General features: G+C 41.7%; 1 protein-coding gene across 1 annotated transcript; it reads left to right on the top strand.

The window, feature by feature from the left end:
* Nucleotides 1-23,155: 23,155 nt before the first annotated feature.
* On the top strand, nt 23,156-71,614 carry TANC1 (tetratricopeptide repeat, ankyrin repeat and coiled-coil containing 1; the record flags this gene model as incomplete). Its single annotated transcript, XM_079538745.1, has 25 exons — nt 23,156-23,237; nt 32,286-32,489; nt 40,501-40,602; nt 43,371-43,492; nt 44,323-44,512; nt 46,235-46,492; nt 47,867-47,992; nt 49,093-49,374; nt 50,014-50,165; nt 51,159-51,390; nt 52,714-52,880; nt 54,638-55,245; nt 55,422-55,530; nt 55,755-55,877; nt 56,785-57,021; nt 58,081-58,266; nt 59,088-59,166; nt 60,857-60,990; nt 61,546-61,669; nt 61,792-61,967; nt 64,324-64,456; nt 65,271-65,362; nt 67,681-67,827; nt 69,342-69,442; nt 70,267-71,614. Exons 1-25 carry the CDS (start codon nt 23,177-23,179, stop codon nt 71,612-71,614), a joined length of 5,493 nt encoding a protein of 1,830 aa, XP_079394871.1. The 5' UTR covers nt 23,156-23,176.
* Between the last annotated feature and the right edge of the window lie 245 nt (nt 71,615-71,859).

Genomic DNA, 71,859 nt, shown 5'->3' with positions numbered 1-71,859 from the left:
AATTAAAGCATTACTTGAGGAACACAGCTGAATTATTTATACAGGCTAAAGCTCTGAGGGCCCTTGATGGTGGGTTAGAAGCGGACACCCAAAGTTGCCTTCAGCCATCCGTATGTCCTTCAGGCTGGGAGCCTTGCTGCTGTGACACGTTCCTCATCAAGCGCAGCTTGGTTTATCCCTGCAGTTGTCAAAACCACTGCATTGAGGTGAATGGTTCTCAGCCCCCTTTCACCTTAATGTTCTGATCTGAAGAAGAGGCAGTTCAGGAGCTGATACATATGTACGGTGTCCCTGCCCTGAGGACAACAGGAGGGTAAGGAGCACACAAGGGACAGCACTGTTTTAATTCCCTGTGCACATCTGCTGAAGGGTTTGTCAACATGCAGCAGGAGTAAGAGACACAAAACACAACCGTGTTTTAAATGAATACGATCCTGAAGTTACATCACTGTCTATTATCTGCTTAAAAATACAGCACGAGTTTTTCATTGCTTGACAGAGAAAACATAAATATCTTCATGTTTTTAAACAAAGGACTCAGTATTCATTTTAACCAGTATTGCTGTATTCATTAGTTGATGATCTCTGTGTGAAAATAAGGCTTAAAAAAACAGAGACATTTTCTAGCGGTCACAGAAGATGAGTAAGTTATAAAGCATGTAAATGGCACTGATATCAACAGCTCAGTGGGAAGGGGCTCCCAGCGCCCACCCAGCCGTGCCACCCACCTCCTCAGCGCCAGCAGGAGGTGCAGCAGTTACGGAGGGCAGCGCTGACCGGCACGGGGCACCAGGCCCAGCTCTTGGCCACCTCGCTTCAGTCTGGCCTTTCCCTGGCACAGCAACGTGCTGTTCCCCCGCATCCTAACGTGATGAACCGCTGTGTGTGTGTGTGATGAAAAGGGCCCTGTGAGAGCGGGGCGGCTCACCGCACCGTCTGATGGAAGTCTGCAAGAAACAGAAAGCAAGTTCTCAGACTGCAGAGTCAAATCTCAGAAGTCAGAAAATGCCTGGGTTAAGGTCCATCCCGTGCAGTTAAAAATGCCTAGTCCTCCCATTACAATTACACGTCATAACCGAATTCCCACAGTCATCTTTTTGAGGAACGGAACGAGGCTCCGACTGCATCGTCCCGCGCTTTCGGATCACTTTGCGGTTGCCTCTGCTGCGATTTTCCCGTCCTTCGGCACTGGGACGCAAATTGCATCAGGCCTCCCTGCCCCAGCGCCGCTTTTGCCACAGCCGCGCTCAGACGCTCCGCGCCCTCCGCCCGCCGCCGATCCCCGGGGCGGAGCGCTGCTACGGCCCGGCAGCCACTGGCCCGGCGGCACGGCGCTGCTGTGCGGCGCAGCCCTCGCTCTGCGCTCCGGAGCGTTGCTGTGAAAGCGCCCCTCGAAGCGCCGCGTAACGGCGGTCCGTGCGGCTCCGACGCTTTTTGTCGCTATCGCTTCTACTCCCCAACTCTGTTCTTTGCGGATCTCGTCAGCCGTGACGCGTTCCTTTTCAGACCGCCCGTACGAACGCTGCGCTGCGTCAGGTGCGACCGCGGTTCTCGCCCCTCGGGCCGGGCCGTGCGTTCGGAGCATTAGTGCCCGGGCCCGAGCGGCATGAGTGCTTTCAACGCTCCTCACCTAGCCGAGCTCGGTGACATTCGGGCAAGCCGTAGCAAAACACGAGAAAGACATTACGGAATAAAACGTGTTCGAACGACTGAGCACGGGCGCCGCGCTCCCGAATTACGCTTAGGAAACCGAAGGGGCTCCGGGGCCGCTCAGGAGCTTCCCTGCCCGAGCTCCCCCGAAGGTCGCAGCGCTCCGGGCTGCGCTGCACCCCGCCCCGCCCCGCCCCTCCGCCTGCCGGCAGCGCGCTGCGAGGCCGCCCGCCGGGGCCGCGCCGAGGCGGAACGCGGCCCGCCCCGCCCTGCGGAGCCGCTCCCGTGGAGGGCGGCCGTGGGGTGCGGGGCGGGGACTGCCGCCTGGCGCTGAGCTCATCCCGCCGCCTGCCCGCCTGGCGCCGGCCCGGGCCGCGGAGCCCTCGGGCGAGCAGAGCCGGGCCCGGCGGCGGAGGTGAGCGCGGCGCTCCTCCTCCTCTCCTCCTTCTCCTCCTCCCCGGTGAGGGTCCGCGCGGGGCCGGGCGCGGCGCGAGCGAAAGTTCGGGGCCGGGCGGGGATCCTGAGCCGGGCGGGCGCCGCGAGGCGAGGCCGGGCCTGGGCGCCGCTCGGCTTCCGCCTGCCCCGCACGCCTGCGGGCGGTTCCGTCCCTTCGCGGAGGGCGGCTGGGAGGGAAGGTCCCGCGCTCCGAAAACTTGGGTCTTTCGCCGCTACTTTTCTAACAGCGAAGCGGGAAGGAGGCGGCGCCGGGCCGATCCTCGAGCTGCCGCTGACGGCCGAAGTTGCGCGGCGGGCCGGAGCGCGGTGTGAGGGTAGTGCCTGCAGGGCCGGGATCGGCCCTAACGTCGGCAGTACGGATATTGCCGCTCGTGCTTTCAGGCGCGCTCTCCGAAGCTTTCTGAATTCTCGGTGGCGTTATTTAAGGACCGCTCTGCCCGAGTAACGCGTACCGGTCGGACGGAGGACGGTACGGGTCCCCAGCGGTCGCTCTCAGCGATGGCTGTAGCCGAGCTCCCCGCTTGTCCCGCACACCCGCTGTGCTGCGGCCCGGCCCCCCGGCGCTGAGGCGGGGCGGCGCTCGGAGCGGTTCGGAGCTGTGCCGCGGGGACGCGGCGGGCGATGCTGTCCGTGGAGCCGGGTGTGCTGCGGGCTTGGGCGGCCGCTGGATGCCGGCGAGAGGCAGTGATGTCCGTGCGGGCTGTCGGACTGCCCGGGCCGCCCCAGGGTGCTGCAGGACTGTTCGGCCCTCGTTCATTGTTTGCAGAAATCCCGTGTGAGCTCACATTGTTGCTAGCTGCCGCTTGAAAAAAACATCCTGATGGTTATATAATTAAAAGGACCAGGAAATAAGGGAAATCAGTGCAATATCTTGCATCCTGCAGAATTTCCTCCCGTTGCGGTTTGATACGCAGCTGCCAAAAGCTTACCTCTCCTGCTTGTACTGGTCTGGTGCTGAAGTGATGGGAATATAGTGCTGTGACATTAAATAATGCTGGTAAACAGAGAAAGCGTGGATACGGTTCCTGTGTACCATTGCTGGTGTGGAGCGCATAGGGCTGCTTTGACATGGGCATGCTGAGATGCTGGCTGTCCTGCTGCCTCACTGCAGCTAACCGCTGGAATGTCCGAGCGGCAGTAAATGATATCTGCTATAGAGCCAAAACATATTTGGTTCTCAGCCAAAGTGCTCGGCTTCCCACAACAGTCCTTAGGAAAAAGGCATTTTGTGTGTCAGACCACAGGCCTGGAGTTGATGCCATAGCAACTTTGTGGTCTGAACACACACTTCTGGAGACAGCTAAGCAATCTTCGCAGAATTACTGTTTTTCTTCAGCAGAACTTTGTATTGTCATCAGGATTAAGTCTCTCTGTGAAGGTGAAGGATGGATCGGCAAGGTTTCAAACTCTGCTGTGTCTGAAGGCATCAGCCCGCTCTGCTGGCTGTTGTAATGATGCTGGTAGACGTGGCTGTAAGTTAGGGTGCATAATTGTGGCTCTGTGCATAAAGTTTTCCTGTAGAGCTGCTGTTCTGACAAAGTTTGGTATTTCAGGTCTTGCCAGAAGCTGGATTGCCATGTCCTGCCGGAAACAGGGAAGGGTCGGCTCTGGGTTCCACATCTGGAAGCTTTGAGGGCTGTGTCAGCACTGCGTGCGCTGTGTGGGGGCTGTGCAGTTTATTTATCACAAAGCTGTTGCAGTAAAAAAAGGAAAACGCATTCAGCCCCACAAACGCACACAGCCTTGTGAATGTTTGTGTACAGGAGGCGGTGCTGTTAGAAAACTGCCTTGTGAATAATAAGAAAAGCACAGTAAAGCGTGTGGAGGGGAAAACTGAGCTAGTTGCTCATTAATGGAAAATATCTGGTGTGTTATCTGATACTAATGCACCAGCTTCCCGTGCTGTCTTTTATTCTTTTAAAATGCATTATTTAGTGTGATTGATCAAAACCTTTAATATGCAGTATATTTAGCTGATAAGGATGTCAGCATGCTTACCAGAGGTTTGTCCATGTCTAAAACACACTGCAGGGGTCTCGCTGTGCTTGCTGCTCTGTGTTTGGCCTCCCTGAGGCCACTGTGTGTGAATGTAATGGCGACAGTCCTGTGGATGGGAACTGCTGCCCAGTGTAAGCCAGAGGACAGATCTTCTGCCGTCCAGTGCTGTGCTTCAGCAAAATGCTCTGCCTTTTTCTCCTTACCCTAGCAAATAGTCCTGTTGCTTTTTTCTGCTACTTTCCTCCTTCCAGCTTCATAAATGGACTAACCCTGTGGAGTGTGCCTTGTGGTTATTGTAGGCTTCTGTCCTGTCTAGCTGCTACACAACTGCGCGAGCTTCTTTCTCTTTCATCCTTTCCAAATCTGCATCTGGAAGGACACACTGTGTAGATGATAGAAATGGAATGGCTCCAAGTTTGTAATGTCCTATTTCTCTGATACCCTTGTAGGGTTTTTGTTTCTTCTCCTCCACTCGCTGACAAGAGGCCTACTGAGCCATAGGCTCCTTCCATAGAGTGCTTTGGAACTGGAACATTATGTTTTGCAGTACTTGGTCTTCCTGTGTGATGTGTGGAGGTGCTCCTGTGCCAAAGTGGTGTTTGTAAGAGTGGATGCAGAAGGCCAAGTGATGCCAAGTACCTTTTACAGCTTTTTCTCCGCTGCTAGGAGAGTAACTGACTGGCAGCAGTTGCTGGAATGTTTTATTTCTGTGGTAGTGGCATCTCCAAGTTTTATTTCCTTTGTTTTGTCTTCTCCATCTGGGTTAATATTCCCTAACTGGGATGCGGGTGATGTGCTCTGCGGTGCAGCCGGGTTGCTCACAATGCCTGGTGCGTGGCAGGTCACTGCTGCAGAGCTCAGTGAGCAGTTTGCTTTGCTGCACAGACTACAGTGCCTTCAGCTCCGGATTCTAACAAGGCCTTAAGCACAGATCAGCTCAGCAGTGTCAGTATGCAACCAGTTTGCATTGATGTTAGCAGAAATTCAAATGTCTTTGAGGTCAAGTCAAGAGCTCCTACGTGCATCTCGGTGTTGAAGTTGGCAGCAGGGCTCAGCAAGTCATTGTGTACATCTGCTCTTCATTTAATTTCTCTTTTTTAATTTGATCTAGAGTTAGGATGAGACTTGAAAATTTTCAATTGCATCTGGAGGGTATGAAATTGGAAAGCTAAGTGCAACTTCTGGTTCTGGTTATCATAAATACCCTTAGAGCAGAAGTACCAAGCTACAGATACATGTTTTAAATCTTCCTGTGCAGTTTTTATCAGCCTCCTAAGCTTCATGGTGCTGTGTTAAAGTTAGGACTTGTGCATTATCAATATAGATGTGGATTGCCATGTTCTAGATCTCTAAAACACAGTAGTAGTAGAAAATTATCTGCAACCTACAGAGCTGTTGCAGTGTCACTTTGCCTGCAGTAGCTTGTCCTCTGATTAGCAGTTGAATTGTTCAAATTCAACTTTTTTCTAAAAATTAGGCATCCTACTGCAGCATGGCAGGAATTAAGCTATCAAAGAACAGTGCCAGGTGAGCAGGAGCGCAGGGCTGGAGCAGGGACCTGCAGGTGGGCGCCTGGAGCCCTGCGGTGCGTGGGGACACGGCCGAGGGCAGCAGCACTGGTGTAGAATCTCCTTCACTTCAGGGTGTTTCTTCCTGTTCCCTCCTACCTGTGTGTTCTCCCTGTCTTGCTCAGTAATATTCAAGAATTTGCATGTTTGTAACCAAATCGAAAGACTTCACTAGCAGTCTTTCAGGCTTGACCAGAGCTGCTGATGTGGTTATTCCTCCAGCGCAGGTAGCAAGGCATTCTTGGCTGCATTGAGAAGCCTTGGCTTGTTGTTGAACTTCTGGCTACTGCTGTGAAGGCCATTTGTTTTTACACATATTCATACAGTTGGCAAGTGTCACTAAGCACACAGCACGGTTGGGCTGGAAGGGACCCCTCAGCCCAGCCCTGCCGTGGGCTGGCTGCCCCCCCCCAGCTCCGGCTGCCCCCCAGCTCCGGCTGCCCAGGGCCCATCCATGGCCTGGGGCACCTCCAGGGACGGGGCGCCTCAGCTCTGGGCAGCATTGCTGGGCCTCACTGCCTGCCAGGTATAGAATTTCCTCCTCACGTCTGACCTAAATCTCCCCTCTTTCAGTTAAAGACACTCCCCTTGTCCTGTCACAATCTGCCCGTGTACAAGATTGATTTCCCTCCTGTTCATAAGCTCCCCTCAAGCACTGGAAGGGCACAGTGCTCATGTTATCTGTATGTAGCAGCATACAAGGTGCCAGAAATGTGCAGGGTGACAAGGTGAGCGTCTGCTACTTGTTTGCTGCGTGTTTTAAGTATTTGGTAATTAATAGTTCTAAAAATGAATGTGCTGTTGAATGGCCGCTGCACTGTGTCCAGGTTGTGTGTATTGCCTGATTTGCTGTGGTTGTGTTTTTTGGAGGAGGAGAAAAGAGGGGTGCTAATTAACAACAACCAAAAAAAAAAAAAAAAAAAAAGGTAAATGAAGACTTGATCTTAGTCTTGGTTAAATTTAGATCCAGCAGGAGAGAAGCTGCAACTTGTTAGCAGCACAGGAAACGCCCTGACAGAAGTGTTTGATGTGTGTGTAAATGTGAGCAGCAGCTCCATGGCTGCAGTTGGGCTGGAGGAGCTCTGTTTGCCTCACAGCACTTTGCTTCTTTAAATGCTGTCCGAGCTTCTGCTGGAACTTTGCTGCCATGTACTTAATTGTATTAATTATTAAATATCTGTGATGTGTCAAAAGCTGGTAGTTATGAGCCAGATTCAGAGCTGTTGCACTCAGAACAGAACAGCAGGAGTGCTTTAATTACTGGAATAGACAGAGACTGGGTTAAACATCTCTAAAACAAGCTTTGTTTGATCTGGAAAAATGCGAGAATTTGGGTAAAGACTGCTTCTCTTTTTCAGGGACATATGAGTCGAGGAAGGCAGCCCATTTCTTTCTTTAATAGCTGTCCTTTTCTCTGGATTTCCATTTCTGCCCAGGCTTTAACAAGTTAGGATTTGAACAGTATAAACATAGGAATAGACAGAAGTAGAATATAACCTTTGATTTCTGAAATTTAAGTAAGAGAAGCTGCTGGAGAGTCTGGTTGTGGATAGGTCCTTTTGTTTTGGTATAAGTGTTTGGTTTGGTTGTTTTTGTTTTGGACAGTAATAACAAAACATAAAATATTCCTAATGCAGCTCTGGAGGGGACTGTTCTGTGGTTTGCATCAGAAATGCCTTTGAGTTGAATTGATCGTTAATGTGCTTCAAGGTCTGTTCTGTGCTGGCTGGATTCCCACTGACATCAAAAAGGGTTGTTTTTTTTTTTGTTTTTTTGTTGGTTTTTTTTTGCTTTAGTAGGGACAGAGTTTCTGGATTTTCCTGCAGTATTTGCCAGAAACTGAAAATATCAAGAAAAAAGAGAGAAATGTCCCGGCCACAATCTGTAAGCATGATTTTGTTATGATGGAGTAAAATCTTAGCACTGTCCAACTAGCAGTATAGACTCCTCGTGTGCATGAAGGAATTGTCTTGAAAAGTTGCAGAGGCAATTAAAAGGCATCAGGGAAAAGATTTCCTTTCCTCAATGAAGTTAAACATGGTAGAAGTGGAATGGAGGAGACACGTGCCTTCCAGTATGAAGTCAAAAAGTAATGCTTGACTGGAGAATTCCTTGATGCACATAAAGCTGCAGGGTGGCAGTGCTGGTGTGTGCAGCTGCACTTTGCTCTGTTTGTGCTACTTGTGTTCTGTAAGTTTGCAGCAAGTCAGTCAGTGGGTGATGGTACGCTTCATGAAAGTAAATCTACACTCATTCGGTGCAACCAGATACATTTTGAAACTTTAGGAAGATTAACAACCCAATATTTTATTTTTCCTGATGAAAATTCTGCACTTTTTCTCTAAAAGACAGTCTGAAAGGAGGGCAAGGGCGGGCAGTAAGAGATTTTGTTCTGCTGGAGTTGACAGCACTGTGAGGGGCTGCACCAGAGGATTTCAGAAGGATTTCTTAGGAGGGGGTTTTGTTCCTGAGCGGCACATAGGCTCTCCCAGGCTGCTGTTCCTCTGCTGCACGCCGTGCCGCTGCAGTGCACACCAGGAACGGGCTCCTGAGAGCTCCCTGTGTCGGTGGGGCAGCTGTGCAGCTGCTGTGCTCCGCAGTGTCTCTGTCTGCCTCTGAGCAATCTAACCATGTCCTGCTATCTGCTACAAATCACATTCTTCCTATGTTTTTTTTCCCCTCCTATTTTCACCAGGAAAAAAAATTGCTTTCCTCCTAGTGAGCCTGGCTTGGTCAAGGGAGAGCTTTAAACAGTCCCTTTCCTTTCCTTCAAAGTTCTGAGCTAAGTGCATTCTTGTTAATTTCGGTCTCTTGCTCTTGCATCTTTTCACTCTATAAATCAGTGAACTCAGTTCATTAGATTGCAGTGGGACTTGCAAGCATTCCATCTGCTGGCGAAGGTGAAGCCTCATGTGCTGTCTTGGCAAACTTTTGAAGATCTAGGTAGATCGAAGGGGGTAATGAATAATTGATGTTTAAAGGATACAGTGTGTGTTGGTAAATTCTGGTTTTGAGGATTTCAGTTATTTTTGTTTTTTTGGACACTTGCCTGTGGAGGAAATGCTTTCTGACATGGGAATTAGAGGCTCTCAGTGGTGCTCGGCTGCTTAATTGCTGAAAGCAGCAGAGCAAGTGTAAAATTTAATAAATACAGGCTTGCCAGGTATTCTGTAGTTTTGGTAAGAGCATGTATGATCTTGTCTGTACCAGACTGTTACTGCAGAATAATGTGGAGTGTGAATGTGAAGCACTTTTTACCTTGTATAGACAAGCCTTTAATTTTTCTTCAAGAACAAAGTGGGAGGTTGTACATATCTTCTTGTCCCTCTTCTGAACCCTGTCACAGACTTGCTGCTGGCAAGGAGTGGTACCCAAAGCATTTATGCAGCTTGTGAGTGTTCTCATTGATTTCATGCAGTCACAGCTCAACTGGGTTGGGAGGGACCCCAGAGCCCCCCACCAGCCCCATCCCTGCCCTGGGCTGGCTGCCCCCCATCGATCCGTGAGCTGGGGCACCCACAGCTCTGGGCAGCGGTGCCAGGGCCTCACTGCCCTCTGGAGAAAGAACTTTTTCCTCGCATCGGACCTAAGTCACCAGAAGTTGGGGTTAAAACCGACCTAAGTTAGTTTAAAACCGTTCCCTGTGTCCTATCACTGCACTCTCAGTGTGAGAAGTCCCTCTCCTGTCTTCCTGCAGCCCCTTGAGCACTGGAAGGCTGCAGTGAGGTCTCTCCGGATCCTTCTCCCTTGCAGGCTGAACACTCCTGGTCCTGCAGGCTGTCTCTGTGGCAGAGGTGCTGCAGAGCTCCCTCCCGGCAGTCAGTGCCACTTCACAGGTCTGCTTGCGTGAAGGGAGTGCTGGCAAGAAAGCCTCCAACCCTCTGCTAAATCCGTGTCCATCTTTTGTGATAGGAACTGCTTATCAGATGTGTTCAAACTGGGCTTGTTTTTAACAATGTAACATGTGCTCTTCATGCTACTTAATTGTACATTCAAATGGTAAGTGCTTCAGTTGAGAATGAACTGAAAAAATATGGATGTTGGTATTTCCTTGTAGCTCACGCTGTACAGGAATGTCAGAGGCTTGCTCATTGAAGAGCGTGATCAAGCAACTAAAACCAGAAAGTTTGCATTTTGCAGGAGACAGAAGGCATCCCAGTACGTGAGGCAGGAAGCAGGGAAGGGAATATTTCTGTTTTGCTGCATTCCTATGGTGAGATTTCAGGAGATAGCTGAGCCAATCCAACAGTGTGTTCCGATTCAAAGGTGTGGTTCTTCCTTCTGTACCTGCCATGGGATCCTTGTGCTGCTGTTTTTCTCGTGTTTCTAGGGTCACTTTGTAGTTGTCTTGCTTAATTATTTTAAGCATTCGTTAACAGATCCAGTTAGGCAGTTGTGTTCTCTGAAATAAATGTCTGAATTTCTAAGGTTCTAGGGTTTCTAAGATTTCCTTGTGTGGCTTGCTCTGTTTGAGCAAGGGGCCGGACCAGATGGCATCCAGAGGTCCCTTACAACTGCATCCATACTGTGATTTAGTGAGCATTGGTAGTTTTGGCCATTATCCGTATTTCAAGCTGTTATTGCATGGTACCACTTATCATCTGGTCTCAGCTATAAGATGTAACTCTAATGAAGAAACCATCAAAATCTATTTGAGACCGCAGTAATATATTTTAAGTCACGCTAGAAAATGCAGAAGCACTTGCTTAATGATAGATATGTTTGTTTCTGTTTTTAACCCTGTGAGGTTGTAAGTGTATAACGTGTCCTTTGTATGCAGGGTTTGGATGGAGCTTTGCATTTGCTTTCTGGCAAAAGTGAGTGACTGTGGTTCCCAGCCGGGTCAAGAACTGTATTTTATCTTCCTGTGCTACAGGGAATCTGCTGCCCCAGGTTAGCTGACACAAAATTAAAATTATATGTGTGTGTGTATAATTTAAATATGTATGTACACATATATGCGTACCAGAATGTGCACCTGTATTGAACTTAGACAGGAGACGTGTAGTATAAGGAGAAAAGGGATGAGTTTTCCTTTTTGAAAGGAAGGAGGAAAGAAACACTATGGAAAAACAGAGGAAAGAATTCTGAAAATAATTAGGTAGAGTGGATGAAGAATGGAAGATCTGGAACTAGATACAATAAGAAACTAACATATAAAAATATATATTATATGTAAAATAAAAAAGGTCTGAGTTGCATCAGCACCATCTTACTGACTATCTTAATGTCACATGTGTGTGTTTTTTTTTCAAATCTCAAGCATAGAGATCATTGCAAACTGGGAAAGTAGGTATGGTAATGAAAAGCTGCCTTTTCTGGGCTCTGAACGTGACAGAAACTTGGACAGTGTTGGCTTGTCTATGGCTAGGGTTTTCAGAGGGATGTCCTGCAGTATCTGGTCGGCATGGCTGAGCTGCAGTCCCCGCTCCCATGTGGCACTCCTGGGGCCGGAGGCTGCCCAGAAGCTGTGTGCCTTCATCGGCAGGCCTGCAGTGTAGAGGGCTGTGCCGACAGAGCAGCTGCCTGGTGCTTTGCTTCGCTCGGATGGGGACGGTGGTGCTTCATGAATGCTGTCGGTAATCTTGCTGGCTAATGTCCTTCATGTGTCAGTGGAAGAATCTGCAGTCTTCTCTGTCAGTACTTGTCCTGCAGACGTGGCCGAAGCTCCCGAAGGAGAGGCAGCGCTGGGCAGTGACATCTGGCAGGGAGCAGGTGCTGGCACACTGCTGGTGCCGCAGGATTTTGGCTGGACTCCTTCCTACTGTTGGTGTGAATTTGCTTTTCAGTGGATGGAAAAAAAACCTGAAGAAGCCTTCATTTCTAGATAGTAAGCGTGCATTTTCATGTGATGTCCTTCAGTGCTTTCCTCTGGTTATCGTGCACCTCTAATTGCATGCTGCCAGGTTGCATTAGTGCCAGCTTTGGCTCAGTGTCAGGTGATTCCATACAATATTTGGAAGGAACTTGTTTTCCTTTTCTAAAACGTTCATCAGTCGATCTATTACAAGCCTTTGGAAATAGTTATTTTTGCTTTCATGTAAGCCGTGGTGCCACTGTCAGACAAGATGGGGCAGCTGGCATTTCAGGCATACAAAAACATCCCCTTTTTGAAGTTGTGACTTCAGTCATGCAGCTTGCTTGTGTACAGCCTGCTGGTAGAGTGATGCATCTTGGTCTGGAGCTGCCTAATGCTTTCTGTCTTTGTTGTTATTTGTTATATGTAACTGTAGACGAAAGAAACAAATCCGGAAATCAGCATGTTTGCTGGACCACATGCTATCTTAATTATTTCAAGAAGCGATGTGTAGAGTTAAATCACTCTGAAGTTAATTTTTTTAATATTGCCAAGAGCACTGTAGTGAGAACCTCCTTGGCTTACCAGTGTCCAGTGAAATTCTCAACGTGACTCATTTTAGCCAAGTCTAATTTTGATAAAGATAGTTAATGGTGCTCTTCTTTCTTTCTTTTTCAGTTTAAATGAACTTAGTTGATGGCCTTTGTACTGAAAAAGAACAAAAGTCACATGTTAGTGTTGGAAAGTGATTGCTTTGCGAGTTCTGAGTTACAGATACACATCTTAAATACAAAAAGACTCCATGCTAGTACCACAGGTGTATACCCAGATAGGTTTCTCCCTAACAAAGATATTAATTCTCTTTACGTGGCATAGTTTGTTTCCTCCCCTTGAGTTTTAAAGCAGTTGAAACAGAGAAACAAAGTACTGTTTATGTGAGCTGTATTGTAAACACCACAATAAACAAGCAGAGGGCTGTTCGCCTGTCTCAGCTGCAGTAGTTTGTTTGTTAAGCATATGGATCTTAATGATTTTTAGTATGCCTAGAAAAGTTCAAGTCGTTAGCAAAAATATCACTGTGTGGGCTTTGTAGTCGTCTTAGTAGTGACGTGAGGAAAATGCAGCCCTTGCCTACTTATCATTGTGTGGCTGGAGAGCTTTGCCATCCTTTCTGGGAATGCTGAGTAGAAATTGTATGACTTCAACAAAATTCAATTATGGGTAAGCCGATTCTGTCCTGGATAGTTACAGTAGCACCTCTGTTGTACGCTATCTGACAAGGAAACACTGACCACCTTGAAGGAATGTCCTCTATCAAAAGTTATAAGAATTCATCTGATGTTACGTTGTTTTGCTCTCTGCTAAATTGGCACCTTCCTCCTATGGAGGAGAGTATAAAATTGCATATTGTCTGCAGATGACTGCATGCAGAGCTACTGGAGACAGCTGTATGAGTTTCGAAGGGTGAGGAATCCAAAAGCCAGGCAGTGCTTCTGTATCAGCTGGTAGGGTTGTGTTGCCATGCAGATATGAAATGGAATGTCATTGGGCTGGACGTGAGATGGAAACCTGACTCCTGCCTGGTGCTGCAGCACAAAGAAGAGAGTCCCCTGGTCAGAAGGTGTTAGAGCCCTTTGTACGTCCTACTTGAGATTATTAGACTTGATGTGTGGCCAGTCAGCCTGATAATGGTAAAGTTTGTAGCCTGTCCAACAGTAATACTTTCCTGCAAAAGATACATTACTTTTGGTTATTGCCTCTTAACTGTAATTATATTTGTTAACCTCTAGATGGATTTCTTCGTCATTAATAGTACTTGTAGTCTTTTTTTTTCTTTTTGTTTTAGAAATTGAGGAACGCAGGTCTCTTTTAACAGCATTACTGAAAGCTGCATGATGCTGGATGGTCAAGGGAGTCAGCTGACGTGTTGGGGTCAAGAAGTAATATAGATACTGATAATAGATCTATCCCCGTTTGCTCAATCAGTTTTATGGATTATGAAACAATGTCTGTGGAGGAGGCAGGTTTAACTGATGCCATGTTGAGGGCTGAAGGAAGAGGACTTTGCCGACTAAGCTGTTTGAACTGCAGGCTCTATAATGTAAGATGATTGCATTCTGCATTGCGTTTACTTTTGGCTGCTTGAAGTGGATGGCTGTGTTGTTTTACGAGCAGCTTGTTGATGTTCATCTGGAAATGAGGGCTGTATCTAGGGCAGCTGAGAAACTGGAGACACTTGTTATTTCCACGCTCCTAATATTCCATACTTTCTAGATGAAATGGTGCTGTCACTGTGCAAGTATGTAACTGCTGAGTAAAATAAGACCCAATTAGGATGAGTTGGGTCAAGATTTTGGTTAGCAAGATTTTTGTCTTCCGTTCATTTTCTGTAAACTGTTCAAGCTGAAATGGCAGCTTCTGACCTATTTTTCATCTAATTTTAGGTTTTTGATTTTCTACTGACATAGTGTGTGCTGGGTGTCTCTTCTGCCAGCAGGGGAGTGATGAATTCTTTCTTGCCTGATGTTTTGACCCTTTCATAATAGATTTAAAAGTAGCAGCTTTGTCGCACTTTCCATATTTGACGTAGTGGGATAGAGAAAGATGGGATAAAAGTCGCTATTATGGCTGTAGGGGGAAAAAAAAAAGTCAAAACCAGTGATTGCATTTATTTCATTTATTTGCTAATTCCTGCCCTAATGCAAACTGTATGTGCCATCCATGGTTCCTAGGACTGCTGGCTGGGATTCTTATGTGTTTCTTCAAGACTTATTAACCTTGTGACCTTATTTCTGTCTGGAATACCTCTTCAAATAGTGTCTTTCCGCTGAGGGGAGGGCCAATTTTTTTTTGTTTTATCTCTAAATTTTCTTGAAGCGAGTTTTATTGCTGAAGGCAAGCAGCAGGGAGTCTTCCTCTGCTCCATCCTTCATTATCTTGTTTTCTCCAGGCACACACACCTTCTGTTCCTGAAGCAAGAACTTATTTTAGTGCATGATCTGTGTATGCTGATCCATGTCTTGGAAAGTTGGAGGAAAGGAAAGGAAATTCATTAAATCTAGAAATAAAAGGCAGTGGAATGTTAGAGAGGGTAATATACTTGTGTGGAATGTAAAGATATGATGTGAGGGAGAAAACAGCCCTGATGACAGTGAATTAGTCTAAATGAGATGAATGAAGTGTGATTCGTCTTGCAAATAACAGGACCCAGGAGGTAAGGTTCAGAAAGGCTAGATAGCTAGGATACATTTGATGAATTAGGACAAGTAGCATCATGTTTTCAGTCTTAACTGAAGAAAGAGGAAATTCTATAGGAAACTGTACATTTGTACATCGCTACAGTCTTGAGATTTTCTCTGGAGAGACTTGACTGTGGGAAAAGAAGGGGAAAAACAAACTTATCTACAACTACTCCATGGTCAGATAGATTTTCATGTGTGGAAAAACAGCTGTGAAACTTAAAGTTTGTGTGTCTCCTCTTTTGGAAGTGTGTTATCCCCAAGATAAATGAGTCATCCAGAGGTTCATCAGCATCACTATTGAATCATTCAGGTTAGTTTAAACAGATGCTTACAACACTGGAAGTTAAGATTTCATGCTCTGTTAGTACTCTTCGTCTGCTTTAGTGCAAGATGGTTTCTTCACTGATCTGGTAAACGGAATTTCTGCAGTACCTGGCACCTGACTGAGAATTTTTGGACAACTATCAAGCAAAGACAGACAGTATTATCCCCTGAAGCACATTCTGTGGGAACGCTGGCCAAAATGATCAGCAGTAGGATAAAAGAGATTAGCAGAAAGCAGAGCTACTGCAGGATGGGATAGGTGTGCCTGTGAAATCTGGGAAGTCGAATCTAAAACCAGACTGGTGGGAAACAGGCACTGCAAATGCACATTGTAATAGCTAACATGATAGTGAGGAGATTTTCCATGCTTCCTCATCTGGCTGTCTCTGATCACTTCTCATGTTGCTTAACATCGCTTGCAAGAGGATCTGTTCCATGACCTTCCCAGACACAGGAGGCTCACCAGCCTGTAGTTCCCTGGCTCTCCTTTTCTCCCTTTCTTAAAAATGGCAGTGATGTTTCCCATTTTCCACTCACCAGGGATTTTGCCTGACAGCCATGACTTTTTCAAATATGATGGAGAGTGGCTGCCCAACAGCTACTCTCCATATCAGCCTTTCTGTTTAGGACTCTAGGATGCACGTTGTCTGGACCCATGGACTTGCACGCATTCAGTCTCATCAGGCATACTCTGACATGCTCTTCGCTTACAGTGTGAGTGATTTTGCTCCCCCAGCCCCTGCCTCAAGATTCAGCTACATGAGAGGTTTGAGAAGCCTGAATGCCAATGAAGATTGAGGCAAAGAACTCACTGAGAAGCTCAGCATTCCCACTGTCTTCTGTAGGGAGTTCTCCCTTCTCATTTTTTCAGAGCGGCTACACTCTCTTTGGCCTTTCTCTTCTGACTAATGTACCCATAGAGTCCCTTATTATTTTTCATGTTCATTGCCAGGTTCAGTTCCATCTGGACTTTGGCTTTCCTGATTCCATCTCTGCATGTTTGGGCTGCATCTCTGTATTCTTTCTGGGATGCACATTCCTGCTTCTGCTGCCTGCAGATGCCCTTCTTGTCCCTCAGTTTGACCTGCAGGTCCTTGCTCAGCCATGTTGCTTTCCAGCCTCCTCTGCTTGATTTCTTGTGCTGGGAGACAGAGAGCTCTTGTGCTGTCAGAAAGGCATTCTTAGAGAGTTTCCAGCTCTGTTCTGCCCCTAAGGACTGCTTCCCAGGGCATCTCATCCAGTAGTTTCTTAAACAGCCAGAAGTTTGCCCTCCTGAAGTTCAGGGTCCTGACTCTAGTCTTCATCAGGCCCAGATTCCTAGAGATCATGAACTCAAACAAGGCATGTTTGCTACAGCCCAGAGCGTCTCCAATTCAATTTCTTTAATGAGCTGCTTTGCATTGGTGAGCTCCAAGTCCAGCAACACTTTCCCTGGACAGGGAAGTTATTCTCAGCGTGCTCCAGGAATCTCCTGGTTGAAATCCCACCCCAATCGGGATGAAAGCCTGTAGGCCTGATGCTTCTTACAGCTGAAATGTTTTTGCATTAATTTACACACTTGTTCTTAGTAATCATCTTACTGGTCAAGTATCACCTGTTAAAACTGCCTGCTTTCTTCTTAATGGGAGCTCTTCTCAGCTCTGTATCAGGGCAAAGTCAAGACTTTAAGCATAGCAGTGTTTGTTGTTTGTTTGTTTTTTGTGAAGCACTCTTCTTCTGACCTAGATATTTTGTTTTTCTTGTTTGAAAAGTGTGGTGTACAGAGAACGCTTGAAAGTTTTCTGCAGGCTTTTATTAAAAACACAGCATAGGAGCTATGAAATGGAAAATGAAATGATGAGCCCTGCATTTTGAATGTCAGTTTGGACATCCAAGTTACATGCTTCCCATGTAGTTGCTTGTTACCTATTAAAATTCGAGTCTTGTGTTCAGAATGTGTGCCTTTTCCGCAGTTACTCATGGCATGCTGTTAAATCCACCTCATGACTCCTTATAAAAGCTCACTAAAGATAATTCATTTCAGACTTTGCAATGAAATCTTCGAAGCCTTATTGGAGAACTACTAGACTTTCATTAAATGGTTTGCTTATGCTCACCTAGGTTTGTGGGTTATATAAAGGGATCTGTATGTTTATTGGATTCAACTAGTTGTTAACTGTGTTGAAGTGGTCTTGGGGATGCCCAAATACTGAACTAACACTGGTTGCAATACTGAAAATATTATGTTGACCACAGAGAAGTAGGAACTTCCAGGCAGGGACTATACAGCTTGGGGTAAGTTTTATTCACCCCTTAGGATCTGCTGTCACACTCGGGAAACATTATTTATTTGTCAAAGAGAAGATGAGTTAAGGCAAGAAATCAGTAGTTCCATAGATGCATATTTACTTTTCAACAGCTTAGAAATATGAAATATATAGAAAGAATGACATCATCTTTTAGTGAGAGAATTAATTGTTCTTCCATTTCTTCTTAGACCTTATCATCACTGTAAGAATAAAGGGGAGGTCTGCTAATCTGCATAGAATCACAGAACCGCCTGGGTTGCAAAGGAGCACAGTGCTCATCCAGTTCCAACCCCCTGCTGTGTGCAGGTCGCCAACCAGCAGCCCAGGCTGCCCAGAGCCACATCCAGCCTGGCCTTCAATGCCTGCAGGGATGGGGCATCCACAGCCTCCTTGGGCAGCCTGTGCCAGTGCCTCACCACCCTCTGTGTGGAAAAATTTCCTTCTGATATTCAACCTAAACCTCCCCTGTCTTAGTTTAAAACCATTCTTCCTTGTCTTATCAACCTGTGTAAACAGTCATTCCCCCTCCTGTTTGTATGCTCCTTTCAAGTATGGGGAGGTACTTGAATGGAGTGAATGGTTTGCGTCGTTTCTTTACAAAAGGAACCCAAAGAAAATTTTGTTAGATTATAAGCCTGAAGGAATTCTAAATGCCAGTTAGACTCTGTTAGAATATATAAAACTAGCTTTAGTTTCATGTGAAATTGCCCTTAGAAGAAAAGATCATGTACACTGCACGATGAACAAAAATATGGAACTCTCACCCTTTTTGAGATCAGAATTGATGAGCTTGGTGAGCATGGATAACTATGAATAGGTGAGAATTGAAAGAAATCAGAGCTGAAGTACTGAACATTCTGCATAGGAATGATGGAAGCAGTTGGTGGAAGGGGATTGAAACATACATAAGCAGTATTTTTGCTTATTTTTTAGTTAAAAGGAGAAATGGGAGAATACCGGAGACATTTTGCTGCTGTGGTTTAATATAGTGATGAAATGAGTTACCAGCACTATCTTGTAGCCCTTCAACTAGAATACTGTTATTAAGAGCTACTTTGATTATCCTTCTCTAAAGAAAGAATACTGGCATACAGTTATGTCAAACGTAAAATACTGTGTAGCAGAATTTCTCTTTCATTAGTCTACATTCAGTTGTCTACAAATTAAAAATAATGAAAGTTTAAAAAGCAGCCCACAGGCAACACATTAATTTCTGGGCAGATGGACTATGCTTGTGTGGCTGTAAAGCCTCCAGCACCTGTGGGTCCAGCAGTTCTGTCTGTCTGCTGAACAAGGCCCACTTGTATTAATGTTAATGCCATTGTGTCTCGCCTCATTCTACGATGAACTGCATTCTGTGCCATATTTTAGAAGCCATGAGCTTGCCAAGGTTAGATGGGAATTTTTTGATACCTATATCTAACCACATTAGGTAGTTTGTGCTGCCAGGTTAAACATGCTCTTCCAGTTTTATGACGTAAACCATTAAACCAGGGTATCAGCAGTTAGAGCTTAATAGTTTTCAAGGTGCTCATATCTTTTTTTAGCATATAACAAGAATTTAAGATGTTGCAGCTTTGCGGGACAAGACAGTGAAGTTTGTGTTAGAAGTTCTATGTTGGAATTCCAGGAGGTGCAGAAAAGTACAAATAAAAATAGCTTCACTGTTACTTAATATTTTGCGGACCATCTATTTTTATGTTAATGATTGGCAATGTTTTGCTCATAAGCTGCCCTGAAAATGTTCTTCTTTCCAGTTGTCAGGTAGGATGGAAGAAAGAAAGGCCGAGGGCCTCCCTTCTTTGTAGCGGCCGAGTATGTAGAAATACACGTGTATGTCAACATGGTTATATTCCTAGTTTGCGCCGATGATTCATTTTTTGTATGCTTTCATCATTAATCTAGTCCAAACTTCGCTCTCCATTCGCTTTTGTTGTAATTGTTGTTTTGTTTTTGGTTTCTTTTCCACACCTGCAGCCATTATTCTCTCAAACCACCAGCTGTTGATCGGTGGGCTTCGGTGTTTGTAAAGCCGGGGTTGTGAGTCGTAGGCAAAAAGCCGCCCAGGAGGCAGCGCCGCGTGCTCGCAGCCGAGGCCGACTGCAGCGGGGCTGTGCGGGGGGGTCCGTCCCCTCTTGCCCTGCCCTCGGGAGCGCTGCGTCTGCACGGGGCCCGGAGCGAGGAAACGGGGCTGTGGGAGCCGGTCCGGAGCGGGGCCGCCATGACGATGAGAGGCTGCGGCGCCTCTGCCGTGGAGACGGGCCGATGGGAGCCGGGCTGTGCGGCCTGGAGGAGGCTCTGCGGACACCTTGCTCTGCAGCCTTACAGTATGCGAGGGCGGCTTATGAACGCGAGGGAAACGGGCTTTGTGCACAGGCCAGTAGCGATAGGACGAGGAGGAGTGGTTTTAAACTGAAAGAAGGTAGATTTAGGTGTGATGGGAGGAGGGCATTCCTTTCTCAGAGGGCGGTGAGGCCGTGGCACTGCCCGGAGCTGGGGGGCGGCTGCCCACGGCAGGGCTGGGGCTGAGGGGTCCCTTCCAACCCAACCGTGCTGTGGTTCTGTGGTGTAATTTCTGTTTTAAAGTAGTGCTCGGGGAACAGAGTGACTATTGCAAAGAGAAATCAGCTCAAAGGCTGCACGTTTAATGTTTTGTATTTTTTTTTTTTTAATAAAATGCTTGATGATTTAGTATGTTGCAAAGTATACTGTGATAAGTACGTAGCTGATATAAAATAGGCGTTCTCTGGTCTTCATATATGTCAAATCGTTCTGTTTATTAATGAACGAATTTTCCAAGTGCCACAGAACATGCCAACAGCATACAGCACTGAACAGTTGTGGAGGAAACATTAAAGATTCAGAGCCAGACAGAAGGTGGGAACACCAAACTGGGGATGCTTCTGCAACTCTAACTATTCTTCCCACTCTTCTACATCTGCATTTTCTTTCTGACTTGAATTTTATGATTGAACACTGCTCTCCACTAAATGCTTTAAATATACCCGTGAATGCCCACTAGTAAGATTAAAAACCACACTACTCCTGAGTATAGTTACATCAATTGTGACCTACTATAATGAGCTGAGAAAGTTTTCATTTTAAAGAGCTGTCCAATGCACATAAAAATGGGTTCCAAAGAGCTTATGACATTCAAACTGCAATGTTAAGGTGTGATTTATGTATCTGGGTTTCCAGAACAAATGAGTGCCCAGTGTGCAAATGCTAACCATGGGGTCTGCGTGCTTCCAGATCACGCGCACGGTGGCATCTGCAGTCATGTGGTGTGAAGCGACTGGAAGGAATTGAGATGAGCCAGAAAAATGTACTTATTGATTTAAAGTGTTTTGTATTAGAATAGAAAAATCCTTTCTAAAATATTGTTCAGGAACATGGATAGAAGTCTGCTGTTTGTCAGAGAAAATATCAACAGTACTCTGGTTGGCTGAGAGGAATGATATATGTAGCACATATGTATCACAGCTGTCCTGTAGCAGTGCTATACTTTACTCAGTTGTGTTAGGCCATCAGAGAGGCCTGGTGCAAGTAGCCTACACTGCAGCACATTCTACAGATCATTCTGTAGGTACAGCACGTGGCTTTCCTGGATTGGTGTGCTTGTAGGTGGAAGTTTCTGTTTTGTTTGTGGGCATCATTTAAGTGGTTGCATGGATGGGATGTGATTACATAATGAAAGATCTTAGCACAAAAGAAGAACAACTTCTAATTTCCTAATTTATGTATGTAAGGGTTCTTTTTTTTTTTTCCCCAGTCCATAAATGTGAATATGTTGCTGTTTAAAAAACAACAACAACAACAAAAAGCCAAGAACCCTGGTGTGGTGGGCTGTGTCTATGTCTAGCTTTTCCAGAATAACATAAGCAAGCAAGGAAGGGAGTTTCTTGATATTGTCTTTAGTTTTTCCTTTTTATGACCTCATGGTTGAACTTCAGGAACTGTTTTCTTATTTAAAAAATAAATCAGCTGTTGCTCAGGGAAGTGTTGTTAACCATGTTTTTCATCCAGTCTTCTCAGTATTGCCAGACAGATGTGGTGAGTGCTGACACGTGGCCTTTGCCTATAGGATGATGTTGATTCTGAGTCACTGGTGTTACAAGCATATTGAGTATATAAATAATAAATATGGTCCTACTCTGGGAGTGTTTGGCAAGTTTTCTCTTTTTTTATTGCTGGAAGTTTAAAGGTCTGAGAGTACAACAGAACTTGCTCTACTGTTGTATCGTCTTTTTTCCTTTATTAGTCCTCAGAAGTTGCCTTGTCCAAGGCACAGGTCATCAAAGTGTGTTTGCTGCCTGCGTGCCTCACAGTCTGTGATGCTGAGGAGTGTAACTGTCAGTGCAGCTTGTTGGAGATGTTGGTCTGCTGCAGGAAAAATAAGCATCTTGCGTGCGCATCTGTGTGCATTTGGAACTGACTCAGGGATCAATGTATTGAATACAGTGTAGGCTGTGGAAACCTCCTGGTTTTCCAATTGGTGGAATCATAGAATCAGTCAAGGTGGAAAAGACCTTCAAGACCATTGAGTCCAACCACAACCCAGCCATCCTACCCTAATTCTGACAACCCTCTCTAAATCCCTGGGCACCACATCCAAATGTTCTTAAACACATCCAGGGCTGGTGACTCAACCACCTCCCTGGGAAGCCTATTGCAGTGCTTAACCACCCTTTCTGTAAAGAAGTGTTTCCTGATATCCAACCTAAACTTACCCTGGGGCAACTTGAGCCTATTTCCCCTCATCCTGTCACCAGTGAGATGTGCTTCAGGTTGTTCGTAGGAGCTTAAGAACTCTTGTACTGATTTTTCTTTTTTCTGCTTTATTTCATTAGATTGAGTGAACTTTCTGAAGAATCCATATTTTTGGGGAGGAAGATTTTTTGCATTTTCTTTTGATTTCATGCGTTTTGTATGGTAGTCTGTAACATTCAGCATCACCTGATTACTTTTTCTTTCCTTCTTCCTCTTGTGTATCCTATGCTAAACGGAGACAGTTTTCAACAGCTTTTCAATGAAAAAAAATAAAATGCATGGGTGCTCCAGAAAGCTTTTTAAGAAAGAGCTGCTCCCTGCAATTGCTTGCATTCTGCTTTCCATACTTGGTAACCAAAGCTAGTTACCTGAAACATCTAAACTGTCTTCCACTTTATAACCTGGATGTCTTTTCCTTAATAATTCTCTGAAATCTGCAGCTGCTGCTCACTTGAGGTTAAATGTGAGTTCTGCGTGCAGGGTGGGAGAGATGCACCTGCTCACATGAGTGTGTGGGCAGATACCTCTGCTTATAGCAGTGAGGAGAACTGCAGTAACACAGAACTTGTTTGGCTCTTCCTTTGTTGGTTAGCAGCATGTTGTATGTAGGTAAAAACCAATGGTGTGTGATACCACATCCCACATCACCACCTGCTCTGCTTCTGTGGTTTGGAGCCTCCAGCTGACCGGGCTGCTCTGCAGCTCCCACAGCTGTGCTGATGAGCTCAGGGCAGGAGCTGGAACTTTACTCTCTTTTTGCCTGGGTGTCTTACAGTAATGTACACAGGTTTAGCCTTGTAACCTTAATTACACGTGGAATGTGGAGAATGCTGAATTATTACTTTTTTTTTTTTTTATAAGACAGTGAACTCTTGATTGCTTAGTTCAAACATTGAAACATTTTTTCTGCTTTGAGGCTTGGCTTAAACAAGCTGCATTGCAGGGAAAAATAAAAGAAAAAAGTATTTGGTTACCTCCCTGTTTTATTTAAATTGATCCATGCTGTATTCTGTTTGGCTTTGTGTGAGTGGCCAATACTGATGCTGCATTTCTTTCTGTTATCCTTTAGGAGCAACACGTAAAATGTTAAAGGCAGTTTTAAAGAAGAGCCGAGAGGGTGGAAAAGGGAGCAAAAAAGAATCAGGTATGAATATTCATTGCAGAGGATGACTCATATTCCCCCTGGTAGGTTCACCTGTGCTGTTGGCCCTCTGCTCAGACAGGAATGACATGACAGGAAGACATGCAGAGCACTCATCTGTGTGAGGAGGAGGCTTAAAGCTGCCTGGGAGTGCACACCCAGTACATTTGTTCCTGAGTTGCTACTGGGAAGAAGGGCAGATTGGAGCACCTTGCTCTTCGTTCTTACCATAGAAGTACTGAGTGCAGGATGGATGGATGGTTCAGAGAGAGATTTGTGTTACTATTTCTTGTGGGTCTTATACATTGTGTTTTGAGCAGTTTTGTTTGTTTGCTTCAGCTGTCCAGAGTTGGCAACTGCCTGCGTTGTGGGAATCTGTATTTTTCCTATTAAGCAAAAGATCATTAGATATAAAATACTCATAATAGATTTCAACTTAAAAAGAAGAGAAAATCTTGTGTATTACATTTCTGCAGAACATGCTCCATTATTTCAGTTGGCTTTTTAGTAACATGAGCATTGTCATTCTGTTGACCCAGTATCAGGCCTGAAGGAACATGAATAATGGAAGCATTGTGCTTAGTTCACAGCATTCCTCCTGCACTAAAATCCCATCAGAAGTTTAACATCAAATGTAGCACATAGCACACATGAAAACTTGATTAATTTCAGTAGAATTTAATGTGGTAAGTAGTTGGGATTTTTCTGTTTTCCATTTTAAAGTCTTTGTTGGACTTCTGTATAGTGCTCAAAAAGTGTTGTATCAACAAAAAGCTGATGTTTAGAATGTAGTACTGCAGTGCTGCAAAAGCTGAAAATCTGGAGAAATAAGAATGGGATCAGTGCTTATGATTTCTGTACGATGAAATAAAAGGTATGGAAATACTTATGTGCTGATGTGCACCCAATGATTAGGGATTGTCTTCATATTCAGATTTTTTAATTGGGGTAACAAAAAGGTTCTATTATCAATAATTTTTTCTCAGATTTTATTCAGTTCTACTGTAGATCAGATTTGCTACGTTGCTCCTTTGAGACCACGTTTCCTTTCTTTTTCCTTCTAAAAGGAAATTCTGGTATCTACACATGAAATATCTTTGACTTAAATATGATATAATGTTATTTCTGTGTTACGCTGTGCTATGTCCTGGTGTACATTTAGTTATTTTCTGAATATATGTAATCTCCTTATTGACGTTTTATACTAAATGAGTTGCAGGAAAATTGTGAATTTGAGATTTATTCCTCTTTTTACATATGCTCATTTACAATTAGGAAATGGATTGTGGTCGGTATTTTTATTGAAAAATAAAATGGCTTTCAGAGGCGTGTAACTCTTGCTGAGTTGTGATTGCTTGTATAATATTCTGCCATTCATGTTTTTCTTTCTGCTGCTAGAACTTTGAATTACAGTGTTTACATTTACTGATGTGAGGTTTTTTTTTTTGCTAATGGCAACTAAGTTGCTACTTTAAAATCAAAGTGAAGCTCCTATGCAAGAAGGCATAATCTTTTATTAAAGTCTCTATTTAATCATTAGTTATTTAATCATTAGTTCCACATGACATCCTGGTCATCAGATTAGAATAAAAATGAATGTGATGGATGGACCACTCACTGGATAAGGAATTGGCTGACTGGTTGTGCTCAGAGAGTTGCAGTCAGTGGCTCAGTGCTCCAGTGGAGACCGGTGATGACTGGCATTCCTCAGGGATTGGTGCAGGGTCTGGTGTTATTGAACATCTTTGTAGGTGACATGGACAGTGGGATCAAGTGCCAAGTTTGCAGACGACACCAAGCTGAGTGGTGCAGTCAGCACGCTAGAAGGAAGGGATGCCATCCAGACGGACCTGGACAGGCTGGAGAGGTGGGTCCTTGCCAACCTCATGAGGTTCAGCAAGGCCAAGTGCAAAGTCCTGTACCTGGGTTGGGGCAATCCCAAGCGCAGGTATAGGTTGGGCAAAGAATGGCTTGAAAGCAGCCCTGAGGAGAAAGATTTGGGGTGTCAGTTGATGAAAGATTCAACATGAGCTGGCAGTGTTCCCCTGCAGCCCAGAAGGCCAACTTACTGTGGGCTGCATCGAGAGGAATGTGAGCAGCAGGGCGAGGGAGGTGATTCTTCCCCTCTGCTCTGCTCTCACGAGACCCCACCTGGAGCACTGCATCCAGTTGTGGTGCATCCAACACAAGAAGGACGTGGAGCTGTTGGAGCAGGTCCAGAGGAGGGCCACAAAGATGATCAGAGGGCTGGAGCACCTCCCCTGCGGGGCAGGCTGAGAGCTGGGGCTCCTCGGCGTGCAGAAAGCTCAAAGGAGACCTTACAGCGGCCTTCCAGTACCTTAAGGGCCTACAGGAAAGCTGGGGAGGGACTCCTTGTAAGGGTGGGTAGTGACAGGACAAGGACAAGGACAAGGACCCTCTTCCAGTAGAAGAAGAGGGTAGATTTAGACTAGATATTAAGAAGAAATTCTTCACTGTGAGAATGGTGAGACACAGAACGGGCTGCCCAGTGAGGCTGTGGATGTTCCCTCCCTGGAAGCACTCAAGGCCAGGCTGGATGGGGCTGTGAGCAGCCTGGGCTGGAGGGAGGTGTTCCGTCCTGTAGCAGGGGGTTGGAACGAGATGGTCTTAAAGGTCCTTCCAACCCAAACCACCCTTTGATTCTATGAAAATTACTTGCCTGTATGTAACTTGTTTAGTTGGAATGGTTTTTTTGGTCACCACTTTTCACGCATTGTCTCATTAAACATTGGTATCCGACTGATACGCTGGTAACTAAGCTCAGAGCAATGAGAGCTTCAGATAACCTCTTAGCCAATCAAAGGATTGAGATCCTTGAATAAAACAAGTTTGCGTTTTAAAACCAAGTATGTGTATTCAAATGACATTTTCTGTCTAGACTGTCTATGATGTTAGGCTTTAAATTTTACGTGCGAAGGGACTTTCTGCCAGGTTAAGCACCTACCACTAGCATTGAACTTTTACTGGAATACTTTTAAGTTTCAGTGTGACTTTTGCTTGTTACTCTAAAAATATTTTGCAACAGAAGAGGCTTTGTTCCATGCTTAAAACATGGAACTGTTTTTGATTGTTCTGTGTTGCTTTGCCCATGTTCTGTGGCTGCTGATGGTTAGTTAAAAATTGAAACTCCTTTTTCTTTTTTTTTCTTTTTTTTTTTTTTTTGCTGAGCAGTGAGTATTTTGTGGTGACTGCTTTTTACCAGGAGCTAATTCCAGTAATAAATCCTGCATACATTTAGAAGGGAAAAAGGAAACCAATCCTCTCCTTGAAGCACATAAATAGAAATTTCTTCAGTGACCCCAGTAACTTCTGCTCGTCACTTTTTTTTCTTTAAAGCATCTTAAAAGAAAAAAAAAAGTTATCACTACAGGAAAATGTATTTTGTGTGCAGAAAAAGTAATCCAGATCTCAGATTTAACTGTCAGAAAGTGGGCAGATAAACCCAAGTACAAGCACAACTGACAAAGGTTGTCCATTTGGTTCTTTGAACTTTTATTCTAATTTTTACTTGCTTTGTTTCTCACTTGAGGCTCTTCACTTCTGCCCAGTTACTTAGGCTGTAATGACTTTGCTTCCCCTTCCAGGCTAGTTTCTCCTGTTTTTTGGCCAGTCCATACCTCATTCTCAAGAGCAAGAGAATTAAATATTGATTTTCTTTAATGGAATCATTTTACATGACGGAAGCCTATTCGTATCCCAGAAAGATCACCAATGAACTGCTTCACTTCCTATGAGTTTTTCTTCAACTTCTGAACTGTGTGTGTGGTTACCTTGTCCATAGTGCAAAGACTCAGTCCCTTGGTGCCCTCCGTTCTAGATTCTTTTCTCATTGTATTGAATCAGCTGTGTATGCACATGCATGTGTTTTCATTTTGAAAGGCACAAATACCTTAAAGAGCAACTGTCAGTGTTGCACAGTCAAAGTAAAGCACTGTTTACACTTTCAGGTGAGAGTTCTGTCCACTGCTGCTCATCAATTCTATTGAAAAGTAGGATGGGAATGGAACACAGAGGGAAATGGTTCCTTAAAACATCAAAAATGATGGTTTTGGTAATCCTTGTTTTTCGTTTTCTTAGACATAGCAGTACATTATTCTCAGAAGTGCTGGATTGTATTCCTGATGCCATACAGCTAATGCCCTTTTTCCCCACAGCTATTTCCTTCTGATTATGTCTGTAAAGTCTTCACTTTCCTTTATTGTTTGTTAGGCTTCAGTGTGCCCCACCAGCTATTTTGCCAGAGTAGAAGTTGTTAATACTGTCAGGAATAACTTGTGTTTCTGTGTGGGGTATTTCTGTTTGCAGAGGATGTATTACACAGTGCTGCACAGACATGTACATTGGTACAGTTTGTTACTCGTGCTCTCCCTGAGAGCTAGTTTTCACAGAGTTGTCATGAGGCCTTGAGTGCATTGAGAGCCACGTGTAAAGCAGCTAAGAAAGTCACCCAGCAGTAGTTTTGATCTTTTGCACACTCCCCCTGTCAGCTTTGCTTAATTCTGTCTCAAATTCTGTCTCAACTCAGAGCGTTATACTTCTTCTAAAGCAGCAAAGAAGTTATGCCTTTTAAGCTCATGTTTTCGGCTTGCCATGCTGAAGAGGCTTCAAGCAGCTTTAGAGAGTTTGTGGTGAGTGTATATGCAGAAGTTATTGTGGAATCACTCTAGTACAGGGCCAGGTCATATTTTGATAATCTCCAAGGATGGAGACTGCAGCCTTTTCTGCTGTTCAACAACCCTCACTGTTTTTAACACCGAAACACTAGAGTTAGACAGATGTAATGATTTCTCTATTCCAACAAATGCCAGGGCAGTTTGCAGACAACGCGTGTGCAAACAGGTTGAGTTTGAGGCAGCCACCAGGTTTAATGCTGGGAGTGACCTCTTATGTAGAGAACACTGATTTCTCTACTGTCTTAACTGCTTATTGAACCCTGAGGATTGTTGACGTAGGACAGCAGTGACCTTGCTAGGCGTGCACCTCTGCAGCAGTTCTGTTAATATTTTCTTTTTCCGACAGAAGTTAGCTGTGGTACTTGGGTTTTTATCAGCTTCTGATTTCATGCTTAGAATTTGCTACAATAACTTGAAGTTCTTAGCAGTCATGTAGCAAAGTTCGTTCTTTGCTTCTTTGCTGTCCAGTTTACACCAAAGTTAGGCTTAATCAGATCTGGGCAGTTGCAGTCTTTGTTTGTTTGAAAAGTGCTATTGGTGCTCTGTACATCCTGGCGTGCTTGCTAGGAAGCTTTTTAAGCAACAAAATCCTGTAGAACTTTTTTTTTAAAAAAACATCCATAAACAGACTCCTTTTATTATAGCAGAATTTTTTAATCAGAAATGCGTTTTGAAGTGAGCTAAGAGTCTTCTGTTTCACTTAGGCAGGTAAATTAAGGGAACAAATACAAACTCACCCACCTCAGAAGTAGACATTGAGTGATGTCAGTGGAATACTGTCTGCTATGCAGTTGCTGCCAATATTCAGACGTAGGGAACCTGCATTTTGGTTGGGTAAGTTTTCTATTTTGAAGATAGAGATCCCTTTCTTTTTTTTTCATGACAAAATTACCTGATTTCTGGCATCAACACCATACTGTAGTTTGTACATAATCTGGTAAAGTAGTTGAGGTTCTTTGATTTCTAAGAAACTTGTAGTGAATGAAGAATATACTTTATTATGTCTCATAGTGACATAAATACTGGAAAGGTTTTCATTTTAGTTATCCTCTCTGTTCAAAAGAAGGATTAGTTTAATTTAAAATTCAAGATGTAGATCCTAATATCCTTAAAATACCAAATCATTCCGTTAGTCTGCCTTCCTTGTATCTATTTGCATCTTAAAAAACAAGCAAGCAAACAAAAACAAGAAAACAACACATTATTAATCTGATGATGCCTTTCAGTTGCATCCCAAGGTGCAACTAAACTGTGATTTGATTTCCATTGCCTGTAGCTAACAGCTTTTAGAAAGGCTTTGGAGGAGCAGCTTCTGCTTTCTTGGAATGGCTCATGTTTGATGGCTGTCCTCTGCAGTTCTATAGTATCCCAACCAGGTTTTAATTAGAACCTGCCATCCTGCCATTTTTTTCTGCTGCAGCAGTTAGTGTTTAAAAATGTTCCAGCCTCACTGAGGAAATGATGTCCTCATAGCTTGATACCAGTATGATTGGGCTTTCTCAGGGCTTGTGTTGTAATAGCATATATAAGAATGACAACAAGTGAAAGCAAGTTTAAAATTAGAAAAATAATTGAAAAGGAGTATTTCAGTGAAGCATGTTTTGGATGTTTGTTTGCTTGTTTTAATCACATTGCTCTTAGAATCTGAGTCATGATCTGTGTACCTGTCCCCACAGTACCTCTGCAGTGTCAGGGAAATACAATCAGCAGAAAAAAAAAGTAGAAAAGAAAAAAATGGTGAGACATGAATAGATTGTAAAACGTCTTCAAAGTTATTGCCATAATCAAATCATCTCAATTTAGTGATTGAAGATATGCCACGGCAGTGTATTCAGGGCTTTTGTAGCCCTTGATTTTGCAGGGCTTTTCCTTAATGTATCATTTCATGTACAGTCAAGAAGGACAAATTAAAATCCACGCAGTTTATTGAGAAAACAGTGAGTTAGCAACAGTTTGCTGCTTCATAGTACAGGGGAGTCGTGGGTGGACTTGCTAACCCTGAAGGGAGAGGAAGTCATTTTGGTCTTTGGTCTCCTGTTTCTTGTGCTGTCTCAGTAGCATTCCAGCTGGAATACTTACAGAAATTGCAAATCGCTGCCTCAGCAGCATATCCAATTAGAAATTCTTAATAACACTGTTTTCTCATTGTGGTTACTTGCATTACTGTGCTGCTTCTGTGCTTTTTCTTCATGTCCAGAAACCAGAATGAGCACTGTAATCGTTTTTCAGTGTGGTTCAACAAATAGAGGGGTGAGGCCGTGGCACTGCGCGGAGCTGAGCTGCCCCGTCCCTGGCAGTGCCCCAGGCCATGGATGGGCGCTGGGCAGCCGGAGCTGGGGGACAGCCAGCCCATGGCAGGGCTGGGCTGAGGGGTCCCTTCCAACCCAGCCATGTTTAAAAACAGCTATTGTCAGTTTAATTTTGGAAAGAACAGACAAAAAGATCCTTAGCCTTTTGGCTTCTATCAAAAGTAAATGAGAACGTAGCGACTTCAGGTATGAGATTTTTTTTGAATGTCAAAATGTGTGTAGTTCTGTTCTCTAAAGTGTTCAGGTTTTTTATACTAATTATATACTTGGACAGTACTTGTTCTTGTTTTTGAGATGGGTATACTACAGCACTGTGTTGAAATACTGAAGCCACTTTTCTTGTTCCCAGGATTTAAAACCAATAGCTGTACTCCTGTAATAGTTGTAATGTAATTTTATAATTAATACAAAGTTCATTAAGTATTTATTTTAATTTCTGTCCTGACTTAAGCTGGAGTTGTTTATTTAAATCAGTGCCTGTTACTATGACTTTTATTTGAAGAAAGAGGAGAACTTTTGGAAGGTGATGGTTAAGTTGATTTGAGAGGTATAAAAGAGTAAGTTTCACACTTACGAAAGTCAAGAAAAGTTTGACTCTGGCATAGCATTCTTCAGGGTCGTTTATCTCACAAATGCGTGTACGTAGCTGTCATGTATGGCTCTTGTGAGAAAAATAGTATGTCTAGGAAAAATGTCATCTGAAGTACGTGCACCCTTGGAAATAGGCAACTAGGTTTTAAACTTCGCGCCCATTTGGCTTTGTGCAGACTTCTGCAAAAGAGAGTGGTGACTGAATAGACACAAACGTTTTTACTTTTAGCAAAGGAATTGTTTGTTTTTGCCTTCAGCGCGGGCGTTCCCTGTGAGCAGGCTAAGCTGCCTGTGGGGCATCATGGCAGAAGAGCAGCTCTTCAGAATTGAAGGCAGCAAGCAAATGACAGCAGTGAACAAGAAAGGCAGATCTTAGGGAGGCACATTGATCTGAAATGTTTCCTTACTGTAAGATAATAAACCATAATAAGGAAACCATATTTCAAAAGATGTCACTTCTGCTTTCTCTGTTGTTCTGTTTTTCTTCTAGTTCTGATTTGGGTTCCCGTACTTCAGCCGTGCTGCTTGTCACTGTGTGGATCTCAGTGAAAAATATTCCGAGTATTTTCTTTCCTCTCTCTATCAATTTTGTTTTACGTTTCACACTGATTCAGTTTTGTGTAAATTATTGAGCAGTACCCTACTTGGGATAGTAAGAAAAACAGCTGTAGTTAGATGCCAACCTTTTGCTTTTCAGCTATTTCTGTCATGTGACAAGGAGGAACTCAGCACTTTCTGCATGTGTTTCTGCTGTCTTTCATTCTTGTAAGCATGTATTTTCTTCTGTTTTGAAAACATATTTTTGACTGTTCCAATGCTGCATTTCTTGCACCGGTAGGATAGATCTCCTTCCTGCGCATTTGCCTATTTTGATCTGCTACTTAGTGTTGTGAACCAATACTTGGTTTGTTCCTAATAGAAAATAAAGCATTTTGCTGTTAAATTGCATTTAACTGGACTTCTCTGTTTTGGAACAGAACGATGAGTAGGCTAAGCCTAGAGCGGATTTGCACGAGCGCTTCCTTGTCAGACACTTCCATCTGTGTGTATGGAGTCACCAGGCTAAACTTCTAACTACTTCAGCACGCAGTGCACTTTCAGATGGTCGCTGAATTTCAGGGTATCACACTGATCCTGACAAGTCTGTCAGCAGTAGATATCCTTTTGTCTTTGTAAGAAATGTAGTTTTGCCTCTGAGGATGAAATCTGGAAAGCTGCAATTTTGTTTAAAGTGAAGTTTTTCTTCCCGCTTGCTGTCTTTATTACAGTGAAATAAAATCTCACTTAGCTGTGCATTTAAATTTTCCAGTGAATTTCCTGTTTGGATTCTGTAGTGGCAGGTACACAGTGAGAAGAGAGGGATCATGCTGACTTGTTGATGGCAACTAAATGTTTTTCTGTGTTAAATATCTGTATCTTGTTATATCACATCATGGGTGTTAACATTTTATTTTTAGCAGGAGACTCCTGCCCAGAGAATGCTTTGCAGAGCGTTGCAGCATCCGGCCACATTGCAGATCTTCCCACTGGCAATCAGCACATCCTGGGGGATGCTTACAGGATGAACTTGGCTAAAGGAGTCTCAATGTCTTTGCCATCTTCACCTCTGCTGCCACGCCAGTCTTACTTGATGCAGTCACGATCAAACAAAAAGTCCCCAGGTAAAATGAAATTGATTTTTTGTAGTATTTTGACTCAATTTATGACTCAAAGTAAAAGTAACACTTTTTAACATTTTATATTTTACGTGATCTTTTTCAATAAAAAAATGAAGAGTGAAAGCTTTTTTGCATGTTCTCATGTAAAGAAGATAATTGGTGGTTAAATGGACTATATTATTTCAAATAGCAAATAATTATTCTAATTTTTATAGCAGATTTTTTAAATGTCTGAATATGCTTAAAACTGATACTTTATGGTTAATATTTCAGTTAGTAGAAAAATCAGCTGCAAAATTGTACATGTCATTAACAGTGTTGTTACTGATTATTGTTTTAAGGGAATACTTGCTTCAGAGTGTTGCTTATGTTTTACAGCTAATTTATTTTGTGTCTATGAATATGAAATATTAATAGATATATTGCTGTTGAAGTGATTTTCAGTCTGTTCTTAGTAGTGACCATGTGCTTATGTGTATGCCTTACTAAATAAGGTACTCCATCTGCTTCCCTTTTATCAGCATTCTGCACATATAAATCATTCCAACACTCTAACATCAGTTGACTTGATTCAGGTCAAAGCATGAGTGTCAGGTGAAATTGTCCATATTATTGTGCAAACACTCAGCAGTTTTGAAATTCTTTGTTGTAAAGCTTACGAAGTGTAAGAAGAGGACTGGCAAAAGTGATTTTTGGGTGGCACTGAGAAAGGCCTTGATGAACAACCATCTTACAGGAAATTAAAGAAAATTTAAAGAAATAGGAGAGGATAGCAAATACAAGTGTTCTTATTTTGACTATCAGTATTTACAGTGCAGGCAAAAATCTGTGGCACAGAAAGTAGGACTTCATGTTTTAATGTAGAGGGAAACATGTTGGCTTTTTTTGCCGAAGACTGAAGTGAACCTTGGGATCTAACTCCTTGTTCTGTTGCTGTTGGGAAGACTGAACTGCATTTGAGATGATGTCTAGCCAACATTGCAGCTCAGTTTCCTTTAGTGACACGCTTTTATAAGTGTAGTAGAGACTGCTGTTTCTCTCGCAGAAAATGCTTAACAGTCCCTACATTTCAAAAGGGAAGCCATATTCACACCTTCAGAATCATTCCACTGTGATCAACAGACCAAAAAATAAAACATACACAGAAGATAGAGAAGATTCCCTATGAAGTGTTTTGAATACATGGGCATTTCTGTGCCGTTGTTTTGGATGAATGCCTAACTAGATACCTAGCCAGTAGAGACATTCTGTGCTATTCCTTTGAGTTTCAACAAATTGAAGCTGATGGAAAATGATTTGATACAAATGATCAGGCTAGCATCCGTAAGTAATAAAAAGCAAGGATGCTAGCTGTACTAATTGCAAAGCACTCTGTTCAGTGGCATATTAACAACTTTTCTGTGAGAGCGACGGAGCAGTGGAGCAGGTTGCCCAGAGAGACTGTGGCATATCTGAAGATATTCAAGTCCCATCTGGATGCCTATTTGTGTGATTTAGTGCAGGGAGGCTGCTTTAGCAGGGTTGGACTCAATGATCTCTAGCTGTCGCTTCCAACCCTTGCAATTCTGTGCCATGAACAGTATCTTGAGGTTTTATTCATGATATTATGGATGAAAGCAGCAAGGATTGCAAGGAGAGTTAAAGAAGCATCCTGAAGTTCAGATGTAATGAAGCTGTTCTAATGAAACTACTACTCAGTGAGGTACATTTCACAATATTGTTAATACTTCTGAACATCTCTGAAAATATTCAAGGCAGTAAACCAAAGGAAGAAAATTGTCCATTGAAATATTGTTCTGCCTTAGTTTCTTTCTGTAGTTGTAATTCATCTTATAACCCAGGTGTGCTGATGGTCTTATGTACATAACATGATACATTTGTGTAACTTACTTCCTTGAGCTGAAATTCTGTTTAGTATCAGCTAAACTGAAACAATATTCCATGTATTCAGAGATAACGATTGAAGAGTGTATCACTAAATACTATCTGTTTTTTAATTAAGAATTTTTCCCAGGTCTTTATTGAGCCCATTACCTACCGAATTTTGGTTAATAAATTAAAATCAGTCATGTTTCTCTAGCAGTAAGTTTCAGAGTTATACATTCAAAAATAGAAGCTATAGTTCACCAATAGTTACTTGCTCTTAAAATGTGTTTTTGAGGGCTGCATACTGAGAACATTTCTACTTTTCTAGCAAATGTATCCTTTTGTCTTGTCCTGCATCTCTGTTTGTTGTTAAAAATGAGTACTTAATTATGCTTATGTCATCAGTGGAAAAATATTTTTTTTCCTGATTAAATTATTTTAAAATACTGTGTAGAATAACACTGCATTGGAAATTAACAGTTTGCTTTTACTGTTTCTCCTTTCCTTGCTGTTTCTGCATATTTCCAAGTAAGTGTTAATCTGTGACTTTGGAGGGATATTTTTAAATTATTTTTCTTTGGTTGTTTTCTCTGCTGCCTAAGCAGAAAGCTTTACTATCTCTTGTCACTTCCTCAAATGTAGCAGCATTTTGAGGTGGATATGGGCAAAACTTTTCCTTGCATAGTTGCTTCATCCACTCACAATCTGGTTATTTTTGCTGAAAAAACCAGCATTTCTGCTCCACCAAAAGTGATTCAGTTAATGTTGGAGGTATGTTTTAAACTTCATTTCCTACCTTTACAGAGAGTTGCATGTTCATAGATAGTGTTTGGAAGAAAGCAAGTTCTTTAACTGTGTCCCGTTAAGCAGATGGTATTGCAGATATTTTGAACATGTTAGTAAATTTTGGAAATGTACTGCACCATGTAGTGGGGGAGTGGGAGGGCAAAAAAAAAAACAACACAGAAAAACAGAAAACAGTTTGTAAAATGGCGTTCAAGTAGCATTCATATCCCAACGGGAACAGTTTAAGGTATGATTTTAAGTTACATTTAAAGAAATATTTCCTCATTGCTGTCAGGCATATTATCCTTAATCAGGTGCGCATTTGCTAATTCTGAAGGGTTGTTTTACCTTCTAGATTGTTTCCATTTTCTTTTAGTTACCTAATATGCAATAGTTGGAAATAGGTTACACTTGAAATGAGTTTCCCTTTGAATGTTGTATACCTTCAGGTAGTTCTTGACCCCAGATTCAGGCAATAGAATGCTTTTGCCAGAAAGTATTAGCTGCACGTGTGCTGTGGGTAGTATGTTGGTTTTGTTCTGTCCCTTTAGACTAAGAGGATTTTGTGCCATCATAGACATATCTGTTCCATGAATAATGTAATTATCAGCTCTCCAGTTTGGAGACATTAATATTTAGCAAGTTTAGAGGCATCTGTTCAGAACAGATTTGGAAACTGCTAGTCTGGGGATTCCCTGGACTTGGCTTTAATGTCTTTTTGAAACTGCTGTTGTGATCACTGGCAAGGCACTTTTCTTTCCCTTTCTTTTATGCACTACCACTCTAGGTAGGAATTCAGGATTGAGCCTGAACTGATCTGTCTGAAATTATTCCTCATGTGTTAGGACATTGGTTCATTATAGATGGGTGTGTTGATAAATGTGCACAACTGACAGAGGTACCTTGGCTGCAGTGCATGCATGGTAATAACTGCCTTTTTGCCAGCCAGTCTGCAGGTAGTTCAGCTCCTAGAACTTCATTATCCATGGACAGGCAAAACCACAGGAGAATAAGCTGAGCTTCTGAACTGGAACGCAGAAGGCTCTACAATCCTGTTTGCACAACCTACTGTGAGTGACACTGTGTTTTAATTATTTGCATAGGAGGTGGGGAAGCTTTTTGTTTGAAGAGCTTGGAAGAGTACCAGTGCTTCTGGATCTGGTTCAATCCTCAACTGTAACTATAAAAGGAGGGAAGAGAGAAACGATATCTTAACATACTAAAGAGCCAAAAAATACTGGCAGAATTAAAGCTACTGGTTTGTTGGAGTCAAAAGCTTCCTTAATGAAAGAGTTGATGAGGTGGAAAAAGGAGCAGAAAAAAGCAGGGTAAGGAAGAATTTTTCAGCATGAGATCTCTGTCTGGGAAAGGGATCAGTAAGTCACAGTAAGTCAGTCAGTCTCACATCTGTGTCAGGAAAGGTCATGGAGCAGATCCTCCTGGAAGCTATGCTAATACACATGGAAAGCAGGGAGCTGATACAGGAGAACCAGCATGTCTTCATCAAGGGCGAATCCTACTTGACCAACCTAGTAGCCTTTTATGATGTTGCCTCTGCAATCCGTGGACAAGGGAAGAGCCACTGATGTCATTTATCTGGACTTCAGTAGGGCCTTTGACAAGGTACCCACAGCATTCTCACAAAGTAGGATCAGCTGAGGGCATTACCTAGTCTGATCTTGAAAACTTTCAATGATGAGACTACGCAGCCTGCCTGAGTAACAAGTTCCAGTGCTTGGCAGGGAAGTGCTCCAGTCCATAAGTGTTTTGGTGGTTCTCCAGTAGCAGTAGGAGCTCTTGCTATCAGCTTCTTTTTCCAGTTTTACCTTTGAGTGGACTTTGGCTTTCATAACATTGTCCCTACATGCCCAACAGTATTTCTGAGTTCCTCCCTTTCTCCTGTTACCAGCTCCTTTTTGTACTGAAGCAGAGTTGTGAGCAAAGCCAAACTCCTGTTTGTTGCAATATCAGGGTGGACTGGTTTTGTGCTTGGTGGAGACTGTTATTAAAGACCTACCAATATCCTGAGCTCTTTCAACCCTGAATTGCTTGAATAAGCTTGAGGCAGCTCTCTTGAAGTTCAGGCTTTGTAGTCTGCGATTTGCTTTCCTCACTCCTGTCATTCTTGTAACCCACTATGTGATTGATGTTCAGTACAACCAAGGCTGCCTTTGGTTATCACATCCCAAACCTGTGCTGGAAGAGCTGTTGTGCATCATCCTTGGTAGATCCATCTAATTCATATATAAAGTACACATAACCTTGACACCCTCTAGAAGTCTGGATTGTTTCTGTCTTGTCACAGTGCCCTTCCAGCAGACTTCAGGAAGATTAATATATCCCTTAAAATATTGCTGCCTTTATGATTTCCTTTTCCTCTGTTACGATATGTAATGTTATGTAGCACTTCAGAATGAAGCTTCTCCCATTTGAATTTGACAAAATTAAGCTTGGAGGTTCCTTGTTTAAAAGAATAGAAGTAAAAAACCACAGTATGTGATCGTGTAACTGTAAGTCCAAGATTCTGTGGAAGTTGGACAGGAAACAGTCATCATGAAACATGAGAGGGTCTGTGCTTTTGCTTTTGAGACTATTTATTATTATTACGATTCTTTGGAAAAGGACTAATATAGAAATGCACAAGATGAAAAAGTGGGATGCTACCTGTAGAATAATTTTCTCTGGAGTGTTGTCAGTGCTGTGGCCTATTGGTATTAAAATCAGAATGTCAGGTATATTTTCAAGTGAGGAAACTTTCTTTCCTACTCTTATGATGATCATGCATGACAGTGAGAACCTGAGATTTTAGCTCTATAGTATAACCAAAACTTGTATATAAATGAGGGAAAAAAACATTATCTATTGCTAAAGCTGGGGAAATTTCCTGAAACACCTCAATTTTTGTATTTTGCCAAGTCTAGTAATTTACTGTGTTCTAGGGACTTCTTGGCAATATTTTGTTTCTTCTGGATGAATCAGTACCTCAAGCTCACCAAAACCTTGAAAAGTTCAAGTGGCTCTATTAGACACTTTACAAAAAATTGCAATAGTTCCAGTGTCTTATCTTAAACTTTAAGACAGGAATTTGGGTTTAGTACCTTCGGTTTTCAGTATCATGAATGACGATATTCCCAGTTGCCATTCAGTTTACATAACTTGATTTTGCATAGGGTAATTTTGCAAGATTGCTGGTGTATGCTTTTCCAAAACTCTCTCAGTGTTGTTATTGTTTTTATTGTTATAAAATTCTGTTGGCATATTTTTTCAGGATGTAGATATATGTGTTTATATATATATGGTGGTATTTCAGCTCAGTGGCATAATTTGCATTAATGTGTAGCAGCTGATCTGCCTGTAAGATCAGAATTTCTACATTGTGTTTATTGTGCAAATGTTGATCCAGTTGTACCAGTATACTTTGTCTGGAAAGCCTTTAGAGGGCAGCATCATTCCCTTTCAGTTAGACTTGGCTGACAAGAAACACTGTTCAGCAGTTAACGTTTCCTGCAGCTGCTGCTAAACCATATTTAGCAAGGAATGGGTTCATAAACAGCCTGAAACCAAAGCAAAAGCTGCAAAATTAAGTGAATCAGCTTCTTTTTTGAAAAAGTATGTTTGTGATTATACAACTCTTTAATACTAAAAGTTGGCATGTTTGAACTTAACGTGTTCATGAACTAGAAATGCAATGTTTTCATGAAAGCAAATACCATTACTAGCCACTCTTTAATTTGGTTTTTGAACTAACTTTCACCTTTCCTTAAAATCAGAACATGCATCAATATTTGGATAAACTATCGAATAATATAAAGCCTCTTGAGTTTGAGTTATGTAGTGTGCTGATGTTGCAGGCTTTGTTAAGGCACACACAAGGTGAGCTGGTGATCAAAACAGCCAGCACGGCTTCTGCAAGGGCAGTTAGTGACTGAGTGCTCACATGGCCTTCTGTGGTGGAGTGCTGACATCAGCAGACAAAGGATGGGCAACCGATGTCTTTTACTTGGACTTCTGCAAAATCTTTCCTATGGTCCCACACCATGTTCTTATCTCTACACTGGAGAGAGATGGATTCAAATGGTGGACTCTTCAGTGGAGAAGGAATTGGTTGGATGGTCCCAGCCAGATGTCGTCAGTGACTCTGTGTCCATTTGGAGGCTCATGATGAGTGGTATCCCCCAGGGGTCTGTCTTGGAATCAGTATTTAACTAGGTCTTTTCCAACCTTGTTGATTCCGTGATTCTGTGATCTCCATCAGTGATGCAGTCAGTGGAATCAAGTTCACCCTCAGCAAGTTTGCGGATGGCTCCAAGCTAAGTGTTGCAGTTGATGCAACAAAAGGAAAGGATCTCATCTGCGCAGCCCTGGCTTGAAGAGTGTGTGAACTGAGTAAGGTTCAACAAAGCCAAGTGTGCGGTATTGCGCCTGGGTCAGGGCAATGCCAGCTATGTGAACAGACGGGGAAAAGAACTCACCGAGAGCAGCCCAGCAGAGGGGTGGCAGCGGGGAGTGGGAGGGAATTGTCCACCTCTTCTCTGGGGGAACTGCCTCCAGGCCTGGGGCCGCCAGCAAAAGAAGGATGTGGGGCTGTGGAGAGGAGGGCCAGCAGGGTGCTCAGAGGGCTGGAGCACCTCTGCTCTGAAGGCAGGCTGAGAGCTGGGCTCGTGTGACCTGGAGAAAGTTCTGGGGATACCTCGCTGCAGCTTTCCAGTCCTGGGGGGAAGTTTATAATCAGGAGGGAGCACAAGTTTTTACGTGGTTTTAAACTAAAGGAGGGGAGATTTAGGTTAGATGTTAGGAGGAAATTCTTTATTCAGAGGGTGATGAGGCCCTGGTTTTGCTGCCCAGGCCAGTGTGGGTGCCCCATCCCTGCAGGTAGCAAAGGACATGGATGGGCCTGGGGCAGCCAGCCCATGGCAGGGTGGGGCTGGCAGGGCCCTTCCAACCCAAGCTATTCTATGATGCTGTGATTCTGTGAACTACTTGTAGCATTTTTCTTTTAGTTTTAGAGCTGCTAATAACAAAATTATCTTCCTGTTGTACTGGAAAATGAAAGCTCTGTAAAAAGGAGGCCTGCTGGAAGTTGTACAAGTTTGAACATAAAAAGAATCCCTCTTTACATATATAGGAAAGCCTGAGGACTGTTGGAGTAAGCAGACTGGTTTACATTCCAAAAAGCACAAGTAGAGCATTTATTTCTCACAAGCCTGAAACTGCAACAGCTCTTGAGTTCTTACAGTAGCAGCTGTGTGTCTAAGAACTAGTTCCTCTACATTATTTGTGTCTCCGAGGAGAGACACTTTACATTTGAAATGTGTGGTACATCTGGAAAAAATTAGATACATTCAGCTATTTTCCTGTACAGGTCCAATCAGGAAGGCCAAGTATGTGGAAAGTCCTAGAGTGCCAGGTGAGGCAATTCTACTGCTGAGAAAACAATCAGAGCAAGAAGAACTCAGTCAAAATGGTAAGAATCTGTTCAGTGATATTTCATCCATTCGCTTCTAAGACAGTGATAAAAAGTAATAACGCTGAAATTTGATTCTTTATTTGTAAGAGTGTTTGGCAGATGCCATGTTCTTGTAGTAAGGATGAGATGCTTTTCATTACGTTCACACGATCTTTGTAACTGCTTCAATTTTTGGAGATGTGCGCATACTGCAGGCAAAGTGGTACCAACTGTTGTTTATTACTGTGTATGCCAAAGGTTTACTAGATTCTTTATGAATTCATTTTCAGTGTAAATTGATTGCACAGGTATAGCTCTGCACTGCATGGAGTTCAGCATGTTAGAAATGTTGTGAAAGCTTCCTATGTAAGAAGAGGCTGTAACAGCAGAATTCTGTGTTGACAAAGCTGGTAAAAGCTACCTCTAGAGCCAGTGGGTGCTCTTGGTGCTTTAGGCTCGTTACATTTGGCAAGCCCATAGTAGAATGTAGCTTTGACAATGAATGGCATGGTCAAAGCAGAATGACCCATGATTTGGTATATGAGTGTATGCACCATATCATGGATTTCATGTGTTTAATGTTACTTTTATTTTTTTAAGTTTAAAGACCTTATTAAATTAATTGGGTGATCATCAGGTTCCAGATGAGTAATCTTTGTTTATTTTTTCTTTTCCCTCAATTTTAAGGGAAGCAAGTGTTTATTCTATTGTTGTTGTTGTTGTTTTTAAAAAAGCCTGTTATCTTTAATAAGTAATAGTGAAAATAGAATTCACTCTAGTTGTTTCCCCTCTGCCCTATGTGATATGTTATAGTTGGCCTGGTCCTTGTCACGCTTCCACCTTCGTAGTGATGTTAGTGCTTGTAGTCCTCATCTCCCTTACCTAAAGCTGACCATCTTGTAATAATCTTCCTCTTGACAGAATTGCATTCCCAGAAAAACAGAATGCTAATAGCCAAACTGAAACCCAGTGTGTGAGGATTAATCAGTGGTTGATGGGCTGAACAACTTAGGCTCTTGGATTCTGTCCTTGTTGCTGAACTGGCATTTGTACTGTTTAACACTTACTCAAATTTGCACAAGGTTAAAATTTAAATAAAATAATTATAGGTTTTTGTAACAGTTCGTAGAGCAACGAAATAGTTGATTTAATAAACTCTTTAATTTATAGACTTTTTATTTTAAAGATAATAATCAGAATTGCACTTACTATAGAGGAAGTACATTTTCCAGCCTAATATTCCGAGACCTGGCAATGTTCTGAGTTGCAAAAGCTTTGGCTATCTGATTTCAGAAGACACCGTTTTGTAGAATTCCTCCTTTTGGCGTTGCTAAAGATGGTCAGATATTCCAGAGTAAAACCTTAACCTGCCCACAAAGTTTAGCAGTTTTTGTGTTTAAGCAGGCATTGAGCTGGAGTGAAATGCAGAAGGATATTCTTCTAGTGAAATACTCATGTTTGCAAACTGTGGGCTTTGTTGCTCAGTAAAATTGAGACACTAAAGTAAAGCTTACTGAGCAAGCTGTTCAATTCTATTAAAATCACTTTTTTCTCTGGTTTTCTTACAGTCTACAGCTGGGGGAAAATATGCTGTTTCTTATAAATGCCGCTAAACATCTGTTGTGTCTTATGTGTTTGGAGATCATATGTTGTGGTATTTTTGGGTGGTTGTTTTTTTTTGTGAAAAATCCCTGTCACGTCAGATGCATTTGGCCTAGTAAAGCTGCAAAGGAAAAACAGAAGTAAAGGAACAGTTTAGTTGTTGTTACTATTTTCCTGCTGTGTTTTTTGATGGTGTAGAAGTGCAACCGAGTGTATGCTTTTCTCTTTTAAAGTTCATTAATAAATCCATGCAGTGACATCTCTCTCCCTTTCTTCACTCATTCTCTGAGGCATTGCTCATCAATTAGGAGCTTTTTGTTACCTGCAGTCTCCAAACTATACACTGATACAGCTGTTTCGAAGAATGTCCTTGTTACCTTCCAGGTGTCTGGGGATGAGATCTGCAGGCTTGCTTTGCTCAGACCACACTGACTGGGACAGCTCAGGCTGTCCTTCACTTTTCCTTCGTTACGGGACTGGGTAGAAGCTGATGCAGCTGGTTGTTCTGTAATGGAGAATTCCTGTTGTGAGCAATTTCTCAGTCATTAGATGATACACCTTATTAAATCGACTGTTTATACCTGAGAACAACACAGGCCAACATGTTCTTTTTTAATAGTCAAAAGACTTTAATATTGTATAAATGTTTCTGTTGGGGAATAGCTTTATAGTTTGATAGATGATTCCAAACTCTTGGCAATAAAGAAATATTGGTATTGTTGCAATGTTTATGAATCGTCTGTGTTACCAACTCTACTTTTCACATTTTTAATGTAATGTGAAACTTTATAAAAAATTACTGGAGTAGACTTTCAATCTGACAGTGAGCTTTGATAGTGTCGTACTGCTGTTGATTCATGCTAGTCATCGTGTTGATCGTCAATCCAGCGATGAACTGTTTGTTTTAATACAGCTGAATTCACTTAACCATTTCTGTTTTGACTGGCAGGGTGGTGGATTTTCTGTTTGTTTGTTTTTATCCCCAGATTTGTGCAGCTATGCAGAGAATCCAAGGTCTACCAACAGTTTAAAGACTACGTGGCATTGTGGCATTAGCTTCTCTGCTAGGGAAGCTGATAGAAGATCTGCTGCTTGCATCTGATTGTACTCTTTCTATCTCTTGTAACGGTTTGCAAGAGTAACACTAATTTTCACCAATTTTTTTTCCCCACCTCTCTCTAAAGCAAAGCCTGATAAAGACTCAAGCTGTTCTCCTGCAGCACAAGAATTGATGACAAGATTGGGTTTTTTACTGGGAGAAGGGATACCAACGTCTGCTCATATAGAAGAAAAGAATGAATCCATGGTAGGATTATTGAAAAAATGTATTTAATGTTCATTCTGCTTTTGAGAGTTCTCATGCTGTTTTCCCTATGTGCTATTTGCAGTTACTTGATACTTGACCAAAATGGGTTGCTGGATTATAACAGTCAAGTTATAGATATTTGGCTTTGTGTGCTTTGTGGTTTGGTTTGTTTGTTTTTTTTTAATTGTGAGTTGATCTTGCCTTCGTCCCTGCTCTGCCTTATTTCTTCCTGGTTTTGTCAGTGAGCTACAAGAAGGGAATATCTCAGTGATTTACTAAAATAGGAGCATATTTGGAGGTATCCTTTCCTGTCCAAGAAATTCACTTCTATTTGATGGTCTTTCTTCCTCAGGTAGTGGTAGAGGAGCTAGAGAGAAGCAAGTAGCTGATATCTGTATGAAGTTCATGTGCTAACTCAAACACTGTAATTACGAATTTCTTTCTTTCCTTTCTTCTTTTATAATCCCAGGCCTCAAAAATCATCAGTTTGGTTGTCCATGACAGGGGAAGGTTAATAAGACTTCATTTCCATTGCTTCTAACACAAAGTTTGGATATATATTTTGCCAGTAAATATTTAAAAGAGTAGTGAATCATGAATTCTTACCTTTTTAAGATTTTAAGGTCTCAATTTTAAGACTCGTAAGATACTTCTAAGAGTAATCTGAAATTGTGTCATTAAGGCTTCCGATCAAGATACAGCTTCCACTTCTTGAAATTTTCACTCAGAAAATGAATGTTTTGCTTTAGTTCACCTTGATGTTTCTGAATGTCCACACAGTGGGGTGCTGCCTTCTGTGCAGTGACTATTCCTTTTTCTTCACACTGCAGTGTACAGTAGCCAGTCAAGGTGTCAGTCCATGCTCTACCCTCACAAGCAGCACTACATCTCCCAGCACTGACAGCCCGTGCTCAACTCTCAATAGCTGTACTGGCAAAGCAGCAGCCAACAAAGTTAGTCCCTGTGAAACCATGAGGAGCCCCAGCTCCACCCTGGAGAGCAAGGACAGTGGAATAATAGGTAAGCATCTTAATTAGTAATGCAATTAATAGAAGTTAGCCTTCTCATAATACTGCAAGTTCAAATAACTGTGATTTTATGTCAAAGCTAGATCCCAGTTCAAATCGTTTGCACTTGAAAGACTGAAGTCATATTTTTACCTGTTTTAATTGTTAGGTGTGCATTTCTCTTTTTTTCATGATGCAGTTCTAATTTCTCCATGTTTACATTTAAAATTGTTAATTTCTTCTGATTATCTCTTATATTTACCTCTGTAACACGTTTCATTATGAAGAAAGACAGAGCACCCTGAAGCTGGTTTGATTTCCAATGAAAGAAAATCAGTGCTTTTCTTGTGAGAATAATTCAAATCAAGCTGTTTAGAAACAGTGCAGACTTTGAGTAATTTTCATGAAAGTGAGGCTAAAGTGGGACATCAAGGAGGAGGTGAACTTGTGTGATCCACTGCTGATGGATGAGTGAGCTGAGTCAATGCAGGCATTTCCAGTGCTGTGTCAGTTATCTTTAGATAACCTCAGTAGGTTTTTTTTCTGTAAATAAGCAAAGCTCTGAACTCTTTGCTGCCTTGTTTGTATCACCTTTTTTATTTCTGCTCCCTGGTTTAATGGTTCAGTATCAGTACTGCTGTCTGCCTGTATCTTTGAGCGTCCAGGTGGTTGCATTCATATTATTTTCTGGAAGTCCAGACTAAGATGCAAAAAATGAATCTTTCATCTTAATATAAACTGTTATGGAAGGTGTATTCCTTGCTGTTTTAGTCAGTGTTTTTAAATGCTAACTCCTTAACCAATCCCCTTTGGAATTGGTTTTATAGGAGCTGCTAAGCTTACAAAAGAAACAAATAAAGCAAAATATGCTCCCTAACCTGGAGACTTCTTGATTTATATGTATATGATTCCAATTAAATTAAAGTCTAGCTGATGGACTAAATATAGGTAGGCAGTAAAAGAGTTCTAAATCTCAAATGCCAAGATTTAACAAAATAAACTTAAGATATGTGTTTGTGAACTTAATTCTTTACTTATAACTTTTGTTATTAGAAGGAATTGCACGTGAAAATTGTCTCTGCCTGCTTGCTTGCTTGCTGCTATAAGTTATATGCTGCCTTGATAACCAATTAGCTGTCCTGGCTGTAACTCATCCCACCTTCTTGTACACCCTCAGCCTCCTTGCTGGCAGCGCAGAGAAGTGGAGAAATCCTTGACTCTGCATAAGCAATGTTCTGCAGCAGCTGTAACATCATTGTGCTGTCAGCATTATTCTCATCCTGAATCCAGAAGACAGCACCATATCAGCTCTGACCTTCACCCAGAGGGTGATGAAGCACTGGCACAGGCTGCCCAAGGAGGCTGTGGATGCCCCATCCCTGCAGGCATTCAGGGCCAGGCTGGATGTGGCTCTGGGCAGCCTGGGCTGCTGGTTGGCGACCTGCACACAGCAGGGGGTTGGAACTGGATGATCTTTGAGGTCCTTTTCAACCCAGGCCATTCTGTGATTCTGTGAAAATTAAACCAGTCAAGCTTGCTTTCCTTGATTGCATTTGGCAGTTTGAGAAGCTGTGTTGTTGGGCCTTTTAGATAGGTAATATTACTCCAGTTTAACAGAATATCCACTGCAGAACCAGGCCCCAAATGCTATATGAGTTTGAAAGCTATACTGCATATTAACACAGGTGGGCCATTTTCTTGTGATGTGTACTTCAATTCTCATTTTCTTTCTCAGCAACTGTCACAAGTTCGTCAGAAAATGATGATCGTAGTGGATCCAGTTTGGAGTGGAGCAAGGATGGGAGTCTTAGAGCTGGAGCACATCGAGGAATTGGTCATGATCGAAGAACTGACAATTGCTCACCAGTTGCAGAAGAGGAGGCCGTTGGATCTGCTGAGAATCTGCCAAAAGAAGTACCAACAGGAGAGGGTCCTGTTCCTTATACTCAGAATTCTGGATCTTTAATAATGCCTCGTCCAAACTCTGTTGCAGGTGAATAGTGAGATATAAAAAGGGCGTTTTGTTAATGATATGACATCTCTGTTTAATCTTTCAGTTGAAGTTATGTTGTTGTTAGCATGAAATACTTTTATTGGACAAAGAAGCATAAGTTCTAAACTAAATAGGTGCGTATTACATAAATTGCCTGAAGTGTTGTGAAATTGAGAAATACCTAAAGAACTACATCTGACTTATGCTCCATTAGCAGTACCCAGCAAATGCAGTAACAGGATATTTGCTTACATAACTATAACCCTGCAAACAAAATGATTGGATGAAGTGCTGAGAAGTATAGGTGCCATATATGTGACACCAGATGTAGTTAACAGCTAAGTGAAAGGTACAAGTCAAGTAGTAAACTCAGAGTGAAGAAAACCAGTAGAGAGGTTAGAGGGCTTGGTTATTGATGTTCAGAAGGAAGAGAGGAGGATACTGTACTTGATTCCATTTAGAAAATGTTGTCCATGGAAGGGAGTATTTTAACTTAAAAGATGAAACCAAGATTGCTGCATGGAGTTTTCTTAGTGGTAAGTGGTAAGTGTGAGGGAAATACAGTTGGTAAATCAGCTTTTAAAATTATGAATGGCAATATTTTGGCATAGAATGTTCTAGCAACTTGGGCAGGAATTTTGAAATTCTGATAATGCCACCGGAAATTTTGGACCTGCAAAGTCATAGATTATAAATAAGCATAGATAAGTGCCCTCATTGTGAAGGCCCCAACTTGTTGATTCAACTGAAGGAAAAAAAAAAAAAAAAGAGGAAACATTTTCCATTTTATTTTCAAAGGAATTGTGTTCTGTGTATGTTTCTGCTAAGTCCAGCAAATTGCAAAAGTAGTGGAACAGCAAAAGAAAAAAATGCCCACTGGCAGCTCAGTAAGTTTTTTCAAGAATTTAAGGCTTGTCAGCAACAGCCAAAACCCAGTGCTAGGCTGCCTGCAAGGTACAGTTTGGTAGCAGCTCTGAACTGTCTTTTTTTTTTTTTTTGAGCTTCTTTTCAGGAATTAGGAATGTCACTTTAAATTTAGAACAGAATTCAGGAATTCTTTTCAGGAATTCAGGAATGTCACTTTAAATTCAGCAGGCCAAATTTTGCACTGAATACAAAAGCTGGGGAGAAAAGCATACTTGAGTGAAGAACATCACGCTTTCATTGAGCATTTCAAGGAGACAGTAGTATAGGAAGAAGAGCTCTCTCTTTCCATATAGAGAAACTGCTAGCTTGTGATTTATTCCCACCCCATCCCCTCCCGCCCCCCCCCCCAAAAAATAGTAAGTAAATAACTGTAAATAACAATATTCTGTGTAATTTATTGTGTAACAAAAATAAAACTTAATGATCTTCAATTTTTTAATACTGTAGCAACAAGTTCTACCAAACTGGAAGATCTGAGTTACCTGGATGGACAAAGAAATACTCCTTTACGCACCTCCATTCGCTTACCTTGGCACAACACTGCTGGTGGAAGAGTGCAGCAGGAAAACAAAGGTAGGCACGTTTTCATCTGGAACTTGTTGGTACAGTCACACAGGTGTTCAGTGATTTCGTAGCATGTATGAGAGTTTAGAGCACTCCTGACAGCTCACACAGCTTGTTTAAAGCAGTGTGCCTGTTCATACTTCTTGCTGCGTGGCGCTGTGGTGAATGTGTGAATGTCCATAGTGAAGTTATGTGATACCAATGGAGGCTTGCCTGGCTGCCATATTTTACCATCTCTGACACTCAGTTAACCACCCACTGCAATGTAAGAGATACTGCACTGGATTAAAAGTCTTCAGGTACTGTCATGGAGTTCCGATGTCGGAAGAAAACTGATCTAATACCACTAAACCTGTTAGTAACAAGAATATGCTTTAAAATTTCAATACAATATTACTACTGGTATTGGCAATTTTCTGTTTTCATATTTATTGATTAAAGGTGAACGTTTGTGTAACATTAAATTACATCAGTGAACGTTACCGTTTTTGTGAACTTCAACTCATCAAAATCAAATTCTCCTTCTATAAATCTTGCCATGTGTCTACCAAGCGTGTTGATTAGTGTCACCAAGCATGACTATGCTTCTAGCTGTGTGTAGAGTGCATTCTTTTCTCGTAGCTTCAAGGAGGCTGAAGAAGAGGACAGTAACATTATTTTTATGTTACTTAAAAAATACTTTATTTAAAACTAGAGGAAAAAAAATATTATTCTCTACCTTTTGTATTTCTCTGTAGATGTTTTTACAACTTTGAAGACCTGATACTGAAATGCTCAGCAGTGTGCCTCATGTTAAACTGAAAAATGTTTGGTACTTCTCATTTTATAGAATTATTGATGATTTTTTAAGAAAAGTCATGTTCAAACATACAAGTGTACTTACGGGATATTTTTAAACTTGTTTAAAGTTTACTTCTCGTTGGAGTTATGCAAGTGATCCAAACTGAGCAAATTGTTTTTTCTTGTTTCCGTTATGAAAGCCTTAGAAGAATTCTAACTGTGAACGTGATCAAAAATGTCACTGAACAAATTGATCTTCTGAGACATTGCTGTTTTATTGCACGTCTGGCTTCCTCTAATAAACTTTTCTCCCTGCCACTTCTTCCCAGCACGTTTTGTCACCTATAAGCCTCAAGACATTTTGCTAAAGCCATTGCTGTTTGAAGTGCCAAGCATAACGACAGACTCAGTGTTTGTTGGAAGAGAATGGCTGTTTCAGGCAATTGAAGAAAAACTGAAGAATACAGATCTGGCAGAGAGCAAAGGAACAGTTATTACTGGGAATGTGGGATTTGGAAAGACTGCTATTATTTCTCGTCTGGTGGCACTTAGCTGCCATGGAAGTCGCATGAGGCAAATAGCTTCAAACAGTCCTAATTCGTCCCCCCAGAGTAAGTCCCTTCTGTAGTGATTGTTTGGGTTATTGTAATGTAACAAGAATCAAAATGTTGCTTGCTTTTCTGATCTAATTTAGTAGGACTTGCAGAATTGTTTGAGTTGGAAGCAACTTTTAAAGGCCATCTGGTCTAACTCCCCTGCAGTGAACGGGGACACCAGGGATAAAGCAGTTGTGTCTCCAGAAGCCCCCTGCTAGGATCTGTAGGCCTCTGTCTGCAAGCCAGTCTAGTGCCTGTGTTAACTGGGGGGGTAATGTGACTGTCATTGCCACTGTGTCTGCTGATGTCACTGCAAGAAGTCACGTTGATGACTTCCAACAGTTTAGTCACAGAGTAACTCTTAGTTCAAGTGAGTCAGTAAGCGCATAATTTTCATGACAAAACTTAACATCGTGATGGTTTTGCTTTTAGCCACTTAGTCTTGATCTAAAAGCCTCCTGGATTGTTTCAGAATGGTGAAGCTGTAAATACGTATCTACTTGTATTAAAGTAGTTGCAGACTTCTTTGATTGTTGGTTCAATCCGAACTTTTGCACTGGCAATGAAGATATCCCACGATCTTTTCATATGAAACACTCTGTTTCCTGTTTTCAGCACATTTGGCCTTTTTTTTATTTGTTGTTTTTAAAATAGGCAGTGATTCCTGTCAGGAGATTCCCTTGAGTCAGTTACCTCTGTCTACTCCTCCTCCAAGCGGTACCTATACGGTGAGGACCACGAATTGTCCTGGCACTCCTGACAACCAAAGTCAAACCGGTGACTCTGTCAAACGCCTTGCCTCAAAGGTGAGTTTTCTTTACCAATGGAGCTTCTTCTTCAGCACGTTACAAAACCTCTGGTCTTGAGGGGGAAACAGACCGATTTGCAGAGCTTCCTTCCCATAGTCGGCAGTGGGACGGCAGCAGTATGCTTGGGTACTTCGAAACGATAAAAGCAGCTGCCTACCTCTTCTGCCTTTCACTTTATTAATTGATTTCTGCTTGGTCTTGGAGAGATTGTTAAGTTGAAAAAATAAATTCCATCTGCTCTAAGCGTGTAAGGAATGGTTTGGATCCTTAACTTCCAAAAGAGGCTGTACGTTCTCTTTGAGTATTTGCTCAGTATGTTATCAATAGGCAAAATTCTGAAAGATACATAAAACATTTGGGATGTGCTTAATGAATCTATAATCCACACAGTGCAAGTTGTCTGAATATTGTCTGTTTTCCATACATTGAGAGTTCGGAGTAAGCAATTATAAATCTGTTGGCTTGTTCTTTTTTTGTGTGTGTTTGTGTGTTATTATGCTGGCTTTTACCTTTTGCAAAAGCAGTAAAAATGTATATATAATGACCATTCTGCATGCTTTATGCAAATAATTATGAGGAAAACATGGGATTATTGTTGATGTCTTTACAGTGATGTGTATTATTTGGAAACAGCATTATGAAGCTCACTGAAGTTACTCTGAACACTGTATTTTCCTTGTGGCTTGTTTTTTTCAAAGAAATATAACTTGTGTTATATTTTCTTTGTAAGCATTATTTTTTCTGCAGGAATCTGACGTTTTGATTGTATTTCATGTTGGCATGCCCTACAAGGTCAAAATCCATTTCACTGTCTAACTTCCTAAGCCTTTACACAAGTCATCTGACACAAATTGCAGAGTTGGATAATCATTCTAGCACTAAAAAATATTTTGTAGATGAAAGAGAAATTTAGTAAAGCTTTATCATACTTGACTATCTAATACTGTGTCTTACAAATTGATTGGGTAACCTTTGTTTTTTTTTCCTCAGGTTGTTGCTTATCATTACTGCCAGGCTGACAACACGTACACTTGTCTTGTCCCAGAATTTGTGCACAGCATTGCAGCTTTGCTTTGTCGTTCAAGCCAATTAACAGCATACAAAGATCTTTTGATAAAAGAGCCTCACTTACAAAGCATGCTTAGCCTGAGATCTTGTGTCCAGGATCCAGCAGCAGCTTTTAAAAGGGGAGTGTTGGAACCACTTTCAAACCTCAGGAAAGGTAAATGAAGTGGGAAGTGACTTGGAAACTGCACCTAAGATGTATAAAAAGTGGGGAAAAAAATAAAAATGAAAGCCTTCAAAAATATCTATTCTAATGTCAAAGGAGAAATCCTGAGGTAAATCCTGAGGAAAGGATTCTTTAACTGTGGTGGTTGGTTGTAGCAATTATAGGTAGGTTTTTTGTATTTTGATGTCAAATTCTACGAAGCATCCAAAGTCACATCAACCTTTTGTTTGTTTCTTGCCAGAAAACTCAAGGATAGCTGTTCAGCTTGAAATTAAGGCTCACACATTTCACATTAAAGGATTTTGGTTTTGGAAGCTACTGGCTTTAGTCACAGTTTGACTGCTTAGTAGTTTTCTGTGCCTGAAGACTTGCAAGGTGGATGTGATTATTGCTCACTTTTAAAAATCAAAATATGATATGGCAGTTTTCCAAGGAAACATGTAAGAACATGATTTGGTATTTCAAAGAAATAAATCCTGCAGAATCTACCTTTAGACGGCCTTGTATGCCAACTGGAGCAGGTACTGGAGATGTGGTTAGATGAGGGAGGTCTGTCTGAGCAGGGTGCCTGTGGTTCCTCAGCAACCTGCAGTTCCTGACTTTTTTTTTTTGTCTGTTAACAAATACGTGTGATGCTCATGGGTAGAGCTGATGTTTGTTCCTGGGACATTCAATCTTAACCAGAATGAGCAGCATTAGTTTATTAAGCTATTATTATTACAAAACAGTCTGCTCAGTTTTGAAAGTGTAAACAAATACCTTTGTGATTCTTACAAGTTGTATGCTTTTCTTGGTGTGGTAAGTTCAGTAAAGCATAACTTAAGTAAGTGGTTAAAGCTTAGGTCAATTAATAGCTCAAACAGCATGCGTGTGCATTCTTCCCGTCTGTGCATCTCTTCTCTGTTACAGGCTAACAGCTTTGTTTAATTGTTAAACTCTTTTCAAATCAGTTGTAAAATAGATCCATCATAAGTAGCACAATCAAAACTTCTGTGCTGTGATAGCTTCTATTTATTTTTTTTAGCACTCTTTAGCAATGTTGTTTTGTAGTTATGAAAACCAAAGCTATTAATTGTTTCCCTTGCCTGAACAGCATCATTAAGTACAACACATAGATTGGCTGAAGTGGTACTTGTACTGTTTTTCAGCAGTTAAAATGTTTAATCTGTAAAATAATGCTTGAATGCCATAAAATGAGTTGCTAGGCAGAAAAATACATTTTTATTCCCTGGCATTTAAAATTGGAGAATAAAATGTTGCATAATAGGAGAATTTATAATCACCTTTTCTTTTTTTCCAATTTTTGCATTTCAGAGCAGAAAATTCCTGAGGAAGAATACCTAATTTTGATTGATGGTCTAAATGATGCTGAATTTCATAAACCTGATTATGGCGACACAATTTCATCGTTTATTGCAAAGATAATTTGTAAGTTTCCTCCCTGGCTGAAGCTCATTGTGACTGTGAGAACTAATTTTCAGGTAAAAAAAAACAAAGCCCTTTGACCTTTTTCCTACCCTCAAAAACAAAGTGATCTCTTATAGTTAGGCAACTGCATTGTTAAGAAAGAACACAGGTTTTAGAGGAGTTCAAAGTCAAGTCTGTGGGGTTGGTTTGTTAGGATTTGGTGGGTTTTTTTGCCTTCTGCTATAAAGAAATATGCAGCAACAAAGAAGTACGGTAGTGGAGGTGTGTTTGCTATGTTTCAGATCTGTTTCAAATCAATGCCAGTTGAATTGATAATATGAGAAGTGGGGAAATGGAATCTGTTTCTTTGTCTTTCTGGAGGGAAATGAACAAATGAATGAGTGAAAAATTTAGTAATAATAATTAGAAGTGCGTAGTGGTTTTATCTTAAATGTTTACATGCTGGAGTCTGCTACAAGTCTGCTATGAGCAAGCTCTGTGCTTTCACATTTTAGGAAGGGATAAGTTGCAGTCCCATTGTCACAGTTGATGTGATTGATTCCGAGCCTTAGTACCACTGGTCTCCATGTTGCTTCATCTGTTTGTTCTCTCTGAGCAAATAAGTCAAAGTTAGAGCATCATCTTCTCTCAATTAAGCAGCTGAAAGATACCTGCCACAGTCTTTACAATGTTTGAGACCCTATAGGCTTTTTTCTTGCACTACGCAGCAGTGTTCTGTTGGAAGTTATGTCATTGTTGGTTTTTTTCCAGCACTAGTCTCGTTCTAACATCTTCATTGTTTTTTTTTTTAATTTCATTATAATAATAATACTTCTAAAAGTATGTCTTCTTAATTGTCCTTCACCTTCTCCCTTAGATAGCTTTTTATTTTTACAGTGCTTGAGATACCGCCCTGCCATCCCCATGCTACCACTCAACTAGGCATCCCACATTTACAAAGAAGAAAACGTGAAGGAGAACTGCAGTCCAGCTCCATAGTATATATATTTCCTAACACAGCAAAGAGTTTGTCTAGACAGAAGTAGGCCATAAAAATGTATTCAGGTTGACATGCTGAAGTGTATGACTGTGCCATACGTGATACTTGCCTTAAACTAAACAGGGCTGAGTGTGTGTAGTAAGTGCCTTTCTGGTATGTTATTACTAGACAATGTGACAATGAGAATATTCTTTTCTCCTTGCATCATTAGATCTGTTCTTTAATAGATCACAGAATCACAGAATGGTTGGGTTGGAAGGGACCTCAAGGATGATGAATCTCCAACCCCCTGCCACATGCAGGGCCACCAGCCTCCCCGTTTCACAGCAGCCCAGGCTGCCCAGGGCCCCATCCAACCTGGCCTTGAACACCTCCAGGGATGGACAGGGCATCCACAGCCTCTCTGGGCAGCTGTTCCAGCACCTCACCGCTCTCATAGCAAAGAACTTCTCCTTACAATCCCTAGACAGTCCCTAGATAATTCCTTCCACCTCCTGCCCTCCCCTTGCCCATTTTAGAGTCCAGTTCTGGTAACTTTTTTGTTCCCTTCGTTTTGAAGTGATCATTTTTATAGGAGATGAGCTATAGCCTTGCAGAGATTGGTCAGTGAAACAATTGAGAACATCCTATGGAAAACGGTTGAATGCAGAAATGCTGTTTTACCTCTTACCAGTGGACAACATTTGCAAAATCGCAGTAGTGACAGTGAATTTGGTTTCAGTCCATCTCATACTTGTTACAGAAGGCAACTATAGCAAAGACACATTGCTGAGTACTTAGTGTTCAGTCATGGAATGCTATAATGCCTGTGTTTTGTTCTTTCTTCCCCAGGAGGTAGCAAGTTCACTGCCCTTTATCACAATATCCCTGGACAATTTTCCAGACAGCAAAGAAATTCACGATGACTTGAGTGCTTACATTCAGTACAGAATTAATAACAGTCAGGAGATTATAAACAACATATCTTTGAATGGGAAAGCTGATGCGGCTGTAATTGGGAAAGTGAGTAACCATCTGATCATGAGAAGCCTGGGATCTTATCTCTATTTGAAACTGACTCTGGATCTTTTCCAAAAAGGTCATTTAGTAATCAAAAGTGCAAGCTACAAGGTAGTTCCAGTGTCTCTGTCAGAACTGTACTTACTTCAGTGCAACATGAAGTTTATGACAAACTCTGCGTTTGAGCGAGCCTTGCCAATATTAAACGTGGCTCTGGCATCCTTACATCCCATGACAGATGAACAGATTTTCCAAGCTATTAACGCAGGTCAAATAAACGGAGAGCAGCAGTGGGAGGACTTCAGCCAGAGGATGGAAGCTCTTTCATGTTTTCTGATAAAAAGGCGTGACAAAACACGTATGTTCTGCCACCCTTCCTTCAGAGAATGGCTTGTTTGGAGAGCGGACGGTGAAAATACTGACTTCTTATGTGAGCCAAGGTAAACAAAACTTGCAATAAGTCATTTACAAGTAACTGCAGTTGTTTTACATAATTGATTTCAGCTATTGTTGAGAGGACAGAGTAAGGTTAAAACACAAGCATGACTAATATTTTCCAAATTTACTGGGAAGTGTTATAAAAGCTGTTCTCCTTGAATTCTGTTCCTTTTACTAGGAATGGACACGCTTTATTGGCTTTCATGTTTTCTCGACAAGAGGGAAAACTAAACCGCCAACAAACTATGGAACTTGGTCATCATATACTTAAAGCTCACATTTTTAAGGTAAAGCCACTAGCGTAATAGATTTCGTGATCTGTATGTATCAGTGTACCTTAAAGATGCTATCTAAGTTGCTTTAATAATTCATTAGAAGCTTGTGCAAAATACTTGAAATTGTTACTGGCATTAACAAAAAATGTATCTTCTTTGTGTATTGATGAAATATAGCTATAAATGGTCTCTATTACACTACAGAGAGACATTTCCTGTTATATCATTCCTGCTAGGGTCTCAGTAAAAGGACTGGAATTTCTTCCAGTCATCTTCAAGCCTTGTGGATTGGTTACAGTGCTGATGGACTGTCTGCAGCCCTTGCTTCTCTGAGAAACATCTATACACCCAATGTGAAGGTAGGAAAATAAGCACTCGTGCGTAATCAGTGTTTCATCTGTTGCTATTACTCTGTTAATGATGTTGAAATTAATTTAACAGTTCAGAAGAAAACAAAAACGCTGTGCATCTGTAATTATTAACTGAAGCAAGCCTGCAATACTTTTTCAAGCCATTTTTCATGTCCTGTTCAGTTTTCCTTGGTAGTTTTGGTGTAAAGAGGGACTTCACCCTGATTTTGTTGTAGCCACACTCTGTTACTTCTGACCTCCTGAAAAGGCATCCTAAGTACAACTTGTTTTGCTGAGCAGGGTTCAGCTGTATTTTCTTGTATGGGAGAAGTATCAAGTGAATTGAATTGTTAAAGAAGTAGTACTGTGATACCAAGAGTGTGATAACACAATGGCAGAGCTTTACTTTATGAGTTGAATGCCCTAGATTATGGATTGGGAAAGCCAAGGATCTGTTGTGATTTCAGCAAAACTGCTGTGCGCTTTGATTGGAAATGTGGTTGTCTACACCTGTGCACATTCCAATTTTTTTTTAATGCAATCCAGTTCTTCATTATTTTATATATATATAAATATATATATATATATATATAACTATATATATATATAGTAGCCCAAGAAGCTTCAAAAATGGTAGTATTACAACACAAGAATTTGTGGTGAGAATGCAGTAAGTTCCATGATAGAGGTGGATCTTATACTGAGAATACATTGTTACATGGTACAATAATTCGTTTGTTGACACGTGGTTTTTAAGTTTTTTTCTGCTTTGTATGTGGTAAAGTCCATGTCTGCCAGTTAAATCTGCTTCAAAATCAGGGAGTTACACAAAAGGATCTAAATGAAAAATTTGGAGTTGATTAACAATTGAAGCCAAATTTGAAGTAAAGATTGTTTTATTTAAATTGAATTTTAGGTGAGTCGGCTGCTGATCTTGGCAGGTGCAAATGTGAATTATAAGACTGAAGTACTAAATAATGCTCCAGTGCTGTGCGTTCAGTCACACCTTGGACATGAAGAAGTGGTCACTCTTCTACTTGAATTCGGAGCTGCTATTGATGGAACATCAGAAAATGGAATGACCCCACTTTGTTACGCAGCAGCTGCAGGTCACATGAACATAGTTTCACTGCTGTGCAAAAGGGGAGCAAAGGTAAGCTGATGAACAAAGACTGCAATTTTCACAGCCAAAAGTCTTGCAGGGGCCTAAGAAAGCTGCTGTTGATTACATAACTCTATGCTGATGTAATTAACACAAAGAGAATTCCAGAGTACAAAACGAAAGTCCAGAACATGTACACAGACTTCTCAACTGAGCATTTTCTCTCTAATCATGTCCATGACTAATTTTACGTGCATTTCTAATTACTCTGAAGTTAGTGGGACTACACACCTACCAGATACCAAAACCTTTGCATCGCTATTGGTTAGAAACAAAATGCAGAGAAGGACTGGCCTTCTTGCAGCATTTGCAGTGCAATCAGTCAGCCCCCTCTGTGAACTGATGCCTATTTCCTTCCCAGCTGGAAGACTGTGCACTTCCCTTTGTTGTAGTCCCAGCCCAGACTGTAGCCTGTTGAGGTCCATGAGAATGGCAGCACAATCATTTGACATATCAGCCACTCTTCCCTCTTTTTTGTCATCTACGAATGTGGTGAGTTTGCACTCTGTGCCATCATACGAGGCACTGATGAAGGTGCTGAACGGTATCAAGCCCATTGTTCATCACAGGATCATACTGCTGATGAGTTGTCTCCAGCTGGACCTTGTGCTTGGGCTCATCTGATCAGCCAGTTTTAGGTACACGTCACTGAATGTTGTGTAACCCTGTATGTGTCAGCTTGTCCATGGCAGTGTTATGGCAGGCAGTGTCAGAAGCCTCACTAAAGTTGGCACAGACAACACGTGCAGCATTGCCAAGCGAATCACCTTGACTTCTTGTGGATGACAGTCAGGCTGGTTAAGTGTGATTTTTCCTTGGTAGATCAATCTTGACTGTTTCTGATCACCGTTGCATCCCTTGTGTGTTTAGAAACGATTTCCAGGGTTAGTTTCTTCATAACTTTCGCAGTGACAGAAGTGAGGCTATTGGATCTTCCTACTCCTCCTGTTTTTGAAAATAGGGGTGACATTTGCTCTCTCCCAGCGCTCAGGAGCTGCTTCTCTCTATGACCTTTCACTAGACTTTCTAACTTTATTTTTTCCAATGCAGGCTGACTATCTAGACAAAAAAGGGCAGTGTGCTTTGGTCCACAGTGCATTGAGAGGGCATTGTGATATCCTCGAGTATCTCCTGAATGTTGTTTGGATAGCTTCTTCTCAGGAACAAAATTCACTAAGAAAAAGCCAAGCACTGCAGCAAGCACTGACAGCGGCTTCCAGTATGGGACACTGCCAGGTAGGTCGATAATTGGAATATTTCCAAATCTCTTGGAATTTATCAGAATTGTACAACAGTACTTGCTGCTTTTTTATTATTATTTTTTTTAAAGGGTTTGTAAAGCAGAGTTGTTGAAACTTCTGATATTTTAAATATTATGCATTCTTAGTACCTATTGTAAATGCTGTAATTAAATATCCAATAAAATGAATTGGTTCAGAATTTGGTCTATTTGTAATTCTGTCTTTTCACTGCTGCTCTTGAAGTTACACTGAGTCTCCAGTGGTAGTGACAATATTCAGTGTTTCACAGTATGCATTTGAAGATTCTGAACTGCAATTAACTTGAATTAATGATTAACTCAATCTAGTGAAAAATCTTATTTGTTATGTGCTGATGAAAGTGAAAGCAGCCAACTACTCAGTTATGAGAAAAGTTGATCTCATCTATCATAAAAAATTACGTTTATCTAAAAATGTCCACCTACTTTTTATTCATTCTTCTTAGCTAGAAAAAAACGTTTCATTAATTTTAAAGAAATCACATTCTGCCATTTCAGATTTTAGTGCTTTCCGTGCGCTCGCTGTGCATCATGAGGGCACTTCTCATACATCCTGGAAATGTCCACGTTACCCACATACTTTCACCTTTCCAGTTTTTGCTTTTTCAGCAAGCGAAAATGCAGTGTGATGTTGCTGCCTTTACCTGCTTGCTGCGGCCTCGTTAACCATTTCTTTAAAGTAGCCTTTAGAAGAGCCTTTAATGTAATGATCTTTTGATGGCAAATGGAACATGGCTTGATAGGTTTTTGTGCTAACTAAATCTGCTGGTGTTGACAGGTGGTTTGTTACATCTTGGCAATTCAGAAGGAGCATGAAGTTGACATCAATGACACTGATACCTTGTGGGGAGAAACAGGTATTTTCTCGCATTTTCTCCAATTAGAGCTGCTCATTTAAGAAGAGGATTTTTTGTTTGTTTGTTATTTTTTTTCTGCTTTTTTCTGGTTACTGGAACCTATCAGTTTTCAGAATAAATGAAGTTTGTGGGCATAGGTGCAGAAGTTTTAACTACTTAATCCTACTCACCTCATGGGTTGAAAACAAGAGTTGCTCTGTGTTAGAATCACTATAAATTAGTCACTGTCTACTTAAACTGCAGATTGTCCTTGGGAATACAGTGCTTCAAGCTTCAGTATAGAATTTCATTCAATTATGTATCTGTATACAAATTTCTACTTTCAAAAATCTCATCCATTTGCCAGAAATCCAGGCCACTGCCTCCTTCCTGCTGACACTGGATGAAAAGATGGGGCTTTGTATGGGTGGCAGATACTGGATTATTGTAATTTTTTAAAGGGACACAGTAAACTGGGCAGCCTGCATCATTCTAACCTGAAGTTAGAACGAGTACATAGACTAATTCTTTCTTTTGTCCTTACAAGATCAAATGATCTATCTGAGCACTTCAGTTACCATTGTTTTCAATCAGGCCTCTTTAACACTAGGACAAGAAGAATTCCAATGGATGATGAGAGTCTTTGTAAAATAGCTATAGCAGGGCTTAGCCCTTTCCTACCAGTTAAATTCTTCTGTAATGCTTAAATATTTTTAAGATTTGCATTCAATGAAGATCACTGGGAGACTGAAAAAAGTAGTGTTAGTTTACTGGTGAGGTGCAGTTGCCAGGTGTGTTACAGTGCTGTACAGATGTTTATTTTTACTGGAAAAATAAAATTGAAGAAATACGAGGAACAAATTTTATTTATAACGTATTCTTTTTATAGACTTTAATTTTTTTTAAAGTTTTACTTCTTCCCAAGTAATTTTCCAAACTTGTTGTCTTATATCATACACAGAAACGTTCTTTTTTTCCTACAAATTACAGTTTCTGTCTAACATTGTTGGCTGCAGATCAAAAATCTGTCAAATTACTGGGTTTTTTTTTTCATCTTAATGAACTGTTCTTACAGCTTCTGTTCTGCACCAGTTGCTTGTTTAGCTGTTCATTTAAATTCTTTCCTCCTTTCTTGGGACAGAGTGGGCAGAGCTTTTGCAGAGCACTGTATCAGGTGATTTTCAGTGGAGTTGTTGGAATTCCTGAGCAGGGTTCAGTCATGATGATGTTTAAGCAGATTTTAAGGGTTCTGTAATCTCACGCTTGAACAGAGTTATATTGTTGCTCTAAATCAGTTATACCATAAGCTAAAAAGCTGGTGCTCCCTTTGGAAAGGGCCTGCTGGAGCGAGAAGCAGCTTTCTTCTCACAGGAAAAAGAACATTAAGGAAAAAGGAGCTTTAACTGCCTCAAAGATAGGCTGGTGGTTTTATCCAACATTTTCATAAAGATTCTCTTTCACCTACAGGCTGTGCACGTGATGTTTTGTTATCTATGAGAGTTACCTTCTGATTTGCCACAGAGCATCTTTGGGTTACTGGCTTAACCTGCTTTTGACTAATCCATTTCAGTCTGAGAATAGTTAAGAAAATCTCGTGGGCCAGTTGAGTTGGAAAACAAATAGGAGGTCCTTACCACTGATAGAATCCGTGCATGTCAAAGCATGTGTTAAAACAGCTCAGAGAAGATGCTGATCAGAATGCTTCTTTCAGCCTTGACAGCTGCTGCAGGAAGAGGAAAACTGGACGTCTGCGAGTTACTTCTTGAACGTGGAGCAGCTGTGAGCAGAGCTAACAGGAGGGGCGTTCCGCCGCTCTTCTGCGCAGTACGGCAGGGGCACTGGCAGGTCTGCTCCTTCTTTGCAGTCTGACGTGTCACGTGGGAAGCCGTCCTTCATTTCTCCTTCATTTCTCCCCATCCGTTGTTCTGTAATGAATTGGTGTAAATGTTATAAAGTGCATTTGCACTGACTTCTAACAGAAACAGACGTGTTCAGAAGTTTGTTTTAAGTTACTAAAGTAAACGTAAATGATTTGAGAATACACTGGCTGTATGCTGATCGTAGTTGTAATACAGCTAAAAAGTAGTGTATGGAATTTAAAATACTTTATTTGCTCTGCCAAGAACACAGACAATTTCAGATGCAGTAGACAGCGTGCACTGCATCTGCTGTGAGTAGACAGAACCTGAGAGTGAGGAGCCCCGTGCTCGCCCCTCTCATCAGGAAAAGTCTCCGAGTTGTTAGGAAACTGAGTTGAGCTGAGCAGGATTTCTCAGTGATTGCTGTAAATAGCACCTTGATCCTCTGCTCTGAAAGTTTATTCACAATAGCATAATGGCTAGAATTTAAACTTGATAATTTATTTTGAAAAAATTTACTGCTATTTCTTTTAAATTTCAGATTGCTAAACTTCTTCTGAAGCATGGGTCTGATGTGAATTTAAGCGACAAGCAAGGCAGAACTCCTCTCATGGTGGCTTCTTGTGAAGGACATTTGAGCACTGTGGAATTTCTCCTTTCTGCAGGTAGAAAATAAAGACTGTTTCAGTGCTGCACAGCTGTACCAGAGACTGCATTCATGTAAGTTAGGTTGTTTTGCATATTAAAAAAGGACATCTCCATTACAAAGCTGATTTTCATTTTATAGGTGCAACTATTTCATCTCTGGACAAAGAAGGGCTGACAGCCTTGGGCTGGGCATGTCTAAAAGGCCACAGAGAAGTGGTTCAGTATTTAGTTGAGAAAGGCGCAACAGTTGATCAGACAGACAAAAATGGACGAACACCTCTAGACCTGGCAGCTTTTTATGGAGATGCTGATATTGTAAGTAGTTCTTAAATAGTAGAAAAACAAAACTTGTATTGATTTTTCATAACACAGAACAAAGTTTAGGAAAAAAGTTATCAGCCAAAACAGAAAGGAAATTTTTGTCAGTAACCAAGATGGTTACACCACAAACGTCTTGACTGCAGTTAAGAAGTGTTTACTCTGAAAAGCGTTTTCTAGTAAGGTTTTAGTACCAAGCTAATTAGAAGTCCAGCATTATGCATATGTGTTTTATGGTAGTGGGTGTGTTAAATCTCAATATAAAGGAACATTATAATTTCTATTTTGAATTAAAAAAGAAAAAAAGTCTGTGGTATGTAACATGGAAGGAAAATACATCTTTTTTTTCTTGCCTTTGCCAACCAATCAGAGCAACTGGATAGAGTCCCAGTCAGCTGGGAACCTGAGTGGAACAGAAGTGCCAAGAGAGACAGAGGAAGAAGAATATTGCCAGAATGGATGAAATTAAGAAAAGTTTTAGTTCGCCATTGCTACACAACGTTACTTTTCCATGCTGAGCATTTTACAAGCTCTTGCATGGCAGTGAGAGAACTGTTAGCAATCCTTAGAGTTTTCATCTTAGGACTCTCACGGGGCTAAGTGCATTCCAGTGTTACTGTCCAGTCTATGAACTTGTAAACACAAAAGGCCTGAGATGTAGGCTCATATTTTTCTTAGTTCTATGTTCTTAGTGGAACATAGGTCATTTCAGAGACAGAACAAGTGAAGTTCCTCTTTCAGTCTTGTGTCTTTCTCACGTACTGCCTTCTTTGTTTACAATAAATGTTAAAATGCGAGAATTAAAGGCATTTTAGAGGGAAGTCCTTCTGAATCTGAAATGAAGTATGCCTGTAACAGAGATCAGAATTACACAATAGCTTTGAAGCCTGTGACTCAGAATCCTATAAATCTTTAAATTTGTCATCTTGGAATTTACTGTATATTTTTGTTCTTGTGGTTCAAAACTCAGCAGTAAAGCACAGCTCAGAATTCTGTCCAGATAGGAATGAAATTGCAGTCTGCATGCGTTGCAAACAGATCCTACAGCTCACTGGGAGTTAGAATGAATAGTATATGCAGCTTCTCAGACCAGTGTCTGTTCTTGTACAGTTTGCATGTATACCATCCTGTTTTGAAATAGCACTTCTTGAAGAAAAGCACTATGCTATAATTTGCTATAGACTTTAAGACCCGTTCTGCTGTAATTAAAATTAACTTGAAATTGTAAGCAAGCCCTTAGATTCTGAACAGGCTTTAAGAGGTTTCAGCAGTCACATCACAGGGCTCTTCCTGCAACTGCAAGTGTTCCTCAGTAAAATTGGGTGCACAAAGGTTTTTTGTTTCTTTTTTTTCCTGCTTGGGAGTGAGGGATATTGAGTCCTGCGCGGCCATACGTGGGCTGTCCCGCTGGAGCAGTAGCACAGCCTGCCAGGGCACCTGATGCATTGGCCACTTGGAGAGTTCCCATAGCTGAACAGCCTGATGTTGTGCCAGGGCAGAGATCACACTGCAGGCCAGCAGAAGGCTTGGGGGCCTGGCAATGGAAAGGATTGTTAAAAACCTCTCTCCGTGCCATGTTACTGCCAGTCACATTTAAGTAAGCAGTGGTTACCTGAAAAAGAACCGTTGCTTACGTCAAAGCTGTTGTTGTAATACCCTATATATTGCACTTTCAATTACTGTTACTGATGAACAAATTAGTGCTTGGAAGCCAATGGTGTCTGACATTTGTCTTCCTAAACTTATTTACTCTTGTGGCATTTCACATTTGCTGTATTTCTGCTTCAAACAGTAGTGTTAGACTGCTGGAATCGATGGGTAAGAAATTAATAAAATGATTCTCTGGGGCTTTTTTCTCTTTGTATTGAACAAGAAGCAGTTCTTCAGCACCATAACTTTTGTTTGAATTGTTAACTAGAATGTTGTGAAGTATCTGAGACAAAAATATTCTATTTTCCTTGTACTGTATTTGTACAACTTTTTGTCCTCTACTGGGTGCCGTCCACGCACTGCGCCCAGTGCCTCACAGAGTGCCCACAGCCCCTGGTAACCAGCTGAAAGCACACCCTGCACTGCTGCTGTTTGTCTTTCTGGTACATCTGCCTTCAGGAATGTGGGTGGCATGGTCTGTCTGTCTTTGACTGGGACAACGCAGCTCTTAGACGCAGTTCAGTAGCGTTTCCATCTGCTGTATTCCACGGGCTCGGTTCAGTGGACTTAAAATGATGTAAATAAACTCTGGAGAGTATGCTCAGTGTGCTTCAAGGAAGTTGAGGAAGTGGTTTGCATGATTCACCGTTCTGCATCTCTCAGCAAGAAAAACATGACAAAGCCTGCTTGTTTCTTCTCACAGGTGCAGTACCTGGTAGATAAGGGAGCAATGATTGAGCACGTTGACCACAGCGGCATGCGGCCACTGGACAGAGCCATTGGGTGTCGTAATACATCAGTGGTGATGATGCTCCTGAGGAAAGGAGCTAAGCTAGGTTAGTAAACCTGTCACATCCTGGAGGGAAAGAACTGTCTGCTACATGGCAGTTGTTGTCACTTCTGTAAAGTAGATTGAGTAAGTAATTCTTGCAGCACAGACTACTTTGGTTTGTGGGGGCCAGCTCAAGTAACAGGTATCTTTCCTTTTTTTATAGATATTCCCTCAAGACTCACTTCAGTAGTGAGGAAACAGTAGTAGTCCTATTCTGCTCCTTTCATGTGCGTTAAGAAGCCCTGAAGAGTTAATCTTACATGGTTACTCTATCTTAATAATGTTTATGCTATTAGTGATCCTTAGTTCTGGCAGTATTACTGATTTGGGTGAAGAAGTTTTACATTTAAGTAACACTATGTTAATAAATTTTAGAATTGGACATAAATTGTACATTTAGAATTGTATGTACATTGTAGAATTGCAACCTGAATCATGTATTATAGGCAGGTATATACTGCAGCTGTCAACATAATGACTGCTGAATCTGTTGTACCTTTAAATCATAACGTCTGTTTATTTGGTTCCTGAGTATGATTGAACACAGAGCCCTCTGCAGTCTTAAGCTTCACAATGGACTTTCATACTGTCCTTTAGACCACAGGAAAAAAAGAATCACGCCGGTTAGTATCTGACTGCTAGCTGTGTGGGATGGTATGGGACAGGTATACAAACGTGTGTTAAATATATGCATGCGTTGCTAATAATGGTAATTGTTTCATGTAGATGAAATACTCACTGGAAGCTTTCCAATGTGAATAGTTGTCAGAAACAACTTTTTTTCACTTTGTCAGAGATTCTTACCATTTAACTTTCAGGAAATGCAGCATGGGCAATGGCCACCTCGAAACCAGATATTCTCCTTATTCTGCTGCAGAAACTGATGGAAGAAGGAAACATACTGTACAAAGTAGGTCAACTTTCTTTTTTCCTGATAGCAGTACTCTATAATTGGATTTCTGTTTGAAAGTAGATTGATGTTCTGTTATACTTTCTTTTCTATTCAGACAAGATGTGTACTTGCACATCCTTTCATGTTGGGTATGAGATCAGAAAACCTTGAGGATCCTGGGCAAGAATCATTTAAAACTAGCATGTAAAAAAAACCAAGCCAAAACACCAGCCAGTTAATAAACAAATACATTTTCTTTCAGTTGACCACGTGCTCTGTGGACGCTTGTCAGTTGTTTCTTAGGAGCAGCTCAGAATGTGAGCACCTTGTTGAATTCAGTAACATCAGGGCTTTTCTTCAGTGTTCTTTTGCACACTGTTTAAATACTGAACAAGGAGAGCGACGGATCTCTTGATGCATTTTTTTTACTAGGCATGGTATTTTGCTCAGAAGAGTGGAACTGCTTTTGTAAACTGTTCCAATGCAGAGCTGAGTGAATTATGTGGGTATTATTGAAAATCTGTTGTAGCCACAGGGTTTATAAATTGCACGGTTGTTTTTTAATAGGGGCCCTCAAATATCTGCCATTTTACCTCTGATTTCTGATGGCTTTGCATAATGGAGGAGAGGCACCCTTCAGACTTTACTATCACAAATCAGGGTGGGCCTACTTAAAGTCCTCCGGACTCTGTGCAGACATCTTATGAATAATTTATCAAGCTCATCAATCCTGATATGAGTTTAGAACTTTATATCCAAGCAGGTACCGTCAAGGGTGGGACATCATTCAGGCCTAAAGGGAATCAGAGTTCATGCTACAAAGGCAATTCCAGAGAGGCCTTTCCTGCACCTCACTAACACAGCAGTGTGTTCAGTGTGTCTCGTGGGTTCTGCAGGGAGAACCCACAGCATCACAGCACCAGCCCGTTTTGCTTCAGGTTCTCAGGTCACTCAGCAGGTTGGACCCTGCTTAGATTCTGAGACCAGGTCGGCACAGCAGGGTTGGTAGCAGCGTGCTCTGCAGTTTGTTACAAGAAGCTGAATTTCCTGCTGGTATTTTTTTTAGACTTAATTTTATTACAGCGATTTGAATGACTTGCTAGAGCTGAGGTGTGTCATGTAGCTTATGAAACTTTTTCAAACACACTTTGCTTCATTCTTTTGCCAAAGAGTTTTGAATGGAAGGCTGCAGCTTGTCTGAGCGTTTGATGGGGTTCGTTGTGCTTTGGCCTGGTTCTGTGACTAAATGGAGCAGGAGGACCCATGGGCCCAAGCCCCGAGATGGGCCAAGAAACAAAACAGTGGTAATAAGCTAAGGGAGAAAACTAATTTACTAAATACAATAGTGAAATGTGAGATAACACAGTATAATGCAATATATTTGGAATTGAAGCTAGTAAATTAGAAAAAATGAGTGTCCAAAACAGAAGGCCTTACTGTAAGGCTGAAAGTGAGACGGCCAGGGAGAGCAGACGAGCAGAAAAAGAAGGGGATGTGACTCCCAAACAGTTTTATCTTTCCCTCTGAATGGAAACAAAACAGTGAAGTCTTCTGGGATATGCAGTTCATTCTTTCTTTTCTGAGACAGGTAAAACAGAACTGTCAACAATTCACGGAACTGCAGCATTGAGTCTTTACTCCCAGTGCACTACATGATATTGTGATGTGGAATACAGATAACAAAAGTCATAAAACAATGGCAACATGCTTCCAGTGTGCAGCAATTACTTCTCAGCCTTTGTTAACAAGTGGGAGGCCAGTCCTTTACTGCATTTATGTTCCTACATTCAGCCCTCCACTTAATACTCATGGCTGAGACACTGAAGTGAAGCTGGAGTAGCTGGGCTGCAGGTTTGAGTGCTGCGCCAGTTCCTTCTCGCTCTCCTCATCCATCCCTTATTCTGTGGTAGCACCACCTGGTGAAGGGTAACCATTCCTGATTAAGGATATACTCCATTAGAAATGTCTTAGAGCTTTAACAAACTGTATCATCAGATATTTGACTGCTCTCCTTAATAAATAAGTGAAATTAAGAATTGTATGGTGTCAAACACATTCTTGAAGAATTGTTCTGGTACAAGAAGTGTGTATTACTGTGTGTAGCGTCCTGGTGAAATACTATTAAAAATACTGAGTTTAGAAAGAAACATAAACTCTAATTACCTCTTAAGTTCCCTTACGGTACCTGTGTGTAAGCGCAACATATATACATTACAAATATATATTTCTCTGTGAAGAGTACATGTTGGTAGATTTCAAATATGAATGTGGTTGCACTGTGACAGCGCTGTAATAATACAGGTTTCTGAAAAAGCTTCTTATTCCCTATTTTGTAGAAAGGCAAGATGAAAGAAGCAGCACAGCGCTATCAGTATGCCTTGAGGAAGTTTCCGAGGGAAGGATTTGGAGAAGAAATGAAAGCATTCAATGAGATGAGAGTTTCATTGTACTTAAATTTATCACGGTGTCGCCGAAAAACAAATGTAAGCTCTTGTTTTTAATCTATTGCTTCTCTATCACTGGGAATCTTAGACACCTATTCTACCACACTGCTGATGGCTTCTGTTACATCTTGCTGCTGCCGTGCTCTCGGGACTCTCCATCACTATGGTGAGCTCCAAAGGCAGAAGAGGGGAGGATGTGCAGATTCCTCCAAGGCGTATGGACGCAACTGAGTCTTAGGATTTCTCACTTAGCAAACACTGGTATACTGTCCAAACATTGGACGTGGTTTGTTTTGGTGGTTTTTTTGCTGTTTTAGAATTCCTTTCACTGTGCTGTTCTGGGGCTTAGTTGTGTGAACAAATGGGGACAGTTCCCCAGATAAGGGGAGAACTATTGCAGCTGTTATGTTACCATTATTTTGGAATAACAAACTGCTGGCCATTCTTGGTACTTTTAAAGGACTACATGGAAAATTCTGCTGCCACCAGCATTTATTGTGAAGTGCCTGCTTATACAGCTTGTTGGTATGTGTTGGTTGTTCCTTTTGTAGCTTCAGCAGTGTATCAGATGGCAGCGAAGAACCTGAGTGACCATTAGAGCTAAACCTTGCAATTCTATGAATACACCTCATACAATTCCTTTTTTTCAGGCACAAACTTCTTAATTCCCAAGTCTTCCTCCATGTTGTTCATGGCATCTATTTCAATCTGAAGAACATTTAAACATGGATGTTGAGGATTTATCTTGGCCATTCTAGCACTGCTGTGCAAGTGCCATTCCTTTACTTTCGCTGTTAGAACTGCAGTCTCCAGCCGCCTCCTGGATCAGACTCTGTTTTCCAGTAGCCTCACACTAACAGCTGGAAGTGACTCTGATCAATGGGAGAGGGAGGAAAGGAGGAGATTCTTTCTATATACTCTCATGTGTTGTTTTGTGGTTTTGATTTTTCTTGATAAGCTTTTCCTTTGCTGTGCATGGATGTTTTAAAAATCAGACTGGCTTCATCTTTCCATGGCCATCATTGCCCCATTTCAGTCGTGCTTTGTAAATTCCAGCTTTGGGTTTAATTGTATTTGCTAAACTGTTCTTTTTTGTTCTTGTGAAATGAAGACCAAATACATTAGATCTACTGGATCGACTGTAGGTTTTCTTTAGAATTCACACAGGTCTCCTCCAAGAAAGCTCTGGACTAATACAACTCCTTTAATGTCTTTTTTCCTTTTTTCTCTAAGTCCTTTATTCTTTCTTTTTTCACAGTGCACTTCAAAGTGTTTTTATCTGCGGGGATCCCTTTCCTTGCTCAACATGCAGTCTCTTGTAGCAGTTTAATGCATGTGCATTGACAATAACTGTATAACACTGCATCTTAAATACTTTAGAGTCAGTTTCTGTTAGACTTCACAGCAAGTGCTACCAAGATACGGTCTGCTCCCAGTGTCACTTTCTGTACTGGACAAGCTGTCTGCACTTTCTGAAGCACTACCATGATTGAAGCACACATGGCTCTCTTTTATTGTCAGTGTATACTGAGTACATTTGTTTAAATAATTAGGATTTTGGTATGGCTGAAGAGTTCGCTACCAAAGCATTGGATTTGAAGCCCAAGTCTTACGAAGCCTATTATGCTCGAGCAAGAGCAAAAAGGAACAGCAGGTACTGTTTGATTCTGTTCGTAAGTCCACATTCATTTTTTTTTTAACTTTGTAATGCTTTCTGTGATTGCTTTTCTTTTCTGTTTTTTCTTTTCTTTTTGTGGTTGGAATTTAGAAAGAAAAATTTTTTTTTGGTACAGTTTCCGTATTATTAGGTTTCATCATCAGTCAAAACAAACCGAGCCCAAAAAGCAATATTAAATACCCATTCAGGTAATTATTAGCCCAGAAAGTAGATAGAAGTAAACTGATACGAAGTGAGTTCCTTTAAATGTAAGAGTGAGTAAGGAGAGGTATTCTACAGAATCATAGACCCATAGTATTGTTGGGGTGGAAGGAATGCCAAAGCCCCCCTGCTCCACCCCTGCCACGGGCTGACTGCCCCCCAGCAGTTCAGGCTGCACCTGACCCCATCCATGGCCTTGGGCCCCTCTGGGCATGAAGCACCCACACTGCTTGTAGCACTGGTGCCAGCCCAAAGCAGAATAAGAAACTGACAGGGAGCAGAGTTTAGCTGGTGACCTCCTGTGAAGGTGAAGGGCTCGTGAGACAGTGCTTCAGTTCCTAGTTGATTTCTGCTGCCTTCCTGATGACTCTTGGGATGCAAGAGGGGAAAGACTTAGGACTAGGTCTGTGCTTCCACTGTAGAACTTCCTGGGTTGAAGATTATACAGTTCTTATCTTTTCACCACACCTACAGGAGATGACAGATCAGAACATCTCTTTGAAAGTGGTGGGGGTGGATATTACTGCTTAATAAGCAGTGCTGAAACTCTAAGATTGTCCCAGGTTTTTATTAATGAATTCTGGGTCTTCTTCATACAGAAAGCTACTTGCTGCTCTTGCTGACTTACATGAAGCCACAAAGCTGTGTCCTAGCAATCAGGAAATAAAACGTCTTCTGGCTCGAGTAGAAGAGGAGTGTAAGCAGTTCCAGAGAACACAACAACAGAAGCATCATTGCCCACAGTCAGGACAGCAAATTAATAACTCTGATAATGAGGAGGAGGATGTTATTCAAGGTGTGAATGAGAACTTCCATCTCCAAGAAAAAGAGGAAGAACTACCGCACCCTGATGAATCCGTTTCCTCTCCACAAAGGCTGCAGCGTTCCTTAGCTGCTTCATCATACGCTAGAAACATTCAAGACAGTGTTCAGCAGAAAGTGAGACCTGTGTCCCCTCAAGGCAGAACAGGCAATAAATATCTAAGAGAGCCAGGCTTGATCATGCAGCCAACAAAGCAAGCACAGATTGTAAAAACTAATCAGCACCTGAGCTCCATCCAGCCTGGATCAAAACTGGGAAGTAATCAATGTAATACAAAGACACAATCGCCTTTTCAGCATCTTTCTCAAAGTCCTGTGCCAGTTCAACACTCTAAAATTCAGCATTTGGATGGGACAAGCACATTTTCTGCTGGAAGTGCTTCCACAGGTGCTACTTCTGAGCTGTACAATGAGAAGTTCACATCCAGCCAGTGTTCCCATTCACAGCACTCTTTTGCAAAGAAATCCAAAACCACTGACCCATCACCAGCCCCATTTCAAATGAATTTCAGTGAAGCAAGACAGCAAACCCCTGTACCCAGCACTGTCTCTTCTAGTTCTCCATCTAGCAGTATGATTCTTGCCAGCTCAACCAGCAGCTTAACTTCAGTGAGTAGCTTTGCAGATGGCATTAAGGGGCTGGGGCCAGACGTTCGAATCAAGGAGAACAAAGTTAATCAAGTTCATGGTACTGCTGCTGAACACAGACCTCGCAATACGCCATTTATGGGAATCATGGATAAGACTGCCAGGTTTCAGCAGCAAAATCAGTCCAGTCGCTCTTGGCATTCTCAGACCTCGGATGGATTATCAGCAAATGTTTCTTCTGGGAGCGTTCAATCTTCTAATTTTGAGCAGTTTTCAGTCAAACACTCTCAAACTAAAACTTCCTCTGCCGTTACTGTCCCAGGAGAGAGCAACCAGAATGGTATGCAAGCTAAAGCACACGAGGAGCTGAAGTGTCAAACAGTGGCCTACTGTCAAGATAATAGAGCACCAAAACAGGTTCTGCATTTATACCAAGATGCGCCATCAAAGCAACACTCTCACATCAGTAAGGAAGGTCACTTAAGCCATGTCACCTCTGCAAAACCCAAGCGATCATTTATCGAATCAAATGTGTAAATATTATTTTGTACATTACATAGTTGTAGAACTTTGCTTCCAACATCACGGGGTGATCCCACCACAGTGGGATGGCGGCTGGCTGCTGGTGGGCGCTCAGCCCATGCTGACCAGTGCTTTGTGGGGTGCGACCACTTCAAGCTGTTCATACTGACACAGTAACTGGAAAAGCCAATTTGTGTAGGAACAGTCTATTAGGATCAATCAGTCAATCAATCCGACAAACTAGGACCTCAAGTAGCAAA

Source organism: Tetrao urogallus (genome assembly GCF_951394365.1).
Source record: "Tetrao urogallus genome assembly, chromosome: 8".
In the NCBI taxonomy this organism is placed as follows: domain Eukaryota; kingdom Metazoa; phylum Chordata; class Aves; order Galliformes; family Phasianidae; genus Tetrao; species Tetrao urogallus.
The sequence above is the reverse complement of the archived record's forward strand: the minus strand, read 5'-3'. Positions and strand labels throughout refer to the sequence as shown.